Source organism: Vombatus ursinus, unplaced genomic scaffold (genome assembly GCF_900497805.2).
Source record: "Vombatus ursinus unplaced genomic scaffold, bare-nosed wombat genome assembly UNPS02003292.1, whole genome shotgun sequence".
Lineage (NCBI taxonomy): Eukaryota > Metazoa > Chordata > Mammalia > Diprotodontia > Vombatidae > Vombatus > Vombatus ursinus.
In genome coordinates this window covers 1,482,234-1,552,108 of record NW_020943070.1, presented here as the reverse complement: position 1 = coordinate 1,552,108, position 69,875 = coordinate 1,482,234, and the positions used below count along the sequence as shown (strand labels likewise).

Here is a 69,875-nt window from a genome sequence, read left to right as displayed (position 1 = left end):
AGGCCCCAGGCTTTGTACAGGACTGGCACGTGCTATCGGTTGGCTTTTCTCCTCCAGCCCTTGTGCCTCTCAGCACATGTGTGCCAGAGGAAGTTAGACACGTGTGCTGGCTGAAGCCTGCCACCACTGTGTCAACCAATCTGCACTATGTGGGGATCCTTCTCCTCTTCCCTGGTCAACCGTCTCATTCTCCACAGTGACTGCCCCAACCTTCTCTCCTCCCCTTTCTCTCAGCAGAAGCCCTAGCTTCCTATTTCACTGCAAAAAATGGCTGTCCAGCACAAGGGCCTTCTCTTCCTTTCTTTCATCCAAAGAGGAAGAAATAACTCTTATCCTTAGTACTGACAACGTTTCTGCAAGTTCACTTGGTCCCAAGCCCTCCTGCCCTTTCAGACGTTCCCTCTCCTTAATTGTCTTTCCTTTTAACCTGCACAAATATGCCTTCTCTCCCCCTCCTCCCACTGAGCACTGAACAAAAAGAGCTCCCCAGGGGCAGCTAGGTGGTGCAGTGGATAGAGCACCGGTCCTGAAGTCAGGAGGACCTGAGTTCAAATCTGCTGACCTCAGACCAAACACTTGACACTTACTAGCTGTGTGACCCTGGGCAAGTCGCTTAACCCCAATTGCCTAAAAAAATAAATAATAAAAAATTTTTAAAACAGAAAGATTAAAATCAACATTAAGCTACAGTGAAAACTGAAAATGAGAATGGCATAGAAGCAATGTGACCCCAGCCTAATCTTTTCAGATGACCTGTTGATCCAGAAAAATAGGAAATGAATAAAAGAACAGATGTCAATGTTATTAGGCTCTCCTAAGGAAATTTAGTGAATGTAAATCAATCATTGCAAGATCAAACGACTCTAGAAACTGCATCAGCCAACAGACATTTGGTCTCCTTAAAAATACAGTATCTGACATTTATGTTGCATTTTAAATTTAAGTTTTTCTATACTTTATCTGATTTGAGCCTGTGAGTAACCATGTGGAGAAAGAAGGCAATGCAATTATTACTCATCCCCATTTTATAGATAAGGAAACAGCCTCAGAGAAGTCTGGTGACCACAAAGCTCGGCAGTATCAGAAGCATGAGTGGAACCCAGGTTTTCCTGATCCCAAGTCCACCGCTCTTATCTACTGCACTGGTTTAGAGTGTGCATTTTTGTAAAATACTAGAGAAAGATGGTGGCATTTCACTCTCTCACTCCACTCTTTTGCTCTTCCAAACCTCATCCCTCCTTAAGCCTCCCAGCTGAGAACTTTGCCTTATATTTTACTGGAAAAATTGGAACCATTCACTGTGGTCTCCCTCTTCTCCCCTCCTTCTCATCTCCTGTCACTCAGGTGCCTTCTGCTCCTCTCTTCCTTCACCCCTGTTTCTCACAATGAGGCAGTCTTACTGCTTCGCAAGGCCAACCCCTCTGCTTGTTTAACCAATCTCATTCCATGCCTTCTCCAGCAGATTGCCCTCGCCCTGTTGTCTCAGCTCTTTGACTTATTTCAACCCCTCCTTGTCTACTGGCCCCTTCTCTACTGCCTACAAATATGCCCATGGCTCCTTCATCTTGAAAAACCTCTCACTTGATCCTTTCATCCCAGATAATTATGGTTCCTTATCTCTTCTCTTTGTAGCTCAGTACTTGGAAAAGACCATCTACAATAGTCTTCCACCCTCTCTCTTCTCACTGTCTTCTTAACTCTTACAGTTCAGCTTCTTACCTCATCATTCTGCCGAAACTACTCTTCTCCAAAGTTACTGATGAACTCTTAGTTGTGAAATCCGGTTTTCCCAGTCCTCATTCTCCTTGACCTGTCTACAGCCTTTACACTGTTGACCACCCTCTCCTCCTTGATAACTCTCCTCTCTAGGTTTTTGGGACTGCACTTTCTCCCGATTCTCCTCCCACCAATCTAACCATTCCTCCTCTGTCCCCTTTGTTGTGTCCTCCTTCAGATCATACCCGCTAACCAGAGGTGTCCCATAAGGATCTAGCCTGGGCCCTCTTTTCTTTTTCCTCTATGCTACATTATCCCTTCCACATCACAGGATTTAGGGGCATGGTGTCCTCCATGATCTGGAAAATCCGTGTAAAATTTTTTGGCCCTCCCTTTGTACCAGAGAAGAGGTCTAAATTTTTTTCTTTTTCTTTTATGGGGTATTTACAGTACCTTCTTTTAAAATCTGGATTGACATATAATACCACATATATATTTTATGAATTTCTGAGTTTCTAAACTTTTTCTGTCATCTGCTGGCCTCCCTGTGTCATCTTCAGCTTCTGCAAAACTCCCAAAAAATTCCCATTTAATTTCTTATGCTGACCCACAATGTATGAGACTGTAGTGGTGAAAGTCACAATGTTCAAGGGCTAACTGTACTTCACTTGGTGATCTTATCAGCTCCCATGGGTTTAATTACCATCTCTATGCTGATGATTCTCAGATCTACTTATTCTACCCCAGTCTCTCTGCTGACCTCCAATCTTGCATCTCCAACTACCTTTCAGACTTCTTGAACTGGATGTCCAGTCAACATCTTAAATTCAACATGTCCAAAACCAAATTCATTATCTTTCACCCCAAAACCCTCTCAGTCCCACAACCTAGGAATCATCCTGGACTCCTTACTCTCTCTTACTCCTCCAAATCCAGTATGGTGCCAAGATCTGTTGACTTCACCTTTCTATATCTCTCAAATCCCTTCTCTGGTTTCACCTGTTTTATTGCTGTAGCCTGCTGGTGGGTATGCTTGCCTCATCTTCCCTACTCAAGTCCGTCCTTCATTCAGCTATCAAAGTAATTTTCCTAAAGCACAGGTCTGACCATGTCACTCACACCCCCCAACTCAATAAACTGCATTGACTTCCTGTCACCTCCAAGATCAAATACAGAATGCTCTTTTGGGCATTCAAAGCCGTATGTAACCTGCCCGCTCCCATCTTTCTAGGCTCCTTGCACTTTACTCCCCAGCACATACTCTTCTATCCAGTGACACAGGCTTCTTGACTGTCCCACAAATAAGACCCGCCATCTCTTGACGCCAGGCATTCTCTGGCTATCCCCCATACTTGGAAACACTCTTCCTCCTCTTTCTGCCTACTGGCCTCCTTGCTTGTCAGGTGTCAGCTAAAATCTCAGCTTCTACAGGAAGCCTTTCCTAACTCCTCTGAATTTTCCTACTTATCCTGTCTGTGGCTTGTTGTACAGATTTGTTCAGCGTCACCCTCATTGGATTGTTGATTGATTGGTGGTAGACGTTTCTATGCAATATTAGCTCATAAAATGGCAAGAAGCAACGGAGGGGGGAGAAAGTATTTTCAGAAAGCTTGAGTAGAGTTCCCACGAAGAAAAGTCATGCCCAGTGAATTTAAAGATGAAACAGAAAAGACAGCAAACACCCCCCCCCAAAAAAGGAAAAGCTCTATAAAGATGTTTACAAATTTAAAAAAAAAAATCACCCTCCTTTCTTCAGCAATTATGATGAAACCACCACATTTGGACTCTCCAGAAGAAGCCTGGCTAGAGCAGCTGACCTGGAGACCAAGCATATACAGAGGAGGTCTTTGCTGGAGGGGAAGGAGTGTTAAGGACACTGAGGGATAAATTCTTAAGGTACCACGGGAAGGGAGGATGAGTAAGGCTTGGGGAGAAAACTACCACAGTGCTGCTTTTAAAAAATGGAACTGAGAGAATATTCACTGCTGCCCCATAGGCTAGCATTCCCGTCTTGAACAGGTGTGTTATGATGATAGTCTACATTGCATGAAGGTTTGATGTCTGCTTTTGTTAGAATGGTGTAATAGTCAAGGTTGACCCCAAAGGAGAGGTGAGAAAATGGATCAGCTTCCCTTCTTTTCAGAGGCAGGAACCCAAGGATGTGGAACAGTAGCTATGCTTTCAGACTCAGTTTTGATTTACTGAGTTACTCTAAGTTTTTTGTTACAAGAGATGTCTCATTGTATGGGAGAGAGGAGAGAGGGATGTGCTCAGAGGTGAAGGTGATGTAAAAATGAAAGACATCGATAAACGTTAAAAATCATTTTTAAAGGAGGTAAGAGATGCAACACCAGATGGCTGTGTTCCACAGTCCTCTCATCATTACCATCAGGCAGTGCTCAAAACACAGTGCTGCTGTCGTGAATGGTGTCCTTCTTAGAGTCCAAATGAAAGAGGAATTCCCTCGAGCCGCTCCGAGTTACAGGCTACACGACTTTCTGTCCCAAGCCTTGGAACATCACAGGGGAGGGAAGATCATAGATCACCTCCATTTTCACTCAGAAAGGATTGAATGCTCTCGACACTGCAGTAACCAAGTGGATGAAGGATGCGATTGGATTGGCAGAGAGACTTCAGAAAGAGGAGGAGAAGGGCAGCTAGGTGGCACAGTGGATGGAGCACCGGCCTTGGAGTCAGGAGAACCTGAGTTCAAATCCAGCCTCAGACACATAACACTTACTAGCTGTGTGACCCTGGGCAAGTCACTTAACGCCAATTGCCTCACACCAAAAATAAAAGAAGGAAAGAAAAGAAACAGGAGGAGAAGAGGCCAGATTACATTTAGGCAATGATGCCGCCCTTTTAATGACCCCACTTCTCCATTAAAAACAAAACAATGACTTGATCGATCGCTGGGCATTTATTAAATGCCTATCATTTTCTCATGTGCTCAAGGATAACGTTGAGGTTTCAAAGACAAAAGTATAACCATCTCTGCCCTCAAGGAGCTTACATTCTAGAGGGAGACAAGTGGAACACTTAGAGGTGCACACAGACTAGAGAGTGAGGGGACACTGGTGACCAGCCCTAAGAGCTAGGGGCTTAGGAAGGACCTCTGGGAGGTGGTGGCCCTTACCCAGAGAGGGCGGGGTGAGGAGAGAGTTAATTCAAGATTTGGGGGCCAGTGAAGTTGTTGCCGTACAGGTCTGGGAAAATGTCCATCTCTTGATCTCCCATTGCCAGCTCTTACCAAGCAAGAGGCATTTATTAAGTGTTTAATCTGTGCCAGGCATTTTGCACAAAACCATGTCTGTCCTTAAGGAACTTACAGACTACTAAGGGAGAACAAATACCCGTAGAAAAACATGTGCATAATAAACATAAGATAAATTGTAATGTGGAAAGTGTGCCTTAGGAATTTTGAAGGAAACAAGGTATAGTGAGAGTCAGAGGTGAAGGCAGAGTGCCCCTCAGGCATGGGGGGCATGGCCAGGAATGCTGGGCACACCATGGGTAGGAAAAAGGGGCCTGAGGTGTAAGCAGACTAGAGAAGGTAGGGGAGATTGGGATCAGGTTGTGAAGGGCCTTAAATGACAAACCATGGCAGTTATATTTAATCCTAAAAGTAACAGAGAAAGCACTGGAATTTGTTCAGGAGTGGGTCGGGGTGGCGAGGTGACACGCTCAGATGTGTGCTTTGGTGTTTTTACTTTGGCCTCTGTGGAGTGTGAATTAGAAGTGAAGAGAAATGGGTTGAGGGACCCTATTAATTAGAAAGTTATTACTAGAGTCCAGGTTATGAGGCATTTTAAATGCTAAACAAGAATGTCATATTTGATTCCAGAGATCAATCCCTAGAGTTCATTGAGTGACCTGCTTAAACCTTCAGTTTAGAAGATACGCTTTGGCATTGAAGGCAGACACTGGAACCAGTTGGGCACCCGTTATTGCAATAGTCCAGGCGTGTGAGCTGGTGACTAAGGGAGTAGAGAAGAGGGGGCTCCTGTGAGGGTTGAGGGCAGGAATGAGACTGGCAGTGGATTGAATGGGGAGCCAAGGAGGGCGTGATAGTGGTAAACCCCAGAGACCAGAAGGATGGAGGCGCTCTGGACAGCCGTAGGAAGAGTTCAGACAAGAGACAGGTGGACCGAAGGGCAGGGGAAAGTAGAGATAAGGAGACTTGGGAGGAATAGCCAGGCAGGAGGGCTTGGCTCAGAAGATGTGGTCAGCAGGGTGAAATGCTGCTGCAGAGGAACTGAGAAAGACCTGTTGGGCTTCACCAGTGAAGCATCATTAGTAACTTTGGAGAGGCGCTGTTCAGGAGTTCAAGAGCCCGATTGCAAGGCGGGGTGATTGACTGAGATGGGGAAGAGAGCCATAGCCCGGTGACCTGGGTCTTGTAAATGGTCTGTAAGGCTGGGAGGGACGTGTCAGAGGCTTGGAGGCTTTTTCCAAGTGGTGCTGCATGGCCCTGGAGTGCCACAGCCTCCGTAAAATTAGCTGCGAGGCTCACTTCAAGAGAGGCAGCTTGGATGGGGGTGAGTGGGGTGCAGCCTATTGCCAGCCAAGCAGGTCGCAATCTAAGCATTGTTAGAGGATAACGTCGGAGAGGTGGAGCATGTCTGCGTTACAGCCTTAATTGTTAGAGAAGGGAAAGGCTGACAGCATTGTGAACAAGATCACAGATGCATCAGAGCATTGGGGGAAAAGAGCGAGCCGATGTCCACGTCGGGCTTTGGCGGCTTTTTAAATTGTATTCATGAATTAGGGTCTCGGTTCCACATTTCAGGGCTCATCATTAACAAGCTTCTTTCCTGGATTTGATCGAGTAATTCTCTGGCTTGGGGTATGTTGTGTTTTTTCCTCAAGCTCTTGAATTGTTTATATTAAAACCTCAGTGCCGGCGACTTCCTAGTGTTTGCTAAAGTGTGTCTCCCCGCTGCTCTTAGGTAACCTTTTCAGAAGCTCGGTTCATACATCCACTCCCTTCATACGCAGTGGACCTCATCTAGCAAGCTGTGAAAAATAAAAGCGTCACTGTGCAGTGAAAGCCTGTCCATAGTAGGACCTCTTTTTCTCAAGCAGGCCGCTGGACTGCCCTCCTCCCTCATCCTGGCCAGCGGCTTAGTGGCATTTTAGACACCAGACACTCCTGTCCAGGACACGGCCTCCTCCTTTGCAGTATCCTGTTTTATCCCCATCCCTGCCTTTTCTTTCTCTCCCTGAGGTTAGTCTGCCCCTCCTTCAGTCCAGCTGTACAGGTTCAGCTTCCTGAAATAGCCACTCCCTCAAGACAGCCTTCTGCTGATGTTCCTTCTACAGCCGCCCGTGGCCCGGGGCAGACAGCTTTTCTGGCCTTGCGCCTCAGTCGTTGCCTGATGGAAACTCTCTGTTGCATCCATTCCGCCAAATGGAATGTTTGTTGTTCCTCCCGTTCCATCAGCTCAGAGATACTAAGCGGCCATTCCCTCCCACCCCCGTCGTGGGCGCTTCTCCTTACGCTTGTACTTGTACGGCACTGATCGACATGTCACCTTCTTCTCAGCTGGAGGATGACTTCCCCAGGGGCAAATCCTTGGTCTAGCAAGTGCACAGCATATTACCTGACCCTAAAAAATAATGATTGGTTTTATTTCCTGCTTGGAATTTGGAGGGTTTGTTCTGTTTGTCTTTAAAGTGGTATGTGGAAAAACTCCTTTATTTTTTACCTTGAAATCTGTGAGAAAAGATATAAAGAAGGAAAATATTTTCTATGAGAGGATGGCTTGAGAATATTCTACTCCAGTAGAATTTTTAAATGTATTTTTAGTTCAGTTCAACAAGTGCTAATGGTGGGGGGGGGGGGGGGGGGCGCGGAGTGCTAATGGACCCAAATTGAAGGTTCAGTGGGCCAATTTTCCAAAGTACAGGAATGCATTACTACAACTAAAGGAACCTCCACATTTTTCAAAAGCATTTTCTTTAATTTTAACTTGAAGGTAATGTTTAAAGAAAAAAACTTTTAAGAATAATCTTTTATTGTTTGATAAACATCGCAAGTTTACAGTCATTAATTTTACAATTTCACATGATGTGTAAATGAAGAAGATGCGTAGTCAAAATATGTAGTCAAAATATGGTCTCCCTTATGCTGCTGCTTATAAAGTGTGTGTTTTAGTTGTAGATTGAATTCTTCTGTTTAAAATGTGTATTTTATATGTGTGAGGCCACTGCAGGCTGCATGATGGGTAGAGTACCAGACATGGTTCAAGTCCTGTGGGAGCCTGGTCAGGTCACTTCCCTTCCGTGCCTCAGTTTTCTCATCTCCGATGTAGCAGGAAGGCAACCTGGCCTGTCCCACATAGGACTGTTGTGACTATCAGATGAGATGCTATAAAGATGAGCTCTTACCATACTGTAACCAATGCTGTGGGGGCCCTTCCTGATGTCAGTAATCCCTGCCTTCCTTTTTTCTTCTAGCAAAGTTCACTGATTACAAATCAACATGGTCCCCAGACCCCATAGGACACAACCCCACTCATCTCTCCAACAAGATGTGGAAAAACCATATTTCCTCAAGGAACACTAGCGGGCTGCCCCGCCCACCTCCTGGCCTGACCAATCCCAAACCGTCATCTCCCTGGAGCAGCACAGCCCCCCGCTCAGTCAGAGGGTGGGGGGCCCAGGACTCCAGGCTTGCCTCAGGTGAGGACGGGGGTGGCTCACGTTGCCGGGTCTCAGAGGGGATCCAAGCATTCCCAGGGGCACGGGCAGGGCGAGGGGGCGCTGCCCTCCGCCTACTTCTAACCTGCCTTCTCTTGTTGCTTCCATCCCTCCCTAGCCTCTGCCTGGAGCGATGGCGGCACAGCTCGTCCTAGTTACTGGCTGGTTCTTCACAACCTCACTCCCCAGGTACTCATCCTCCGTGTTCTTGTTGGTATGAGAGTTCTCTGGCTGAGATGGGCAGGAGGGCAAACGGCTGCCAATGAGTGTGACACTGGCTGAAGACCCTCTCTCAGCCTGGCCCAAGAGGCCGCCTCTGGGAGGGCAGGGAGGGTCGGTCACTGTACCCTGTGGGTTGTGTAGACAGACACATATACCGGATCACTAGAAGGAGATGGCAGCAGGTCCACCAGGACTTCCTGTAAGAGGTGACACCCAGGTTGGGCCTTGATGGGAGCCCCTCCAGGTACAGGAGCTGGAGGGAGGCAAGAGATGGTATGCCAGCTTGAAAAACCAGCCGGAGAAATCGAGAGGCCCCTGCAGGTATAGAGGAGGCAGGAGCCCAGGGATGAAGGCGGTAAACACTGGTTAGGCTGCAATGGTGTACAAAGGGCTGGGTCTGCAGAGAGGCAAAGACTCTGGGCAGTGCTCTCAGGGATCTCAGTCTACACACAGGTGGCCGTGGCAGGATGGAGTGGCAAGGCGCATTGGCATTAAGGGGGTGAGGAAAGGCTTCTTGGAGAAGCTGTGACTCAGCCACAGCTGAAAGGAAGTAGGGAGGGAGAATGTTCCAGGCTGCCTGGAGGATGGAGGCGGAGGCCAGCGTCACACTGGACAGAAGAGTCGGTGATAAGAACACCATAGGGAGGAGGCTGGGACATAAAGGGTTTTGAGAGCCAAACAGCATGTTATACTTGGATCCTGGAGGTGATTAGGAGCCACTGGTGTTTAAGGAGTAGGAGGGAGGTGACGCGGTTAGAGCCACGCTATAGAAAAATGATTTTGGAGGCTGCAGGAGGGATTGGAGTAAGGAGGGGCTAGAGGCGGGCAGAGCCCCCTGCAGCTGTAATACTAGTCCAGAAGTGAGGTCAGGGGAGGGGCATTTAAGAGACTGAAGGTGGAGACCACAGATTGGATGGGGCAGGGCAGGGAGGAGTCAGGGATGACCCCTAGGCTCCAAGCCTCACAATAATAGGAAGGTTTGGAAAGGGGAAGGAAAGTGAGTTCGGTCTTAGACACGTCAAGTTTATGGTGACTCCTTATTCCAAGGGGACCGATAGAGGAGACACCTGCAGAGAGATGGGAGCTGATGGCATCACCAAATGAAGTTGGCTAGAGGGAGAAAGAGGAAGGGCCCAGCTTTGAGCCTTGGGGGACATTGACAGCTGGTGGACATAACCAGGAAGGAGGTCCAACAAAGGAGCCCAGGAGAGCTCAGGCAGGAGGAGATGGGGATGGAGAGAGAACAGGCCGTTCGATTTGGCAGCTTCAGACTGCAGGAGATGGTAACAGAATTGACAGGATTTGTCGAGGGATTGGTTATGGGAAAGTGGCAGGATGCTAAGGGCGAGGGAAAAATGGAGGCTGACTATGGTTGGGAACTTGGAAGCACAGAGAAGGGTAAGGGTAGAAAGAGGGAAAGGAAGAAGCCTTTACAGAGCTCATACTATGTGTCAGGCAGTTCTTAAGTGCTTTTTACACATTTTATTTTGTTTAGGTGCTGTTACTGTCTCCTTTTTACAGTTGAGGAAACTGAGGCAGGCAGAGGCTAAGTAACTTGCCCAGGGCCACACAGCTCAGAAGTGTCTGAACCTGAACTTGTCGTCCTTATTCCTGGCCTAACACGTACTCTCCACTAGGCTACCAGCTGCCTCTAGAGTAGAAGTGTCGAACCCCGTCCAAAACTCACCCCATAGTGTGGTGGGAACGAGATTAAAATGTCCTTGGGAAATGTTTAACAAAACAAGTAAAAGTACAGTATGACATAGGCAGTGTTAATTTGTGGTTTTCTAAATCAGTGTGTCTGACACCAGTGCTCTAGAGGAAAAAGGAAGTGGCAAAGGTGCCAACCTGCAAGCATTTATGAACACCCTCCCATGTGCCAGGCCCTGCCCTGGAGGAGAGATGCATCCACAGGTGGGTTAGCTGCCTCCACGCCACTGGGCGGCCTTCCGGAGGACACGTCCAGAAAGTAGCTGACGGTCCTTGGGACTGAGTCAGGATGTAGGGATTTTACCTTAAACCCCTGGGACTGAGGACCTCACCATAGGGGGATCACGAGGGGCACTCTGACCAATAGGAGGAGAGTCAGGAGTGTCAGGAGCAGGGGCAGCTGGTGGCACAGTGGATGAGTCAGGAGGACCTGAGTTCAAATCCAGCCTCAGACACATAACACTCACTAGCTGTGTGACTCTGGGCAAGTCACTTAACCCCAGCTGCCTCCCAAAAAAAAAGCTTCAGGAGCCAAGAGAGGGCAACAGGTTGGAAAAGACGAGGGCTGCTAGCTTCAGAGAGCACTGCCAGCCAGATCGTAAGGGCTCGGGTCAGTAGCAAACAGAGCAGTGAGGAGAGGCTGTGAAAAGAGCTGCCCGCTGGTAGCAAAAAGCCAAACCGACCAAGGTCTTTGTTGAGGGTGGGGCTGGAGATGGGAGCCAAGAAGAAACCCCATGGGTGAGGAGAGATGGGAACCTGGACCCACAGAAAAGGGGCATTAGATGGAAGGGCTCTGAGAGAAACGGGAGCTTAGCACCGGTGGCCTCTGTAGCCACTCTGTACGGACGGCGCGGCATTTAACCTCTGTCTGCCTGGGTCATCGTGCAGATTGCCAACGTGCTGGCCAGTGGCCGTGGTGCTTCCAGTCTGTCGGTAAGTCATTGAGGAAGAAGGGAGAGTGGTCAGGAATCGGTGTCCCCAAACAGCTGGTCCCCCCCCCAAGGGCACGAGTGAAACCTGCCTTCAGTGCTGGGTCCTTTTATCATCCCAGAGTGGTGGGGGACGAGGCACAGAATGAGGAGTCCCAGCACACAGGCCTGCTCACTTTGTGGGGGGGACCTCCCCATAATCAAGGTTCTGAAGGCAAGGGGTCCAGGCAGAGCCCTGGATGAGGAGACTTGGCATCCTGGTACCTGACCTCTGCCTCTGGAGGTGTGAGAGAGCAGGGAGAGGCTGGAAGTCCACGGACAGCCTGAAAGGGCAGGGTAAATGGCTCTCCAAGCCAGACTGAGATTTTCAGTGAATCCTCAGCCTCTGGCCCATTTAGCAGGGATCCCTGGGCGCAGCTGGCACAGTGCTGCCTGCGGGGTGAGCAGCTAGTACCTCTGCTTGCCAAGACCTTGGGATGATTAAGTTACCAGTTTCAGTTGATGCTTTTATTTTCCTATTTTTTCATATTATTTATTTAGCAGAAGTTTGTGTTTTGGGGGAGCTAAAGTGGCTGCTTGGTTCTGCCTCCCCAGTGCCCTGAGGACCCCGAGGCCGTGTGGTCTGGGGGTCTTTGGACTTAACCTCCGGGTGGTTTTCTCTTTCCTGCTTCCTTCTGCTGTGCCATTGTTCTCTCTCTGCGGCTGAGAATCCACATCTCTGAGTAGCTCCATTGCCCTCTTTTCTCCCCTCTCTCGTGACTCACCTGGGTGCTTTGTCCTTAGATTGACGGGTCAACCTTGAGGACGATCTGCATGCAGCATGGCCCGCTGCTGACATTCCATCTGAACCTGACCCAGGGCACAGCCCTGATCCGATACAGCACCAAACAGGAGGCGGCCAAGGCCCAGACTGCCCTACACATGTGAGTCCCTGCCTGGGCCCCCGGGCCCAGACAGAGCGAAGCCCTGGGGCCAGAATGGGTATGGGTAGCGCCGGGGCACAGGGAGAGCCGCGCCTGGGCTCCTGCACGCGGGTAGCACACATTTTACACAGGAGAGAACAGAGGCCAGTAGGAGAACGGAAGTGCCTCACAGTGTTCGGCTTCACATAGGCAGCAGGTGCAGGAGCGGGGACTCCTCCTGTCCCTGTTGGGGAAGCATCACCAAGAGCAGGGCGGGAGAGGAGGCCTTTTGTTTGTAGGCCAAGACACGTTTTTCCTGTCAGGCACCCAGGCATGCTTACATTCCGGAAATAGTCTGATCTCTGATCCTAAGTAGTAAGAGAGAAGTGTTGGTGTCGGTCCGTGTGACTGATTTCCGAGGGTCAGTGTGGCCTGGGCCTGGGAGGCCAGTGCTGGACGCAGGCAGATGGATAGGGGTTCAGGCTCGTCGGGAGGCCTCCAGAGGAGTTGTTGGTTCGCGTGGGTGGAGGGTGTGTCCACGCCAGGACTGCCTCACTCAGTTTTAGAGCACTGACAGAGATGGACCAGAGCTGTCATGAATCTTCATTGCCAGTAGAGCCTCCGATGTTTTCTCTGGGTGTCTTTTAGGATTTAAAGATCGTAGCCCCTGAGCGTCACTCCTGTTCTGTCCCTTTCCAGGTGTGTGCTGGGAAACACTACCATCCTGGCTGAGTTTGCCACAGACGAGGAGGTGAGCCGGTTTTTGGCACAAGCCCAGCCCCCTCCCCCTGCCGCGACGCCAAGCGCGCCGGCCGCCGGCTGGCAGCCCCTGGAGACGGGACAAAGCCAGGCAGACGCCGTCGGCCCCGCCCTGAATCTTTTTGGGGGGTCAGCAGGGCTCGGCCAGTGGAGCAGCGGCGGGGGCGGCAGCAGTGGCGGCGACCTCCCTGGCGCCTCCTTGTGGGGGCCCCCAAACTACTCCTCCAGCTTGTGGGGGGTCCCCAGTGGGGAAGATCCCCACAGGATGGGCAGCCCTGCTCCTTTGCTACCTGGTGACCTTCTGGGAGGAGGGTCGGATTCAATCTGAACTTAGAACTTTCAACTCTGACCTCGTGACCTTTTTTGGAACAGCAGCAGCACTAACTCGACCTTTTCGTTTTTTTTTTCAACTTGCAATAAATACATTTTTAAAAGGAAAAAAGAAAACGGAGAGAGGAAAAAAAAAAGGTGGGTCATTGCCAGACTGTCTGAGCACATAGTTGCCTCCCTTATAACTTCAGTTTTTTCGTTTGGAAAATGAATCCAAAAAGAGAACATATCACTCTTGAAATACTTGAATCATGAACGCCAACCTAGAAAGACAATGTGAAGCAAGTACACATACCATTTAAATTTCAACACAAAAAATTAAAAAAATTAGTTTCTAGTTTTTCACTTTTTCATGTTATACGGAAGTTGTTGCTAAGAAACATATATACTGAAAAATAGCTTTTTAACTTGGTTTGCACTGGGTGTGTTTCCGTCCTTAGGTCTACCATGTTGGGGGGGGGAGGGCAAAAGAATTGTGGGGGTTGGGGGAGGGAAGACTAGACGGAGCCTCACTTTAAAAACAAAACAAAAAACTTTAAAAAAAAAAAAAGGAAAAAAATTGTGATTGGCTGGTCGATAAATACCAGTGTGTGCTGGCACATGTAACTGCCCAGGCATGCTTGTGATTGGTGTGTGTGTGTGTGTGTGTGTGTGTGTGCGTGCGCGTGCGCGCGTGCGTGTGTGCACCTCCTCGTCCCGCCCCCATTCATCGGAAGGCCACGCTGCTGCCAGTCTGCAGGCTGGCCAGCCAGGACTGACGCCAAACCCAGTGGGGCTGCATTAAGGTTTCAGGAGAATGCTTTTTGTGCCCGCAAGCAGGGTGTTCTTTTGTGTTTGCGAGTCATCTGCGTGTGCGTGTGTGTGCGTGTGTGCGTGTGTGAGAGAGAGAATCTTTACTTCCATCCAGCAGCGAGTGGAGCACTGCCATCCCCAAAATCAGGCAAGCAGGAGCACGTCTGGAGTGGCCACGTCCTCGTGTGCTCATCCGTGTATTTAATACAGATGCATTTCTGGTTTTAAAATCAGAGATGCATCAGAGCATCCAACTGGTGTGTTTTTTCAAAGCGAGTCCTTTTTTGTTCTGACGGGAGTGGGTGGAAAGACCTCGCAGCTCTTTTGTGGTGTATCCAAAGTGAAAAATAAGAGCGGGTCTCCCCTTCCCTGGCCGTGGCCCAGACACATGGAATTTGCTCATTGGAAATCAGAAATTTCATGCTTACCTAAATTTTCAACTGAGTTGTCTTGTCATTTTTTTTTTAAAAAACAGAAAGAAAAAAAAGTTGAGTGGCATCAGCCACCTCCTGAAGGCATAGGCAGCTCCCCTCTCTGCTCCAGATGCTGAGCGTTACCTGTGCCAGGCCTGGGTGTGTCCCAGCACCAGACCGTCACTGACCGAAACGTTTACTGAAGAATGTTCTTAAACCAGTGTGTATTTCAAGCCTTTCCTTTTGTTTCTCTGTGTTGTGTATTTCCTGTGTTGTGTGGTGTTGCTTAGGCAGGTCTAACTAGCAAAGACTTTTGAGTATTGCACCTTGTTTTCCTGTATTGTTGCTTTTTTATTTCGGTATTTAAAGAAACTTTTGTGAGCATCAGTGTAGTACAGTACTCTGGGCGGAACAGGGGCGACCTTCGAATCCACAGTGATGGCCAGTGTGTCCGTGCACGCACACTGGGCTCTACATCGGTACTGCTGCTTGTGGGGAGGGGAGCTGAGTGGACCGGAGGGAGGGAGACCCCTTCACAACCAGCGCCTGCCTCCGGCGTGGGCGGGGAGAAGGGCTTGCACTTGGTTAGGTGTGGACATCATCAGTCTGCATTCAACTGCTTTACATAAAGTGCCCGCATTCTGTACCAGCAAATGCCTGCCCGCTTGGACCCGACCTTAGGTGGGAGTAGACGCTGCTGTCCTTGTCAGCTTTCGGATGGGGGAGATGGGGCAAGCGTCTCGTTTGAGCATCTTCCGTGAAGGATACAACAATGCCTAATGTAGTTAACTTTTCATTTGTATGTGTGTGTGTGTGTGTGTGTGTGTGTGTAGACGTGTGCGTGTGCATGTGTGAGTGGTTAGGGAAAGGCAAAAAAAAAATCATTTGCATGTGAGACAAAGGAAATGGGAAGCACTATAGGTTTCTTGACTCACCCCTGTCGGTCTAAACCAGGCATCCAAAAGGACTGACAAAGGGGGATGTTAAGATGCAGTTATAGCGTCTTACGAGGAGCATTCACTGCATATGATTACGAGATGTGAATTGGGAAGGGGCAGGGGGCAGGTGAGCAAGCGGGACGTTGCAGCAGATGGGCGGCATTGGTTGCTTGCTTTCTTTTTTAAAATACCCCTGCCCCACGCCAGCCCACCATTTTCTGTCTTCGTCCTACCCTCTGCAGAGAAGACCCCCCCCTTCTTCAGCCCCTCTCCCTGGTTTCTTCCCAAGTGGTGAAGCGTTAGCTCTGTCGTGGCCTTGAGGTGAAGAGCAGCTGTCCTCCTCAATAGAGAAAACACGATCTAAATTCCTTACCTGTAGTGGAAGTCCCCAGAAGCGCCACACATGGCTTCTTCTGTCCCATTGCCTGCTGCCACCCCAGCCTCCCCAGGGGCTCCTCGCGAGCCCTCGTCCTCCCTCTCCTCCCAACCTGCCTAGTGGTTCCTCTACCTGCACTTTGGGTTAGTTGAGTTCATTATGATACTACGGTGAAAGCCGGGTGCTAGAGCCCCTCTTGTTTACAAGACATAATGAGGGATTTGAAATATGTAAAAATAAAATTGAGAAGCTAAAATGTTCTTCCATCATAAGCTTAAAGGGAAAAAAAATTTAAAATTTTTAAAAAGACCAAAAAGTGCATATATATTAAAAAAATATATATATTTTAGATGAAGACTAACTCTGGGAGCATATAACAGTGTTTGTTTGGGTTTTTTTTGTGTTTGTTTTAACATTTATTTTCCTGCTTTAAAATTTGCAAGCATTCTCAGGAATTCTAGGGTAGGAAGCCAGTTTTTTTGAAGATGGTTTATTTAACTGTATCTTATCCTAGATAGATGGCTGTTTCTTTCCTGTTGATAAACTTTTACAAGTTCCTGAATCTTCAAGAAGAAAAGTTTAAAATAAAAGTTTTTACTTAATTTTTAAAAAATTCAAAAAGAAAAGTCTTTAAATGTTACAGTCATAACTGGGGATCACACATTTTAAAACCTGTACAAAGAAATAAGATATTTTTTAAAAGTTCTCAGTTTAGCAGCAAGAAATTCATTATACTCTTAAAAAAAAAAACTAGGAGAATGATTAAGCTGTAACAAGCTCCATCTTAGTCTCATTTGGAATTGTGTGTAATTGTAGTTGAGAGAGAGATATGGGCTTCTGAATGGGAATGGCATCACTGGGCCTTTCCACTTAGGCTCAGCTGCCGTCTCTCCTGGTACTTTTTTTTTTTAAATGAAAGAAAAAAGACAGTTCCCTGCATCTTTCACTACTTTCCCCAAAATATTAGTTTTGACTGTAAAATTTAGTAAAGTTTAGGTGAATTGAGAATGTGTGTAAAGAAAATAGAGAATCTAGGTTAGTGTTTTTTGGAACAGATTTTAAATATAGGCCTTGCTAAAGGAAGATTACCCATGGACTGTTCCATGAATGAGAAATGTCTGTCTCTACCTCCTTTTTTTGTGGGAAGGAGGGGGAGGAGAAGAAGAAGATAATCTAACAAGGGACAAATGATTTTTCCTTTTTTAGCTCCCAGCTACTGTTGTGTTTGTTTTAATTGCTGTTTTAAAGATTTGCTGCTTACTTACCTCCATCCACCAGCTAGAGACTTGGAGGTTTGACTTTCTTTTTTTGGTGATCCTGAATTCTCTTTTTGCATACCCTTCTGGGGCCAGATACTGAAATTCCCACGCATGATGAGAGCTTCATTGAGACATTTGAGCTTACCACTGGGAATGAAAAACTTCCTCTCCAGGTGAGGGGAAGTGGAGTTAATGCCTGAAATTTCTCTGAAACCGCTTTAGTGCCTTCGTACACACACCCAGACATCCTGTGAAAGGGGGAGGGGGGGTGTGTGTGTGCGTGCTTGTGGTCCAGTCACTCCATGTCAATTAATGCACCTGTCCTTGAATGAGTATGGAGTCCTTCTGGCCATGCCCCAATGGCAGTGGGCGAAATTTCAAAAAAGAAAAAAATTCCTAGAAAGAAGATGTGCTTTTAGGTCTTGAAAAGTAGAATGCCGAGTCCCTGCCCTCCATTTGGTTGTGTGACCTCCGTTTTCATCTATCCCATGCTTTGTGTGAGTGCTTGTGAAAACGTGAACCCGTATTAATTTGGAAAGTCTTACTGTGTTGGGCCAGTAGAAAGGAGTCCTCTGGGGCTTCCTGCCCCTCCCCGCCCTTCTCTTTTCTTTTCCTCTGTACTCCAGAAGGTTTGCTTTATTGGTTGACAGTGACTTAAGAACAGGAGACAGTTGAGGATGCGGTCACACCGTGTGGCTTAAGTCCAAGTGGACGGTCTGAGAGTGTGTCATCCCCCCATTCTCCCAGTTTCTTCTGAAAAAACCACAAATGGGCAGTCATGTTGGGTAAGATAACCCACCGAGGCAGCCTTTTGTTCACCTCTCTTCTCCTTCTTGAGGACAAAGCTTCCTGTATTCTTACCCGCTTTCTTTTCGGACACTCGCTCTAGAGTGACCAGAGAGACATGCTTCTTTGGTCTCTGCCCACCTGTGGGGAAAGAAACGTCTTCCATCAGACCAGGCTGTGTGACCAATAAACCCTCTGCCGTCATTCATGTCCTCATTTTCAGTGTCTGTTAAGCCAAACTGACAACTCTCCGAGACACTGTGAAGACCCAGAAAGCTCACAGAGCCAGCGCCCCTCAGTTGTGGGGTTCCACAGCCGTCGCGGAGGCCACGGTTAGCGCATGCTGCAAGTGAGGGTTCCAAAGACACCCCCTTTGCCAAGGTCCACGTCCTCTGTCTCCTCGACTGCATGAGGCTGCTTTCTTTCAAGAGATTCACTCACACTCTCATTCTGGGGGGATTTTCATTTTCTCTCGTGATGTTACTAGGATAACCAACTTCCCACCTTTCCTGTGAGCGTGGCATCAATTAGCGGTAAGCTCTCAGGAGTTCTCTTGTGAAGTGTTGTGTCTAAGGCATGTGGGGAAAAAAAAGAAAGCTTTCTAAGAGTTTGGAAATTCCTTTTATCATTTTTAGCAAAAACTTCAGTTCCAGAGGTTATATTCCACATTGTCATGTTCACCATCAATCCCTCTCACCCCTTCTGTGCTTCTCTGAGGGCTGTATTTGCAGTAGCCTTGAGATTCAGTTTCAGCCTCAAAAGGGGGTATATTTCCCCACCCTTTTTTTTTTCCTAAGATCCTGGCATTCTGATATTTCTGTTGAATGTCCGACTAAAGATTCCTGTGTGCTCAGCAGACAGCTTAAGCCAAGCCTGTTTTCCGTGCTTCAGAAATAGGACATCTTCAGGAGACTTGGCTGTTAATGCCATCTCTCAGATTAGGGAACAATTAAGTCTTGAGATAGAGAAGGTCCCAGTTCTAGGTCCCTTCCTCCCCCTCCCTACCTTCCCCCTTCCCCCAGGACAGTTAAAATGCAGTAGACACAGTTTTATTTGTTGGGGTATGGTATATATATATATATTTATATATATATATATTTATATAGATATATAAGGTCTTGAAGTAGGAAGAAATATATATTTTATCCAATAAAAGTCAACCTTTTCCTTCTCCAGTGATCTCACCAGGTTCTGTCCCATCTCCTCTATGCATTAACTGCGCGTCTTAGTGTTAACTGTAAGAGAATCTTCTTCAGTCTTGTTTTTCCTATTAAAGTGTGTAAGTGGAGTTTAGTGCTATAGTGGAAATGAGAAGTGTGTGTGTGTGTGTGTGTTATTGTCAATCTTGTGACCTCAACATTCAGCCAGTAACGAGGGTATCTGTGCCCATTGGCCACAACGGCGGCACACCATCAACCGCACCTTTAATTTTATTCTGCCAGTAGGACGTTTGTACGTGTGGTCTGTGTTTCTATGGCCAGTGCCAAAGGGGTGTGTGTGTGTGTGTGTGTGTGTGTGTGTGTGTGTGTGTGTGTGTGTGTGTGTGTTTTATACTTTCTTGTCTTTGGAAAAGAGAGGGAGAGTTAGGTCCAGTTCAGATTTGGGATTGCTACCAACACCAGGATTTTGTGAATATAGCAGTTTTATCAAAATGAGAGGATTTATTAAGAAATAAGGCCTTAAAATACCTGTGGCAACTGTCACATACCATCCAGTCTGATAAATGACCCTCTTTGCTGTGTGTCCATACCACCCATGTGTGCGTGTGCGTGTGGGGGGGGGGGGGTGGCAGATCTGATTTCTAAAGCTCTCGATCCCTTTGGGTGGCAGCTTTTCCATACCCCTTATGAAACAAAGGGTTCTCTTCAGCATTTGGGCAGGTTGAGTTGTTTGGGGGGAATCGTCATCAGCCAGGCACTAGCACCTCCCTTCCTGTTCAAAATGACAAAAGCTGCTGATGTGAAGTGGAGATTTACTATTTCCCTCTCGGTCCCTCTGCCCTGGAGGGACGTGATGACGGGCGCACAGGACTGGTGCTGTGTATGTGTACTCCTTGTGACTGATGCTGAGAAGGCCAGGAAGGGTGAGGAAGATGAGCAGTGTTTGTTTGGGTCCTTGAATGGTGTTTCCTTAAGCACTTTGTGCCTCAGCCTAGGGATTTTAACTACAAATCAGTGCATTGAAAAGATGATACTTCTGAGTTCCTGGATTGGTTGTTAGTGGTTGTTTGGTTTTGTTTTTTTCCTGTTTCTAGCCAAATTAGTAGATGGACTATGCTTTTGTTGTTTCATTAGGCAGAATTCTTCTTTAGAGATAATGCTAAGCAGTAAAAGTAGTCGCCCAGCTTGCTGACAGTATTGTGTGGTTTGGTTGTGGTTTTAAGTGCTTTGCTTTCCCAAAATCTCATCTCTATTTTCTTGCATCTCACCTGGCCCCTGGACATTGGGTGTCCCCTCTCTTTACATCGGGCACCAGAAGGTTTAATGGGGTGGGATCGAAGAGGAGGAAGTTCTGAAAGGTGACTGGGGTGGAGAGCTAGGAGCCTTACTTACTTTGAGGGGATAGCCTTACAGCAGAGCTTTATGGGGAGAGATGTGGTCGAATCCAAACAGAGAAGCCAAACATGGAAAAGAGGGATGCTTATGCAAAAGAGAGCCAAACCCACATCTCTACACACCTGGAAGAAATGACCTGCCTTTGAAAGGGAGGACAGTCTCACCAAGTGATTCAGGCCAACATGTGACATTTCTTGCCAGGGAAATGTAGGGTAGGTTAGAACAAGTGTGTTTAAAACACCACCACCACCACCCCTTTTTTATTTTATTTAAGGTGTTACTTAAATGTAGTATTTCTGAATGTGCCTTTGTGAGTACAGGAACCATCTAATTGGGAAGCTGTCCATCAGAGATAAGAGAAGATGGTCAAATTATTCTTTAGGAAGGTCAGACTTTCTCCCAGAAGTCCCTTACAGGCCACTGTTGACCATGGGCATCAGTATCTCACAGGACTGAGGAGTATAGGGAAAGTTGGGGGTACTGCGAGGCGATGCTGGCGCATGCCTTCTTCTCCAGAGCTGTGACCGCATGTCTTTTGTGCGTGCGTGTGTGTGTGCAGGTGACTGTTTGGGGGGGTTTCTGTAACCACTGGAGAACTAAACCATGATGGTGGTATGTTTCTGCATGTAGAGGAGAAAGCATTTCTTGCTTCTTTATGCCCTAGGATGTGGTACAGGCAGTATATCTTCACCCTCCGTGTCCGCTAAGATCGTTTGGTGGTTTGTCCCAGCTCATTCAATGTTGCCATTTGAGCAAACAGGGTATTACACACAAAGAAAAGAGGGTTTTGAGATGTTAAGGTCAAAGTGTTTAAAAAAGAAAGGAGAGAGAAAAATCTGAAATTCTCTTTTTTCAGAACTTTTTACAGCTTAAACATAGAAATCTGCAGTGTCTCATTTCAGTTGTTTTTGTTGTTAACGATTCCACCTCTTCTCCCCATCCCTGACCTTCTAAAGAAATCACGTACAATGCTTTGGGCCATTTCCCGAATTCTCGTCTGCCTCCAAGCCCCAGGGTGGGGGGGGGGGGCACCCTCACAACTAGATTCCTTCATCTTCTTCATTCAGGAAGACAAAGGGAGGGGGGATACTGAAGCTTTCTCTGCTCCAATCTCATTCCTCTCTAATGGCCTTGAAATGTATTCTTATGCAAATGTGAATTTTGATACTGAATTTAAGAAGAGGTTGTTGTTTTTTTTTCTTTTTTCAGAAAAAAAAAAGGTCCCATATGTGGTCAGCATTGCTTCTTTATTTTGTAAAGTGAATTGTAAACTATGCATTCTGTAGGGGTGGGGTGGGGAGTTGGGGGTGTTGGGGGTTGATGAGTAGCTTTGCATAATTGTTCCACAGTTTCTGTGTCCATGGTATCTCTGTGTTTAGGAGGGCAAGGGGGACGCTGATTCAGTACGGGGAGGACTCTCCCAGTGGCTGGGCATTGATCAGGCGGGAAGTCTGCTAATTAAATCAAGTGCAGAAAACCAAGCTGCTCTGTGACAGGGGCAGGCTTGCAAAGTCTAGCCATGTAGTGTTCATCCAGGGTTCTCTGGAGAAGGACCCATTTCCCGCACTCAGTAACTAGTCCCTTTCAAGCTCAGGAACCAAATCACCTCATGTGTGCGGTCCTTAGGAACCCACCTTGCAGTCTGTCCGTGGCAGAAGCCTTTGTTTTTTCTTAAGACCTAGAGCCACTTGTTCCTCCATGCCACAGATTAAGGAAACCATCCCCCTGCTGTGCTGGGAGAAGGGCAGAAAGAGCCTTGCCTTCCTTCCTTCCTTTCTCCCTCTCTCCCTCCCTCCCTCCTTCTCTGCCTCCTTTCCTTCCTGCCTTCCTTCCCTCCCTTCCCAGCCAAATGTCATGTGAATTTCATGGGACCTTCCTTGGACTCTGGACACCTAAGATTTGAGCGAGTTTCTTCGAGGCATCCCCTTGGGAACCATCCATCCTGGTTGCCCTCCACGTTGTCTTACCAGGATCCCTTGTCCATGGTAAATCATGGCACCCGCCTTGTTCTTGGCATTATCTTCAACATGCAGTATCATCAGCAAGAGAATGTCGTGGCTGTTTTCAGTGTTCTCCGTACAGCAAGGTTTTTTGTTGTTGACGTTCACAGTACTGTAATGAGTAATAGACTTGATCACTTCACGCTCTCCTCACTGCGTGATCTCATCAGGGTTCCAATCTGTTGGATTGCCTTTAAACACACAAACAAACAAACAATCCTGAGGTTTCAACTGTTCATCACAAGACAATACCTCGTTGGTACATTTCCCATCTTGTAACTCTGAATCCTTATCTCCTCTTCTGACATTAATGGATTCTTTTTTGTTTTTTAATAAGAACATGTAAATAGCGAGATAGCTTTTAAAATATTTAGTTTGCTGTGAAAGTAACCCTATCATATGACGTGGTGTTTTTTTTTCTTTTTTTTAAGCCATCAGAAATTTCAGCTTGTAAATCCTTCCTATTGATGACAAAGCCAAGGTCAGGGAAGCACTCTGCGTTTGTGGGTGGGTGCCCCTCCGCCCTCCTTTGCCCCTTTCTGCATACACAGGACAGACCTGCCTCCCCCTCCCCCACAGGTGTCAAGCTGGTTTTGTTGTCTCTCTTCAAGAAGACGCCCTCCTAGGTGTCCAGAGCGTGTCCTTCTCGATGTGAAAGCCAAGTGGTGGCTGCGGTGGAAGGGAGAATTGTCCCCAGTCCGGCTCTGCCGTCACTTGTGCTGATGGAGGGATGAGGCATGTGACAATAGCAGATCGCTGCTTTTGTGCAAATCCAGGTCATTGTAGAAGTCGTGGTGGCACTGACCGCGATGAGAGCGTGCGGGGGGTCTGTCCGGCGCGGCTCTCGCTGTCATCCTCACCCCGTCAGCGAGGGGACAGACCCTCTCTCAAGATGGCGGCCTCTCTCGCTGAGACGTTTTCTCTGCTCACTGATCCGAAGTGGGGCCCCCTTCTTGTGCTGAAGGAGTGTTTGTCCCTTTGGGGGCTGCAGACTTTGGGTTTGGTTCAGCCCTTCTTCCCACTTCCCTACAGACATCTTGCCTGTCCTTCTGTAACTCTCCCAAAGGGCTCTGCTGGCTTTTGCCTTGCTTTCCTGGTCTCCTCAAACCCCCAGTGACCAAAGTGTGCCCAGTGAACCCACTGAAGAAAGCCACAGTGGCGCATGCCCACCTTGGGTGGTTTGGAGTTCTGCACCCTCAGCCTTCATCTCAATGTGGCCTTTGGGTGCAGGAAGCATTTTTAACGGGTCTAAGGACCCTCCTGGCTTAGGAGAAGAAAGCATTCTAGCGATTCATCAGTGCCCGTTTGTTCACAATCCAATCCTGTATTCTGTGCCTACCCCACCCATACCCCCATTTCAGGAACCAAAAAACAAACGAAAGAAATGAAGCATAACCTGATAAAAAAAAAAAAAAACATTTTCCAAACTATTTTATCTTCTACCATCTAGATGGAGATGAGAACGCTGCTTTGAGTTCTGGAATCCTGGGGCCTGTGTTTACATGGGTTAGTTCAAATGCCTTCTTACCCCATCAGGAAAGAAGTGAGTGTGTGGATGCCCTCCGTGAGATTTCTGCCCCTGATGGCAGTGGAGACAGTGAGGCACTGGGGGGGGGGGGGGGGGGGGGGATAGGAGGAGGCAAGGGGGGGCGATGAAGCCCTTCTTTCTCCTCCTCACCTCCCTCCGGCTCCCCACGAGGGCCCTGCAGAAGGCAAGCCCACCAGGGCATCTAGAAGAGAGGCTGGGTTTGAACGGGCAGCTTTCTTTCCCGACTTTGCACACAAACGGGGGTCAGGAAGGGACGGTCATCAGAAGCAGACGTCTCCACGGCTGCACATACGGATGTACTCTGCAAGTTACCGACAAGTGTTGTGTTTTTCTGATACTTGAAATAGCTTTGACAGTCGTTTGGGTGACTTGTTTTCTCTCTTCTCGGGTGGGCAGTCGAGGTGGGGATCGTGGGACAAGGGAGACGGGGAGGGGAAGAGAGGAAATGACAATGTTTCTTTTTTTTTTTTTTTTTTCATATTTTAAATCAAAACTTGGGTTTGATCCTAACCCCGATTTGTTGAAATTGCTGGTTTTACATGGACACAGAAACTAGGCACTTTAGAGGTGCACTTGCATGGCAGGCTGGGCCCCCCCTTTTCTATATTTTTATTTTACTTTTAGTATAGTGGTACTTAAAATCACTGGTTCACTTAAAAAAAAACAAACAATAAAATGTTAAACTCTACTAATGTACAAATAAGCTGAAAACATTGCATTTTATGTGTATTTTTTGCCATAGCAGGTACTGTATTTTTCATGCTGGATTTCAAAAAACAAACAAAAACAAAAGAGGGTGGTGTTTTATTGGATTGTGACAGGTTAAAATCAATAAGGAATTAAGTCGTCGTCATTTCATTGAAACTGAGAGATGATGTAATGCATATATAAGAGTTTTCTGAAGGTTTTTTTTTTGGCTTTTAAACAGCTTATTTTTTGTTTTTTATTTTATTTTATTTTTTGAAAGATATGATTGTATTATGTGCAACTCAGTTGCTTACATTATAACTACAAAATATTTTTGGGTTTCTGGAAAAAAAAAAGAAAAAAAAGACTAATAAATGTGTTTGGCTGCTAAGCATTTAATCCTGTGGTTTCCTGTTTTATTCTGACAACCTGATTTGTTCCTGCCAAGCAGATTTCAGTTTGCTTAATGTCTTTCCTCTCCTCTCACTCTATACGCAAACCTTAACAACTACCAGAAGCTTGGCCTTGGAGTTTTGAGAGATGAAAGTTCTGATTTTGTCTCATTTTCATTTGTTTCAATAGATACCCACAGTGATTTCAGTTCCGCATCCCTCCCCATCCCCAGGGTTGCTTTTTGAAAATAATCAAGAGAGAGCATTTCACCGATAGTGCGCCCCGTCCCTATTTTGTGTTATCTTTAAGAAAGAGAATGAGGGGCATGGAAGAGAGAAGAGGAAAGAGAGCACGGGCTTGAAGTTGTGCCAGGAAACCCTACTGAGCATGCAGAATCCTCCTTGGTTTCCAGCAGATGCCTCAGGGGCAGGCTTGGAGGAGCTCTGATAGCAACGGAAACCCTTAGGCCTTTGGAGACACACCATCTAGTCTGTTTGTGAAGGGCCTCCCTTTAGAGTCTGCCTATCAGAAAGGAACAGGTTCCCTTTAAGAGGGAGAGGAGGGAAAAAAAGAGACCTGGCTGTTGTAACCACCTACAAGGAACAGTGATTGACAGTGGGCCTTTCAAATAACCAAGAAATGTAAAACCGCTGTGGTAGACCAGGAGGCCTTCCTCACAACTGTCCTGCCCTGCCCAGGATGGAGGGTCAGTAGAGACAGCTGAGATGGGCCCAGAATGCACATATCTTGGTACATACCATCTGCCACAGACCCTGTCTCTTTTCCCTCCTAAACACATACACACACACACACACCCTCACATTTTTTTTGTACGTGCAGTTCTAGGCTTAAGAGTTTACTTACATAAAGCATCCTCACTGGCATCCATTATGTACTAGCAAACTTATCAGCTCCACATACCACCAACAGCTTATCTGTCTGGTGAGTGAAGAGACTTCAGGTCACAACTTAGAACAAGTAAAGAGAGCAGTACACCTTCAGGCCCACCTCACCCACTCACTGAACCTTTGGGGCCTCCCTCAATGAGTGGGTGAGCCTAAATGTTCCTGCTAGAGATCCGGAATCTCCTCTTCATTGCTGAATTTGGCCACCCGCATCCCAATCAAACTTCTGAATTGCGAAATCCAGTGACCCTTTCTTATCTTCCATTCCTCTGTAACAGAATCCCCCTCTCTTCCCTTGACCTCTGTGAATCTCCTTTGTCCCGGTTCCTGCGCTGCCTTTCCACGCTTTTACTCTTTACCCTCGGCTCCCTAAATGCAAATTGCCTCCATGGAGAAGTCTGTCCTTGATCATCTTTTCTGTTCTGTGGTTTCAGCCTCTCTGCTGATGATAAATCCCAAATCTACGTCTCTACACTGGAGGGACAGAGGCCCGCAGGACATCGACACGTCAGATTCGACGTGTCCCCAGCAAGGCCTAACTCTGCTGCCTGCCCTCAGCCGCTTCTCCCCGCATGCCCAAGTTCTGTCAATGACATCAGTCCCCTCCAAGGTATCCGGGTTCCCAGCCATGTCCTTCCCATGAGTGGCCAGGCCTCCGGTAACTCCTGCTCTGGGCACTCCCATTGCCACTGCCCTCAGACCTCTTTCTGGTCTCTCCGCTTGGCGATCCATTCCAATGTCTTGCACAGTCACACTGAATAGGTGCCTTATTTCCCATCACTGCCTTCACATGCTCCTTGTTCCAGCCAGATTGGCCTTACTGTTCTCCAGACTGCATCCCATCTGTTTCCATGGCTTTGCACAGGCTCTCCTGCACCCCAGCAACACGCTCTCTGATAACCTCTCTTACAATTCGTGTCATATCCCCCAAGTAGAATCTAAGCTCTTTGTGCGGGGCTGACTTTTTTGTTTTGTCTCTGCGTCCTTAGCACAATGCCTCACACGTCGTACGTGTTTCATAAATGCATGTTGAGTTGTTGAAACCCCCTCTCCCCCACGATGCGCAGTCAAATTCAGACTCCTTAGCCTGGCTTCCAAGGCCCTTCGTGATACGGCACAAAACCTACTTTTTCAGCCTCATTTCCTACTCTTCCCCATCACGTGGTCCATGCTCTAGCCAAACTGGGGTATCTGCTCTTTGATCCCGTCTTAGACTCGTTCACTCTCACAGGCCAGGCATCTTCCATACGCCCTCATCGTTTCAGACTGTTGCTAGCTTTCCTTTCCTTTCCTTTATGGTCCAGCTCAAGTTACGTCTCTGTGTGGCCTACCAAGTTCATATCTCTTAAAATAATTTCCCTCCTCAGATATTCCGAGAGCCCTTCATCCTAAATCTCCCTCCCTCCTTCCCTCTCTTTCTCTCCTTTTTCTTCTCCGCCCCCCTTTTCTCTCTCCCTCCCCTCACCCAGGGCCTGGAGTCAGGAAGACCTGAGTTCAAGTCTTGTCCCAGGCACTTAACAGCTGTGGGATCCTGGGCAACTCACTTAACCTTTGTCTGCCTCAGTTTCTTCACCTGTAAAACAGAGATGATAATAGCACCCATCTCACAAGGTTGTACATGTGAGGCTCAAGTAAGACAGTATTTGTAAAGCACTCGGCACAGTGCCTAGCACGCAGCAGGTGCTTAATGCTTGTTTCTTTTTTATCCTACCTTTTACATACGTATCTTCTAACCCCTATTAGATCATAACAGTGCCTTGAGAGAAGGCACTGTTGTCGTTTTCCACTTTTGAGCCCCAGAGGCCCACCACCATTTCTTGCAAGGACTCTCTTTTTGCCTGAACCAAAAATGAATACTTAAAACTGTCTTGGGTGGTAACTATTTGGTTCTCCTGAACTGAATGAATTCCCCATCATGCTTTGGTGAATAGCCTGCTATGTATGTGAGCCATGGGGATAAGAGAATTCTGAAATAATCTCCTTGGCCTCAAGATGTTAACAATCAGATGTGGGAGAGGGAGAAGCATGTATTAAGTGCCTCCCCTCTGCCGAGTGCTGCGCTAGGCATTGTGCACATGTTATCTCAGAGAGAGCCTGTAAACAAAAATGTGTATTGAGTGTGACAGATGTTAAGTGTTGCAGGGGTTAAAGGGGTCACTGTGGAGTAGGCAGCACAGCTTGGATTTGCTGGAGGGGATAGACCTGAGTTGGACTTGGAAGGATAGCTGTGATTGGACCCTGGAGAAGGCGGGAATTGCCAACAAAGGCAGCCATGGGCCAGAAGATCCTTCAAGTTATCATCTCCCTTTTTCTTCTTTCATTTAGTTAGAAGCACTCCCATCTATCTTCCAAATTTTCTATATGCTTCACCGTTTTACATGAAAGAGAAGAGGTTTTCCAAGCTGCCTATGGTAGAGATGGTTGTGATTTGTATTCCTGATATCACCCTCATGTCCTCTACGTAGGTGTCTCAGGATAGGGCCTAATTTATGTTGTTTCATTTTTTTTAATGTTTTTAAAGTTTTCCAGAGTTACATGATTCTACATCTGAATTCAGTGAGTGTCAGATCTGTTTGTGCATGGAGGTATGGAGATCATAATGAAAAACTACAGTCACTTCCCTCAGTACCCTTGCAACCTAGGTGGGAGATGGAACATAGTAATACTAATTAAAGTTTACACAGCATTTAAGGTTTGCCATGTGTTTGCTTCATAGCAAGCTCATGAAATAAGAAGTTGCAGGCATTACTGTTCCCACTTTAAAGGTAAGAAACTGAGGCTCTGAGAAACTGAATCGTTTAGTGAAGTGGGAATCAAACCCACGTCCCCTGGCTTCCAAATCTAACACACTCGCTAGTACACCATTCTGCCATGGCATGCCTCATGTGTCCTACAGATAAAAGACAATATACATTAAAAAGTGGTAAGTGTGTGAGAGGTAGGAGAAATTTGATGAGATTTGAAGTATCACCTAGCTGGGTAGCTCGGGGAAGGCCTCATGGAGGAAATGAGAAGACTTTCATCAGGAAGAGAGAGATGAAGAAATGGTGGGTACGTGGGAGGGGCGGGGGGGTGAATCTCCTCTTCTAATCCGTCCCACACACAGCTACAGATCTGACCGTGTCCTCTCTCTCCTGAAACTCCAGTGGCATCCTGGTGACTCGAGGATCAGGTCAAAGTTCTATGTTTGGCTCTTAAATCTTCTCCCAACCTGGCCCTTTGGTACTCCCCGTCCCAGACTTTCAAGTCTAGCCAAAGTGGACTTGCCGTTCCTCACACATGATGCTTCATCTCCCATCCCCATGCCTGGAATGCCCTCCCTCCTCACTTGTTCCTCCGAAAATCTCCTGTGACCTTCAAGATTCTGCTCAAACGCCATCTTCTCCATGACGCTTCCCCCCAAAAAAACAGATCTTGCATTTCTTTTGTCGTCGATTTTCTAAGTGCTTACCTGTGTTCGTGTTGGTTCACCCAATAGAATGGAAGCTCCCTGAGGGCAGAGGCTGTTCGGTTTTGGTTTTTGTCTTCCCAGCACCCAGCCCAATGTAGGCACATAAGAAGTGCCTCCTGGTTGATGGAGCGGTATAAAAGAGGACTGGAAAGGCCGTGGAAAGGTAAAGAAAGAAGGCAACAAAAAAGTGATTAAACTCAGGTCAAAGACAACAAGTGGTTTCCAGGAGGGTGGAGGGAAGCACCATCCTATCCTGCCTTTCCCTTAAAAGGTGGACAGCGACACTCTGAGAAAATTTTCTTTCTCTGACAGGATCATCCTTGGGGAGGTCAGGGGGTGTTGCTGGGAACCATTTGTTGTGTGCAAAAGCAACATGGCTCCCTGATAAACAAATGCCCAAAGAAAGAAATGGGAGCCAGATTCTAAGCCTAGTTGTTAAGGAGGTATGTTGTCGCTATTAATGTGTCCATTAATGCGTCCAGTCCCAAGGTAGTCTCAGCTACTTGAACTTCTTCACTCCTAGGATGTGCAGCGTGATCTCACAAGTGTGTACTTTTGGTCTCTGTGCCTGGAACATCCCTCTCCCTCCTCTTTGTACCCATCCTTTCAAACCTAATTCAAACAGCGTATTCCATGAAGCTTTCCCACATTCTCTGAGGTCCTTTCTAGCTCCAAAATAGCGATCCTATGTTCCTTTTTGCTTTGTTTTTAATTCACCTTCATTTTTGGTTCAAATTCTTTCCCTTCCCCTTCCATTCCCACTGAGAATGCAAGAAAAACAAAACCCAATACAAATATGTAAGTTATGCAAAATAAATTTCTGCCCTAGCCATGTTCTGAGAGAGACAAAGGGAGAGAAAGAAGAGAGGGAGGGAGAGAGAAGAGAAAGTGAGAGAAGGAGAGAAAGAGGAAAGAGAGAGCACAGTTCTCTGTTTGGAGACGGATTGCATGTTTTAGCATGAATTTGGAATCGTGTTTAGTATGATCCCCTATTCCTAAATCACTTTCCCTCTGTTGGCCTCAGTTTCTTCATAAAATAAGGACATTGGACTAGGTGGTCTGCAAGGTTCCTTCAGATATTAGAGCCATAGTTAATGAAGAGCAGCCCCCTAGCCCCGGGGCCCTGACCAGTACAGAACCCTAATCTAGTTATTAGGGCAGTGGAGTGTCCTTCCTGTAGTGGTCCTCCGTGGCTCTCAGACCCCATCTTTTTACCCAGCACAGAGCCATCCCCTTCCTCCCCAGGGTCCCATTACCATTGGATTCCTTTCCAGGCCCCACTTTCTCCTACAGTGTACAGCCCCTGTCATGCCACCCATCCTGGAGACACCTGCCACTCTGACCAACAGTAGTGGCAGCACCTACAAGCCTCCCCTCTTTCACTTCCCACAGGGTTTCCCTGCCTCTGTCATTCTTGCCCCCTCCCCAAGGGACTTGGCCCCCAGGTGCTGGAATTCTGTTCGGTCTCTAGGGGCCACTGCAAACTCTTTTGATCTTCCCCCATCGTACCTAAAACAGTGCTTGGGAAATGAATGGAAACGAAATGACTCGATCCGTGTCAAGGCAACAAGCATTTGTTAAGTGCCTACTACGTGCCAGGCGCTGGGATGGGGCAGAGCTGCCCCTATGGACTTGAAGGGCTTCCTGCTCCAATGGAGAGGACAGAGTCCTGGCCACACAGAGTCTGGGCCTCTCAGACCTGGTGGGTGCCCAAGACCATGGGAGCAGCCATCCCCAACGACTGACTGACCAGATGTGTTTCCAGATAGAGACTGAGGAGCTGAGACCTGAAAAGTGAAATGCTGCTGTGTCCTTGCCTCAGACTTGCCAATGCCTCATTTCATCCCAACATCAAACCTGAGCTAAGAGAGGGCCCCTGCCTTCAAAAGGATACAAAGGAAGACCAAAAATCCCCAGACACCCCAGTCCCTGCTCCCAAGGAGTTCACAGTCTAATGGTGCTCCTTTTAGCAAAGGGGATGTTCGCAGGGTCCTTCTCTTAAGGCATGAATCATCCACCTACATTATGGAGGCCAGTGGAGGTCAATGGGAGGACAGGCTCAGGTGAGTGAACTGCTCCTAAAACTAGCCAGCTTGAAGTGTCAAAGGGGAAAGACTGGTATGTGCATGGCTTTGGGAACAGAGTGTGGTAGTGGCATCTGTGTGATGTGACTGTGTAAGTCCTTTAAAATACCTGGTTCCCTCAAGACTTGAGTGCCACCTTCTTCATGAAGTCTTTCCTGATCTCCAACTGCTAGTGTCCTTCCTTCAAGCGCCTTATATCTATTTTACATCCACCTTGATCTGTATTGGAGTCTCCTTGGTAAAATAGCATCTCTTTGAGGGCAGGGTGATGAGGAAGGAGAGCAGACAGCCATCGCAGAAGCAAAGAGAAGGGAAATAGAACAGGCAGCCTAGGGTGGACGGAATGTAGAGTGTGTGGAGTGATGTATTAGAAGGGTAGGCCGGGGTCGTCTTGTAAAGGACCTTGAATGCCAAATTTCCAGGTGACCCTAGAGGAAATAGGGAGCCAGTAGATTTTATTGAATGGGGAGCTGGGGTGGAGAAGGGGTTCGGACTTTGGCAGCTGAATGGAGGATGCCCTTGGGTGGAGGCAAAGAGATCAATTGGGAGGTGGTTTCGGTAATTTGGGGGAGGAGTGACAAGGACCTGGGCTGGACTGGTGGCCGTGAGAACAGAGGGAAAAGGACATATATGAGAGATGCCCACAATCCTTGGCGACTGACTGGCTGGGGAGATGGCAGCGAGGAAATCAGAGAATCGACAATGACCTCGAGATTATGAACCTCAGTTACCCGAAGGATGGCAGTGCCTTTGACGGTGATGGGGAAATGGAGAAGGGGGGGTGGGGTTGGGGAAGCTCATGCTTACGTGCCGAGCTTGTTGCCTATGTGACGTCTGGTCTGAGATGTTCAGCAGGCAGCTGGTGATACAGAGCTGGAGCCGGGAGAGACACCAGCGCTGGATAAATAGATTTGGGAATCATCTTCAGGGATGATTGATTTATTTCATGGATGATGAATGATGTCACCAAGTGAGTGTAAAGAGAAAAGAATGAGGGTCCACGGACAAATCTTGGTGATAGGCCCTTCATAACCTGCCCTCCCTCCCACCTTTCCAAGCTCTTTACACCTCACCACTGCCCTCCTCCTCCTCCCCCCTTTCCCTCCCCCAACAGTGACCCTGGTCTCCTGACTGTTCCACGAACAAGGCCCTGCATCTCTCAGCTCTGGGCATTCTTTTTAGCCATTCCCCCCCTCCCCCGCCCCGCCTAGAATGCTCTTCCTCCTCATCTTCACTCCCTGGCTTCCCTGGCTTCCTTCAAGCCCACCAAAAGTCCCATCCTCTAAAGGAAACCTTTCTTGAGCCTTCTGCTGATTTTCTGATTTTTCCATGTGTAGCTTGTTTTTACGTAATTATTTGTATGTTGCCTCCCCAATTAGATTGAGTTCCTTGATTGAGAGAAGGAACTGTCTTTTACTTTTCTTTGTATCGTGGCACAGTGCCTAACACATAGTAGGAACTTATTAAATGCTTATTGACTGACTGATGATGTCACAAAAGTGACTCAGACAAAGCAGCCGAGCAGGTAGGAAGAGAACCGAGAGAGCAGCGCTACAAGAACCCCAACGGGAGAGAAGATCCGAGAGGAGGGGGTGGGCAGCCACACCAAACGCTGTGTACTAGTCAGGAAAGATGGATGATGATGGACAAGAAACCATCAGACATGGCAACCAAGAGCTCCCCGATGACTTTGAAGAGAGATGCTTCAGGTAAAAGATGAAGCCAAAAGCCAGATTGTAGAGAGTTTAGAAGTGAGCAGAGAAGAAATGAGTAATGAGCATAGACAGCTTTTCTAGGAATCTGGCTGAAAAACAGGAATGATTTAGGACAACAGTTATAGGGATGAGAGAGCATCTAGCAAAAGATTTTTAAGGATGTGAGAGGTGGCTGTGTTTGAATACAGGTAGGAACCAGCAGATAGGGAGAGGCTGAAGATTAGAGAGAGCAAATGAATGAAGGGGAAATCTACTGAAGATATGGGAGGGATCTAGGGCTTGTGGAAAGGGGCAGGCCTTGGCAAGGAGAAGGGTCACCACTTCATTGGAAATGGAAGCTAGGGATGATGTCAAGGGACCGTAAGGTGAGAAAAAAGAGGGGAAAGGGGAGCTCTAGGCAAATAGCCTCAATTTTGTGGAGGGACAAAGTCCTCAGCTTGGGAGGGTGCAGGGAGGGGTGATGCGGGAGACTTGAGGATAGGAGTGAATGTTTGGAACAGCCATGGTGATGAGTGGGACAGAGAACCTAGTAGGGAAGAAGACTGTTATGCTGTAATAAAGGCCCAGTCAGCTGTGTGGCTTCATCAGCAGCACATGAGTAGGGAAAGGGGATTGGGGGTGGGGAATCATGCCAGGGTTGAGGTTTAGCAAGGTTTGAGCTGAGACGCAGCAAGAGAACAAGGGGTTTGGGGAGCTAGTGTGGGTTAGCTGGCTCAGCAAAGGGTTCAGATTGGAAAGGAAGGAAAACAGTGGTGGAAGGGTGATGGCCTAGGGATGTACCAGAGGGTGAGGGGATGGAGGTCACAAGAAGTACAAAGAATAGGGTTAGGCGGAAGGCACAGGCAGAAGGGGAATGACAGGCGATTGCAAAGGTGAGTTTTCTTATTCATTACGCTGCTTCAGCATGTTTTGTTGGAAGAAAAAAGAGATGGGGGTCCTCCTGATGGAGTACAGGCCCAAGCGGAGACCTTTGTCCCAATTTGGGCCCCATTTGTCTGAGGGTCCTAGAAAACCCTTGGACTGTCCTTGAATTCTCTTACTTGATCAAGGAAGCCTCTGAAGATATAATCCTATCAACTGGCCTTACCTACATACAATCTCCCAATTCTCTGTCCCTAGCCCTCCTGTAGTCTTACCTCCCCATGCCCCACCCCACCCCACCCCACCCTTAATCCTATCTAGGCGCCATTCTCCCGTGGTCACGTGGTGTCCAGGTCCTCCACATTCTATTACTTCACAGTCCTGGAAGACTACTAGGCCATTCCCAGATCCCTCCCACAGTCTTTCTGTATATAAGGTCCATCTTGTCTCCATTAAGGTGCTCAGATTCTTGAGGTTAGTCAAAGGCTCACAAACTTTCAGATTCCTTAAGAGTCTGGCCAGTATGGCGGATCTTTTTAATAAATCTTGTCCTTGGCTGGAAGAAGACTTGGGTGGAATTCATCCAGGCAGGACCATTGTGTCATGATTTTGAGGTTCCAGCACCCCTAAACCTCAACACTCCTACAGGGAAAGAAGGTGGGATCTGAAGCCGCAGGACCTGGGTCTAAGGCCAATTTTGCACTTTTCTCGGCTCCCTGGCCACCTTCTGAAAGAAGCCCTTCCCAGGCCTCCTTAATCTTAATGCCTTCCCTCTGACCCAAGCACTGATTCCACCTGTCTCCAACCTGTTTGTACAGAGGTGTCTGCACAGGTCTCCCCTATTCCACTGGGAGCTTCTCAAGAGCAGGGACTGTCTTTTGCCTTTCCTTGTATCCCCAGAGCTGAGCATAGTGCCTGGCACACAGTAGGTGCTTAATAATTAGGAGATGACTGACTGTGTGACCTTAAGCAAATCGATTCCCCTCCACAGTTCTCAGTTTCCAGATGTGTAGAATGAAGGGGGTGGACCAGATGGCTTCCAGCTGTAGATCTGGGACCCTTCCCATAACCCCAAAGATGAAGGAATTGCTTAGGACAGGTGGGAGATTCCCTTGAAGTAACGCTGTGGAATCTCTGGCCTGTGCAGGTTGGGAAACCCCACTATGCTCATCCGGAGGAAGAAGTGAAAGCGACTTTGGCTTCCCCTTTCTACTAAGCCTCGACTCCCAAGTTCTCCTGAAAGAACGGAACAGAAAGCCAACGCCACGGAGCCGACTTTGGACCAGTCTGTGCCATGGGAACGAATGCATCCAGGCCATGGCGTGGAGGAGGGACTTTGGGGAAGCCTGTGAGAGGATGTGGGGGGTAGGAGCTGGGAGAAGAGATGGGCTTACAGAGGGACAGGGGCTGGCTATCAGGAAAAGGTAACAACCTTAGGTCAGCTCTGTCTGCAGGAGGAAGGAAAGGGGGAGGTGGGGGAGAAAGTCTATGGAAGACTGATTGATCTCTCAAGAGTAGCCTTAGAATCCCTGGAGGTTCAGGAGAAGCAATGGGAGCAGAATCTCGAGGCTCTGGTCTTCATCAGACACTGCCACTGTACCTTTGGGGCAAGACCCCTCCCTTCCCTGAGCCTCAGTTTCCCCACATGTAAACACAGGGGGAAGGGTGAACTGGATCCCTTCTAGCTTTAGATCTGTGATCCCAGTCAGTCTGTGGTCCTGACAGTGTGGTGGACCTGGGTAGGTCTCTCCTCTGCCCTGGGCCTCAGTTTCCCCATAGGTAAAAATGGAGGAGGGGGTTGAACTGGATGACCTCTAGGATCCCTTCTAGCTTTAGAGCTATGAACCTATAATCTGGGATTCTGACAGTGTGGTGGGCCTGGTCAAGTCTTTTACCCTCCCTGGGCCTCAGTTTCCCCATAGATGAAAATGGGGCAGAATGACCACTAGATGATTCAAACGACTTTCGGCTCTGGCGCGGTGACGTCATCGACTCGGGCAACCACGTGGTAAAGACCAGCGGAAGTCCCGCCCCTCGACTTCACGACGCAGGCCCCGCCCCGCCTCCACGTTGCCGGCCCCTTCCTCAGCGGCTTTCTCAGCGGCTGGGCGCGGGATGTCGGTCAATGGCTGTCATGGCGACGGGCCGGCCGGCCGGACCACGTACCGCTCGCCGCTGGCCGCCCGCTACGCCAGCCCGGAGATGTCCTTCCTCTTCAGTGACGCGCACAAGTTCCAGACTTGGAGGCTTCTGTGGCTGTTCCTGGCAGAAGCGGAGCAGGTAAAAGGCCGACGGCCGGTCAGCGCCCGCGCTGCGCCCCACGTGACGCGCGCCCTCCAATCAGCGCGCGGAGGCCCCAGAACTTGGGACAGCTCCACGATTCGCGTGTCCTTCATCCCCCTCTGCGGGCCACCCCTCTCGGGCCTCAGTTTCCCAATTTAAGAATCACGGAGTTGGACTTGACGCCTCGAGGGCCCTCCCAGCTCCCGCATTCGATGGTGGTCATAGTGGTAGCTCCCGACAGGCTTGCCCCTGACGCCCCCTCCCCCCCTTTGTTAAGTTGTCCACGTGTTGTGCACCGGGACGTAATTACTGTGTAACACGTGGTATTCCTGGCATTCCAGGCCCCGGCCCAGCAGGCTCTTAAGACCTTTTTATTGACTGTTGAACCTCCAGCTAGGTCTTGAGTCAAGTAAGCGTAAATGCTTACTATACGCAAAGCACTATGGGTAGGACAGCCCCTGCCCTCCAGGAGCTTACAGTCTAAAGAGCCTGGGTCATGTCCAGGATGGGGGGGAGGGGCGGGGCTGCCCCTTCTGCCAGATACAAAGGCTGGAAATAGGACTCTAACTAAGCCTTCCCCCCCAGATACTTTGTAGGTACTTAGGATGCCTACATTGTGTTTCCCTGATAGAGTGTAACTGTTCTGAGGCCAGGGAAGGTCTTTGTGCCCCAGGAGCCTAAACGCTTCATAAATAAGCGCCTGTGAATTGATTGACTAAGAGAACTGGGTTCTGTCGTGGGTAGCAGCGTGTATGGCTCTTGTAGAGCAGAGCAGGTATTTTCTGGGACGGGTTTAGAGTTAGGCAGTGACTTAGAAGTGATTTAGAGCTAGGAGAGACCCCGGGAAGCCGGGAGTTCAGCTTTTTATTTTATATGTTTTTATGTTTTATATATATTAAATTGTAAATATTTAATATATTTATGTATTTATTTTACAGACGAGAAAGTTGAGGCTCAGAATAGTTCAGTGATGTGTACACAGTCCAAGGTTACAGAGGTAATCAGTGGGAGAACCAGGATTTGAACTCGGCTCTTTTGCCTGCCCTGGGTAGAATATAGAACGTCAGAACTGGGAGGGACCTTGAAGACCATTTGAGTGCAGCCCGAGACCCTGAGAACTGCAGCTCCTTGTTCATGGTCACAGTCAGGAAGGGCTGGAGCCAGAAGCCCCTCCTCAGAGTCCTTCCCCAACCCTCTTGGCCACACTCAGGAGAACGCTGCGCTTGGCATTTCTGTCTCCAACCTGAGTCCTTTCAGGACCGTCGGGATCCCCTCTGGCCCGCCTGGCTTCCCAAGGCCCCACAGCAGCAGCTGGGTCTGCCCTGCTCCTCTGCTCTGGGCTTTGCTGGAAGCCTCTGGAGGGGATTGTGACATGCCAGCCAGAAAAGTCCATGGGAGCTTGAGGGTATGAGGATGTGGAGTGAGGTATGAGGGGTGTCATTCTGTCCTCTGCATCGCTCACCTCAACTTGGTATAGGTCAGGGCACCGTGAAAGGCTGGATAACAGCGATGATTGATGATGATGATGATGATGATGATGATGATAGCAGCTGGTATTTCTGTAGTGCTTTCAGGTTTGCAAAATACACGTATTTTCTCCATCAACCCTTTGAGGTAGGTATATTTATTATCCCGATTTTACAGAGAAGAAAGCTGTAGTTTTCTTCCGAAAAGAAGTTAATTTGCTTAGGCTTCCACAGAGTGGGTTTGAACCCTGGTCTTCCTGACCCCAAATCCATGCTCGACCCACTAGGCTGCCCAGCTGCCTCTTGGCTAGCCCAGGGAGTAGGTTAGAAACCATATGATATATATGACAAGCCCGTGGAAGCACCTACTATATGCAAAGCACCTGGCTGGCCCCTAGGGTTACAGTGATGGAAAATCACACTGTCATGGAGTCAAAGTTCACATTCCACATCTGTGCCTTTTTTGTTCTCTGTGTATTGAAGTGTTTGTGTCTGTTGATGTTTATGCTGATGACATAAAGGAAAATGTGATAAACAGCCAGGGCTCTTCCAGCCTCATGGGAGGGCTTGGAGACAGCACAAACTGACAGGTTCACAGGCAAGTGTAATATAAGGTGACTGGGAGTGAGTCACGCAAAGAAAAAATCTTGTGTGCTTTTTTATTTTTTTGTTTTTGTTTTTTCTTTAGGCAGTTGGGGTTAAGTGACTTGCCCAGGGTCACACAGCTAGTATGTGTCAAGTGTTTGGTCTGAGGCCGGATTTGAACTCGGGTCCTTCTGACTTCAGGGTTGGTGCTCTATCCACTGCGCCACCTAGCTGTCCCTTGTGTGCTTTTTAAAAAAAAAAAAAAGGGGGGAGTGGGGGGAGGCAGACTGCAGGACTCCTGGCTGGAAAGCTGGCCTGAGAGTCAGAAAGCCCTGGGTTTGAAGGTGATCTCCCACACAGACTGACGGTATGACCCTGGCCAAGTCCCTCAGTCCATGCCCCTGGCCACACCTTCCATGCTGCTGGTTGTGGAGCAGATGCTGACCCTCAGGCAGGAGCTCCACTAACTTGGAGTCCAGAAGATCTAGGTTTCAGTCCTGCGTCCCATGCTTACAGTTGTGTGACCTTAGATGAGTCACTGTTCTTCCCTGGACCTCAGTTTCATCATGTGGACCCACTTCACAAAGCCTGGAGGATCACACAGGATCCTGTGAATAATGTGCTTATGATTTAAGCACACTGATGGGAAGGAAATGTGGGGGGGGGGGGCAGAGAAAGAGAGACACACACGCACCAGCAACTAGAGCTCTCCCAGTGGAACTGGCTGCCTTGTGAGTCCCCCATCCCTGCAGCCGCTGGGCCAGGGTTTGGGTACTTCCTGTAGGGCAGGGCTGGGCCGGGCCATCTCAGGCCAGGGAGCTGCTTGAAAACTTCAGTTTGGACAATCTCTTTTCTCCCTCCCTGCCCTGGTCGCCCTCTTTCCTCTCCTCTGGGCCTGGCTGGATCCCCATCCCCTCCCAACAGGGATTTGTTTCCATCTGGATGTTCCATTCCTGGGCGATTACAGCCCCGGGGGAGGGGAGGTTTCCCCTCTGATCCACCTGCTCGGTCTTGTCAGTCACTTTTTGCCAGAGAAGGTCAGGCCCTTTCTCATCCCACTAGGAGCACATTTAGAGGGGGAGGAGAGGACAGATCATTGGTGGGATGCGGATTTTTGGCGGGAGGATTTTAGAGGGAGAGCTAGCGGGAACATTGCAAATCTAGTCCAAGCCCTTCACATTATAGATGGGGAAACTGAGGCCCAGAGAGGGTGTGTGACTTCCTTGCCCAAGGTCAGAGTTGGCTCTGTCCACTGCCAGCCTGGAGGGGCCACGGTTGGTGCCCCAGCACAGGGCTGCTGCCATGGCCATGGCGTGACGGGGTTGGCCTGACCAGAGTTGGCAGCGTCACACAAGAATGAGGCTGCCTCTGCAGCCGGCGGTTTTGTGGGGACAGCCGACCCGGGCAGGGAACCTGGGCGTTGAAGGCCCAGCTCCTCAGTGATCTGAGGATCGCCGGCTGGACAATCTTAAGTGGGCCTCAGTTTCCTTATCTGCAGGAGGGCAGGGGCAGGATGGCATTGTGGAAAGTGCCCTTGCTCTGGAGTCAGTGCCCAATTCAAATCCTGCCTCTGACACTTGGGCCTCTGTGACCTTTGAAGGTTACCTCCTGGGACCTCAGTTTCCTCATCTAAAACAAGAGGGCAGAGCCAGTGGAGGTCTCTCTGGGCTCTAGAGTTCTGCTCCTCTGGTGGCTGAGGACCCTTCCCACCCTGGCCTTGGAGAGCTCACTCAGCTCGGGGGGTCAATGACTCATCTGTGGTCTCTAACTCAGGAGTAGATAGGACCAACCATGGCCTCCCGGAGAGGAGCGGAGCTGAGCCTCAGAGCTTGGGTGTTGGTTCAGTGGGTGAATGGGAGAACAGCACTGATGTGGCAGCCTGGACGGCCTGGGCAGGCGGTGGGAGGAAAGGCAAGAGTGAGGCCGACGCTGGCCTGGGCCCCAGGCTGCCTGACCCGGACAGAAAGAGGGGGGTGCACGAGTTAGTTCAAGCCTGACCCAGGCTGGCCAGGGGACCTTGGACAAATCGCCAGCCTCTTAGTGCTTCTGGCAATAGCCGAGACTCCCAGGGTCCAAAGCCAGATGGAAAATGTTTCCTCACTTTTTTAGGGGAGCCCTCTCCCCTAAAGCACATATATCTCTTGTTAAACCCCATTGGGAGGAAGGGGAATCCCAGAAATCGGTGGCAGCTTCAGCTGAGCTGAGAGAGAAGCTCCCCCCCAGCAGCTGGTGCACAGGGCGGGGGCGCTCACCTGGGCTGGGGCTGCCACTTGCTGCCTTGGGAGAAGATATTTTAGGACATGCCGCCCCTGCAGGCCTGAGGCTCAAGTGCTCTTGAGGACTCCGAATTAGAGGTGTCAGGTGGGTTCTGGCTGGGCCTGGACACAGGGATGGGGGCGGGGCTGCAAGGGACCAAAAAAGCCTCTCAGCTTGTTTACTGGGTTTGTCTCTGAGATTTTGTTCTGAGGAGTGAAAGAAGATGCTGGTGTGGGCCCCCTAACTGGGAGGAGAAGGGTGCCGTGCCACACTTCGGGTGGAGGGGGGCCCCTGGGGGGAGGGGGAGCTGGTCACATGGCCCGTGATTCTCCATCCCCAGGTGGAGGGTGTCCCCCACCCTCCCTATACTTTGCCCTCTCGGGTCAAGGGCTCCTCTGTTTGTGCGCTTGCCCGGCTTCATGGCCTAGGAGTCCTTGGCTCTCCACTCTCACTGCTCCCCAAAAGCAGTCAGGTGTTGTTACCTCTCCCATATCTCTCGCACCTTCTCCTCCAGAGCCCAAAAGCACCTCAGGGGCCTCTAGTTCCCTCCCTCATTTTACAGGGGAGGAAACTAAAGCCTGGGGAGATCATACCAGAGAGGGAACTCAGGAGGGATTTGAACCCACACCCTCTAACTCCAGAGCCAGGACTCTTTCCCTGTCCTGGGCGCCTCCCTTCTTTCTGTTCCCCTGACAGTGTCCCTATAATAACATGCCCCCACACTTTGGTGATTCCATTTGGGGGTTGGTTTGGTTTTGTGGGGTTTTTGCAGTGACCTTTCACTTGGTCTCCCTGTGGCCATTTTCCCTGCTCTGATCCATCTTCCACATGGCTGCAGGTCTGAGCGTGATGCCATTCTCCTGCTCACCAAGCTTCTGTGACTCCCTCGCATATGACCCTTGCTGGTGTTTGGCCCTGTCTCCACGGCTGATCACACATGGTTCCCTCCCCTCCGTGTTGTGTTCTAAGTCCCACTGACCTCACGTCTGTCTGTTCCTGTGCATGATGTCTCATCTCCCACCTCCGTGTCTTTGCCCAGAATATCCCACTCTCGCCTCTGCATTTTGAGACCCCCGGCTCCCTTTAAGGCTCTGCTCCAGGGCCTTTCCCTGGAAGAGACCATTCTCCATGACCTCCGCGTTCTCCTTCCCTCTTTATCCCCTAACTGTCTTCCATGGGTTGGGTTTTTGCATAGTCTTGCCTCTGTGTGTAGCTTTCTACCTGGAGTGAGGGTGGGGACAACTGTCTTTTTGTCTTTCTTGCCACTGTTTGGCATGTAGTGGATGCTTCGTGAATGCTTGTTTCCCTGAGTGGAACAGTCAACGGAGCAGCGTTTGCAAGGGAGGAGGTTTAGCCCACTTGGCCTCTCTCCGTTTGTCAGCTCGCTGCCATGATTGGGGGAGAGGCGGCCAGCCCTGCTCTCTGTGTCAGGCAACTTGTTTTTATGTTTGTAAATACAGTAGAAATAAATGTGTCTGATGAAGTAAATGTGGCATTGGGGTTTTCTCGGGCTGATCATTCATCTTTCTTGCATCTCTGTGGTTCTGCTTTTCTTTTATGTCGGGTTCATTTCTTTTCTCATTGGCACATCTATTTTGACACAACGTAGACTTCCCAGCAAACCTTCAACCACCTCCCTGCCCCCCAGGTCATTCCCTGAAAGTCCGCGCAAATTCACTCTGCCTTTGGCCGGGGCTTGGCTTCCCCTGGCACAAGTAACACTCCCGTGACCATCTTTATGCAGGGACATCATTAGACTCTTTGAAGTTTAGCTGTAGACACAGGGTCCCTGGATCAAATTGAGGACTTTTCCGGAATAATCCCGTGGATTTCCAGGACATTTGGGCCAATTTGCAGTGGTCCCAGTGAGCTATCACCCTACCTGTTTGCCCTCCAGCATTGGTCTTTCCCATCCTTGCCCATTTGCTGGGTGTGAGTTGATACCTGGGAGACCAGCTTTTTTAAAACGTCTGTTGACTTTGCGTGCCCCTGCCAGTTCACCGGAGGGCCTTGCCTTTCTCGTGTCTCCTGCAGAAACTTGGTCTGCCCATCACAGACGAGCAGATTGAAGAGATGAGGGTGAACCTGGACAACATCGATTACAGCGTGGCGGCCGAGGAGGAGAAGCGTCTCCGTCATGACGTGATGGCTCACGTCCACACCTTCGGCCGTTGCTGCCCCAAGGCGGCCGGCATCATTCATCTGGGGGCCACGTCGTGCTACGTCGGCGATAACACAGTACGTGCCTCCCGGGCCTCGTCTTCCCGCGGAGCTTAATCCCGTGCCCTGCTTACAGGACGTGGGTCTCCTGCTTCTTGGGGTGCTTTTCTCTTGCTCAGGTTCTGGAGCGCGCACAGATAGATCTGTGTCTGGGCATAGACAGTCATAAGATTTAGAACTGTCTGGCCCTTTGGGCCCCTTCATGTATGGATGACAAGGGGCAGGGACTTGGCCAGAGTCACACAGGGAGTCATGGGCAGTGCCAAGATTGGAGCCCAGGGAAAGGAGGAAAGGCAGGATTCTTTTTTCCAAATTTAAAAAATAAATTTACTTAGCATTTTAAAAAAATTTTAAGTTCTCAATTCTCTCCTTCCCCCATTCACTGAGAAGGCAAGCAATACAATATCATTTATATGTGTGAACTCAGGCAAAACATTTTTATAGTAGCCATATTTCCCAAAAAGCAAGAAAAACAAAGTGAGAAAACAAAGCTTCAGTTTGCGTTCAGAGCTCCCCAGTTCTCTGTCCTTCGGGGACGTCGTAGATCATCGTGCTGATCAGAGTAGCTGATCGGCGTTACGGCGTTGCTGTTGCTGCGCGCAGTGATCTCGGTTCTTCTCCGTTCACTTAGCTCTGCTCGTGTTTTTCTGAAACCTTCCCTTTGTCACTTCCCACAGCCCTGCAGTGCTCGGTCCCTCCCCAACTGATGAGCATCCCCTCAGTTTAAAAGGCAGGCTTTGCACCTGTCTTCAGATTCCAAGCCCTCCGCTCCCTGTCACTATACTGTATGTTCTTTTAGGCTCCCTGACAAAAGCTGGCATCTTGTGTGCGGGGATTGTAGGACAGAGCTTCGGGCTGGGGGGCGCAGGTTTTGTTTTTTCATCAGTTGTTTCCCAGCCCCCCCACGAGGGATGTCGGCAGAACCGACTGTCAGAGCCCTGTGTCTGGCACCCCGCGTCGTCGTGGGCCTGGGGAGCCCCCCACCTCTCCTGACGGGGTCTCCTGGCCCGTGACTGACCGTGGCCGTTGACCCCAAGTCTCCCCACATCGGTCCGGGCGTCTTCTCGCATCTCTGTGATTCTCGTGTGCTCTCAGGCAACTCTGTCAGACCCAGGGCTGTCTTCAGCTGGGATCCGGGGAGTTTTTAAAAAGTATTTTGAGCACTTTGAGTATTTTACTATAACTGGTTTCCTTTTTAATCCTGTGTGTTTTGTCTTAGGTGTTTAAAACCATTATTCCAGAAAGAGGGTCTGTTCTGCCCCCCACCCTTCTACTCTCCAGGTTGTAGGAGCCCTGTGTGACCTTGGACGTGTCCTTCCCCTCTCTAGGCCTGTTTCCTCATTTGTAAAGTCGATCCCTGCTCCCTTCTAGCTATAGAACCTATACATCATGTGTGTGACATCCCTTTGAACTCCACAGTGACCATTGGTCGCATCTGCTGAATTATCTGTGGAAGGACATGGGCCGCGGCACTGTTGAGCCTCCTGAGATGCTGAGCACAGGAGGAGTCGGGGCCCAGGTCCCAATGTGTCCGCATCTGCTCTCAGAGTCATGTGAACTGAAGTAAAAAGGGAGGGGCGAGGTCTGTTCCCTTGTCAGCCAGCTCTTGTCCCCCTCCCCTCAGAGTGGGGAGCAGAGCCGCCGCCAGCTGTGGTGGGTACCTGAAGACCTGCTCTCCTGACGTGCGCCCTTTCGTGTGCTCTCATTGGCAGGACCTGATTACTCTCAAGAAGGCTTTTGATCTGCTCTTACCGAAGGTGAGGAGAGAGAGGCACTTGCTTCTCCACTTAGAAGCTTTGGGGAGAAGGGTGACCGAAGGCAGGGAGGGAGGGCTGCCCCCGGGGGTCCTGGTGTCCTGGTAGGGTTTGGTTCCTAAATATCTGAAGGAGGAGGAATGCTTTCTGGTGAGTTGTCCAGAATGCCGTGACCCCAGACTTTGGGCCTCGAGGATGGGGCTGCATAAGGGCGGCAGAAACAGCAACTCTCATCTCCTGGAGTACACTCGCGATGTGAAAGCTTCCAGAAACATGGCCTCAACAAGGGGGTTGCCCTAACGCAGAAGGCTGAACTGGGGGGATCCAGTGCCAGATTTCACCTGTCATGTGCTTGGGTGGGAGGTCATTTGTGGCTGGACGTTCCCTGGCCATCAGCCCCTTCCAGGTGTCGTTGTGGGGTTCAGGTGATGCTGAGGCCTCAGGCCTGAGCTCAGAGACAGGCCAGTCGTCCTCTTGTCCTGGCATCAGCCCCAGAGTGGCCTCAGGGCTTCAGCCAGCCTCCACGGTCATCTCTGGTGGGCAGCCACGTGGGCAGCTGCAGGAGTGAAGTCAGCGGTGACCTTTCAGCCCGCTATCTGATCTCTTGCTTCCCTCCCCCCTCACCCTTTTTCACAGGTGGCCAGAGTGATCTCCCGGCTGGCAGACTTTGCTACAGAACATGCCAACCTTCCCACCCTGGGCTTCACACACTTCCAGTAAGTAACCTGACCCCTCTGTGGGGCTTTGACCTTTTCAGGAACCTTTGAAACTCAATCATGCTGAGCACACAGTAGGCACTTAAGAAATATTTGGTGAATTGGGTTGGATTGAAGCCAATTAAGTTCTCAGAACCTCAGTCTTCTCATCTCAAAAATGGGCATAGTAATGGCTCTGGAACCCACCTACAAAGATTGTTGTGAAACTCTAATGGGGATTTCTGTTATAGGAAATATGTTTTGCCAACCTTAGCATGTGTGCGCCTCACTGGCATTGGCATTCTTGTGAGAGCTGTCTTCAGTATCTGGGGGGCTGTCATGTAGACGAGGGCTTAGCTGACATCTGCTTGGCCCCAGAGCACAGGGCTAGGAGCAATGGGGGGATGTAGAAGAGAAACCGATTTAGGGCCATCCATCCAGATGACCCCTTTGTGGGCCTGGTGTGAGAGGCTCCTGAGGACTGGACGGCCATCCATGATGACCCCCTGTCATAAGAGCCCTGCCTGCCTGCCCTGGCTTCTGTGCCCGCGGCTCCTCCTGTGATGCCCGGCTTGCCGTGAGTCAATCGATTAGAGGCTGAGGCCAAGAAGGGCGGTCGGTGCTGTGAGCTGGGCTCGTCCTCACGCAGGCCACGGGGGTCTGGGCAGCCCTTCCCCTGCGGTCATTTGGCGGATCACAGATCCGCCACAGTCACAGATGCGGAGAACACAGACTCGTTCAGCAAAGCCTAATTAGGAGCCTGATCACCTGCTGTGCTCAGCACATGTTGAGGACTAGACTGGAACAGAACGCAAGCAGGGATGTCATTCCACTTCCTGACATCAGATAGAAGTGAAGTTTGCGTCTGCCCCTGGGCTCCCCGCTAGCGAAGAGCTCCCCATTCCTGGGACCACGGCTTTTGTGCCAGTTTTTCCCAAGGGAAGAGCTTTAGAGAAGCTGAAAACCATCGCTCGGGTGACGCTCGTGCGCTCCCACGTGTGATCAGGCACCCGCGTCTATGAATAGTGCTGCAGCGTCTGCGAGGACGCGACCAGCCACGGAGGGAGGGATGGGGGATGCCGCCACCTCCGTGACACCAGCATTTGCACAGACGAGGGGTCCTGGAGCCCTGGACCATCCCCCCCGCACTGCGCCTCACCTTCCTCCGTGGCACCATAAACAGCTGGAGCGGGTGTGTGTCTCCCCTTCGCCTGATACTGATGATGGAGTGAGGGTATCACCAGCCTATGCCAATAGCAGAACGCTGGCGTTCGCCCTTGTCGGAAGAAACCTTTACCCAACCCGATCGGAAGAGTTTGTTGTTGTGTTTAAATAATGGATGGACAAACCGTAGATTCTCTGAGAGACACGGCCTGTTATGGTGTTACCCCAGTGGAAGGCCACCTCTACATGTGTGCATAGGTGGCATGCTCGTAAACATTTTATATAGAGTGACCTTGGCCTAGTACTTTACTGAGCAGCTCAAGTCACAAGACTGCGTGGCAGAGGAGGTACCAACCTGCGTCAGCAGAAGGATTTTCCTCCTCTGGGAGTTCCCGCTCCCTGTGGGTGGTGGACGTTGCTTTTAGGGTGTCATGAAGATTCTTCTCCCGTCTTTGGTGTCTTCTCTTCAGATCACTGGGGCCCAGTTCCTCAGTAATCCTCATAGTTGTGTCACCTCCTGCCAGGATCTGCTTTGTGTGCCCTCGGGCCAGTCCACCTGCTTTTCCCATCTTTGTTCTCTTGAGGATCCTCATTTTGTCCCCTCTGAGCACCTTGGGGGCTGCCTTGTTGGGGTCCAAGTGAGATGGCCCCACTTTTTTTTTTTTCATTTTTTTTTCCTCAGTTACATGTAAAAATTTTTTAACGCTGATTTTTCTAAATTTTGAGTTCCAAATTCTCTCCCTCCTTTCCTCCCCTCCCCACTCCCACTTTCCATGGTGGTCAAGAGAGCATGTTACAGAGGCCCTACCGACCTGGGGTCCCTTCCATTGGTTGGCCTTCCTGACGTGCCCTTGGAATGACCTTGCTGACTTTTTCGGGGCCCTCACCAGGCTTTCTTTTAGCCCTTTCCCTTTGCTGCTGCTGTTTTACTTCACTGCCCACAGGCCTTCCCTATAAGATCTGACAAAGACATTTCTGTCATAGACCTGGCAGCCAAGAGGGACCACACAGAGAGCCCCGAGCTTAGAGCCAGGAACACCTGACTTCCCCTCCTGCCTCAGACACTTAGCACTTGGTCACCCTGGGCAAGTCACTTCACTTTCATAAAATGGGGCTAATAATGGCACCGGCCTCCCTGAGGTGAGGCAAGGGTCACATGAGACAGTGTGTTACAGCACTTTTTGTATGACTGTTGGCAATTGAGTGTCAGTGGTACGGATGTTTAATCGACCCAGCCCCATTTTTTGTCTCAGAGTTGTCTGAATAGGTCAGATTGGAGTTGTTTTCATTGTAAGCCACTTTTCTTTCTACCTCGTTTTTGTTTTTTTCTGCTTTCTACTGATCTTTATCTCTGCCCTCACAAGTTGGTGTTGTGAGCGTGCACACACAGCTGATTCGGGAAATGACCGCTTCGTCAGCAATGACTTGTTTCTTGTATGTCAAAACAGACTCAGGGTCACTTTTGGGATGCCGTTCTGTGCTTGCCGGGTCTGGTGCCTTCCCTGGAAGTAGGTGGCTGTGGGGCATCGGGGTGGTCTGCAGCAAGTCTTGGCTTTTTCCCTTTTCCTATTCCTGATCCATGTTTCCCAACATTCTTTGCTCACCTTCCCTTTTCCCACGTTTACAGTGACGTCACCAAGGACCAAAGGACTTCTTTGTGCCAGGTACTAGAGGTAAAGAGACACAAATGGAGCGGTCCCTGCTGCCCTGAGGGAGCCTCCATTATACTACAGTGGCACAGGTTTATGTCCAGAATGACTCGAATATGAGTCCCAGGTAATTAGCGCAGGAGGGCGGCAGGAAAGGACCATGTAAAAGGTGAGTGTGAGCTAAGTTGTATGGGGTGTTCAGGGAGGACCAGCACCTCTGGGGGCAGGGCTGCCGATAGATGACGACCCGTCACCCCACTCTCCTCTATGACTCCAAGAAGCCGTAGCATGCACGGTGCACCTCGGAAAGCCATCTCGGCAGCCCTAAGCCACTGACAGGCTCAAACCTCTGAGTGAGTTAGGAGGATGTCTGTCCTCAGCATGTGAAGGCCTCCCCAGCCAGAACGAACTCTGGATGAGAACAATGCTCCATCGGCACATGATGGCAGCTGACGTAGGCACTGTGGTCAGACATCAAAGATGCCGAGGTCACCCACTTCATCCTGGGCCATTGCCCGTCGTCCTGACTTTGGTCTCACCACTGGACTTCAAGTGATTCAGGCAGAGACGGCTTTGTGCAGCTTTGCTTCACCTAAATCCAGTTCTCAAGCAAGTGAAAACATCTCCCTGGGATGTCATCGGTCCTCTTTAAAAACAAAGGACAAGGGGCAGCTAGGTGGCGCAGTGGATAGAGCACCGGCACTGAAGTCAGGAGGACCCGAGTTCAAATCCGGCCTCCGACACATAACACTCACTAGCTGTGTGACCCTGGGCAAGTCACTTAACCCCATTGCCTAGCCAAAAAAAAAATACATAAAATAAAATAAAAACAAAGGACAAACAACAACAGATTGTGAGCTGAGTCTTGAAGAAAGTGAGGGCTTCTACCAGCTGGACTGTGAGGAGGGAGGAGTACATCTGAAGTGCTGGGGCACAGAGGGAAGAGGCCACAGACTCTGGGGCCACGGCGAGGCCCAACCCAGGGGTTTAAGTGCCCAGCAGAACAATTTATATTTTATCCTAGTACCGTGATCAGATGAATACTTAAGGAAAATCACTAGAGAGCTTGTTTGTGGGATGGATTGCAGTAGGAAGAAACTGGAGACAGGGGAGACAAATTAGGGGCTGATCCTGTGGTCTAGACGAGAGGCGATGCAGGCCACCTGGTGGCCGCTGTATGAGTAATGAGAAGGCTATGGAACCGACATGTTTTGGAGGCAGCAATACCAGTATTGGCACCTGGAGAGGCAGTGTGGGCTGAGAGGGAGTTATAAGTCAACGGTAATACTACGCTGATAAATCTAGGAGACTGGGAGGGTGATGGTACCCTGGGAAAAGGCTGGGAAATTAGGAGGAGGGCTGGGCTTGGGAGGTAGATGAATGTGTCTTGTTTGGGGCAGGTGGAGTTGGAGATGTCTGGGGGACATCCAGTCTGAAATGTCCCTTGGGACGTTGGTGCTCATGGGGGAAGATGAGGTCTGGGCAATAGCCAGATGTGGGGGTGCCATCTTCATCAAGATAATATGGCAGCTTACCAAGTCAGCAATTGAGAAGAAGCGAGCCCAGAGACAGAGGTTTGAGGGTCAGGGGAAGAGGGTGTCCAGGCGCAGGAGTTGCAGGGGGGTCAAGAAGAATGAGGGACTGAGGAAAGGCGTGTCTGATTTCATGGCTATAAAGGAAACAAACCACAATTAGAGTCACTGGAGGACCAGGCCATGCTCTTGGCTGTGTTGTGTCAAAATAGTAACAGTGGCAAAAGAACACGCCCAAAATTTACAACCCTACCCACCCCACCCCAATTGAGAAAGCAAGGGAAGAAACATTACAGACATTTAGTCAAGCAAAACATTCCCCCATTGGCCATGCCTCCCCGCTTCTCCCCATAAAAGTCTCATTCTGCCCTGAGTCTGTGACCTCTCTTCAAGGAGGGGAGGGAATACGTTTCATCAGGGGCCTCTGGAGTCATGATTGGTCATTATGGTGATCAGAAGTCCTAAGTCGGACATTAGCTTACTTTTCACAGCAACAGGTAAAGGGCAAATTCTTTTTTTGTCCCCCACTTAAATTTCTTTTATATTTAGATCCTCATTCTCTCCCCTCCTCCCTGGTCCCCTCCCCCGACTGAGAAAGCAAGAAAAACAGAACCTGTTATAAACATGTGTAGTCATAAATGGCTCAATTCCTGCCCTGGTTATCCACCCCCACCCCAAACAAATGTCCCTGAGTCCCATCGCCCCTATGTTAGGCGGTGAGCAGCCTGTTTCATCTTGAGTCCTCTGGAATTGTGGTTGGCGTTGTGTTGATCAAAATTCCCAAGTCTTTCAGAGCTGTTGGTCTTTGAAGTACTGTGGTTATTGTATATACGTTATTCTGCTGCTTTTGCTCCGTTCCTTCTGCATCAGTTTAGACAAGTCTTCTCAAGTTTCTTAAGGGTAAATTCTTAACTCGACAAGGGGTGGGGGCAGTTACAAAAGACGTAATAGATCATTTTCATTACATGGAATGGAAAGACTTTTGCATGAATAAAATTAACTAGAGTAAGAAAGGAGTAGTCAGTTGGCACGAAGTGTTTTTATCAGATAAGGGTCTAATTCCAAAGTTTATAAAGAACAAACAAATATGTCAAATCAAATTTCCTAATAGATCGATGGTAAAATGATGAACACATAGTTCTCAAGAGAATTTCAACAGCTACCTGAAAAGTGGTTCCACAGGGTTTGACCTCACACCCAGCAAACTGGCACAGTTGACGAAAGGTAAAATAGTGCATGTTGGAAGGATTATGGGAAGATGGGCACACTGATGCATTGTTGGTGGAACTGTGAATTGGACTGGCCATTCTAAAAAGCAGCCATACCCCTTGACCCAAAGATTCCACTGCGAGGAGGACTCGAGCTGACCCAGGGAAATCGAATGTGCAAATTGGATGATCTTACCACTTCTGTGTTCATCCAAGGCACTGATCAGAATGCTGATCAGCATAGCTCCAAGGACAGGGCCCTGGGGCCCTTCCCTGGAAACCCTCTACAGTGAGATGGGTGTAGGAAAGGATGCTCTGTGCTTCTGATCATTCGGCCAGTTCTGAATCCCTGGAGCTGGAGGATGCCCTCACCCAAGCATCCCATGAAAGACCATCAGACGCCTTGGTGAGATCTAGGGCTTCTAGGCCAATGACAAGTCCCCGATCCTGGGGAGCAGTACCTGCTGCATAGTGGGGCTTACGGTGCTCATTGACTGGCTGACATCTCTAACAGCCCTAGGCCCTGTAAAAGGAGATAGTAGGTGAGGCTGGCACATTCTTCCCTACTGGTTCTTGGCATTTGCCTTGTTCTCTCTCTGTTGTACCAGGCCTTGCACGTGTCGCCATCTTGAACTCTGTTTCAATTGTCTTCAGGCCTGCCCAGCTGACCACAGTGGGGAAGCGTTGCTGTCTCTGGATCCAGGATCTGTGCATGGACCTGGAGCGCCTTACGCGGGCCCGGGATGACCTGCGTTTCCGGGGAGTGAAGGGCACCACGGGCACCCAAGCAAGCTTCTTACAGCTCTTTGAAGGAGACCACCAGAAGGTAGCTGGCCAGCCCACTGCTCAGTGTAGTCCGAGGGGAGGCCCCTGAGCTAGGGAGGGGGCGGCGGTCCGGAGGGAGCTGCCTCTGACAGCCTGCTGCCCGCTCCTCCCTGCCCCTGGCATGGTGGACGCACTCCAGAGTCCTTGAGAGCTCTCATTTCCCCTCAGGTGGAAGAACTTGACAGGATGGTGACAGAGAGGGCAGGATTTCAGAGGTAGGTGCGGGGCACCCCAGCCCTTCGCACGGTGGGCCCCTGGTATGGCCTGTGTCAGGGAGGCCACTGCTCATCCTCTTCCTTAAGTGAGGGTTTGCCTAGGCTTTGATTTTTGCAGTTTCAGCTAATTTGTAACATGTTCCCCCTGCCGTGGCCTGGAGCGGTGGCTTAAGTTCACCTCATGATCAGGAAGCCCTGGGTTCCAGTCTTTTGATTAAAAAGTTGAGACCCCCTGGATTAGACTTCCTTTGAAACAGATTCTGAATGTCAGCTAAAAGAGTAGGAGAGCAGATATTTATTGTGTTTTTTAAACAGTTTAAGAGGCCGTATGACATAGTAGAAAGAATGTGGTTTTGCCCTGACTCTGACTTTGGACCAGTCACTTTAGGGCTTCCTCAGCCCCCTGGCTGCCAGGCCTTTGGACGCCTGAGTTATGGTGGCCATGGAGCCCAGGCTGGCAGTCAGGAGGCCTGGGTTTGACTTGGGCCCCTCCCTGAGATTACGGTGCACAAAACAGGGCTTGCAGGGAGTGTTTATTAAGCCCCTACTATGTGCCGGGCCCCATGCTATGAGCTGGCTGTGGTGGGGAGAGGCGTCCGAGGGCTGCTCAGGGACCATTGTGGGGGCCATGACCTCAGGCAGATGCCGCAGGAGCCCAGAATGTTGCCACGTTCAGTCTCGAGGCCTTTGGTGTTTCTTTGCAGAGCCTTTCTCATCACAGGACAGACGTATACACGGAAAGTGGACATCGAGGTGCTGTCTGTGCTGGCCAGTCTGGGAGCGTCCGTACACAAGGTCTGTGGGGAGTGGAGGTGGGCTTGTGGAGCCCCCTGACTCCGGGCTCAGCCCCTGTCTTTAGTCCTCTGTATCACAAGCCAACTCTCCTCCACTCCCCCCTGGATGTTTCCTCTGGTGATCAGAGCCTCCTAAAGGAACGTGTAGCGTGACTGAGGCAGGCCAGGTCCATGGCTCTCACCCAGCCACGCGCTGTCAAACTGACTTTCTCATCTCTTTTTTTGTAAACATTTTTTGTTTTCATATCACTAAATTTTCTAACTCTTCTGCTCCCCCACCAAGAGATCCATCCCTTATAACAAAACATTTTTTAAAAAGAAAAAGCCAATTCAGCAAATGAACAGTGCAGGGAAAGTGATATTATATGCAGCGCTGTACAGCCATACATGGCCCCCCACCTCTGCAGACTTTGGCGGGGAGGCGCTGTCTCAGGCCCCTCCTTTGTGGCCCATTTGGATCCTTTCCTCATGGCTCCCCCTCAGCCCGTCAAACACGGCATTCCCACCAGGCCAACCCCCACCTGGGCACGGCACAGCAGGAAGGTGACTGGCGCGCACGTTTCCTTAGTGTTCACAGTGCTCTGACCAAACGTCTCCCTTTCTTCCTGGTCGGTGCTGGGATTTCATTAGTGGAGGGAATCCCCAGATAAGGAAGCCCCTCCTCTCCAGCTGTTCTCACTTCTGGCCTGGAGGGCTCCTCTCCAGCCAACATGTCAGGCTGGCTCTCCGCACTGAGGGGCCCAAGCCCGGCCCTGCACCATCTCCAGAGGAGAGACGGTAGTAAGGGCATGGCTTCACCTGGCACTCGGTGGCCCTCCTCTTGTCACTGTCCCAGAACCAAATCAGACAGATTTAGAGCTGGAAGGGACTCTGGAGGCCATCGGGGCCAATCTCCCCCTTTTACAGATGAAGAAACTGAGGCCGAGAGAGGTTTAAGTGACTAGCCCAGGGTCAGTTAGTGAGGAGTGAAGTTGCTAATTGAACCCAGGTCCACTGCCTCCGCACACAGTGGGCAGACATGCATTCAGGTCAGTCTGGCTCCCTTTCCACACCAGGTATCTTGTTTGTTTGGGGGAGTCATATCCCCTAAAAAAAGCTGAACTCCCTTGAGCCTAAAGGTCCAGGTGACTGGAAGGAACATCCTGGTGGGATTCCGTCTGCTCTCGTCACTTGCTAGAGCCTTGCCGCAGCGTGGATCACATCATCCCCTGACCCCCGGCCCAGCGTGATGAGAGCACAGCACCCGGGGAGGGTCATGCCCCTTTGGAGATGGGCGGGGTCTTTGCATTCTACCCCCTTTGTTTCCCTTCAGATTTCCACTGACATCCGTCTCCTGGCCAGCCTGAAGGAGCTAGAGGAGCCCTTTGAGAAACAGCAGATTGGTGAGTGGGGGCCTCCCCTGGGCTTCCTTTGTCTTCTGAAGGCATCTTCAGGGGCCTTCAGGTGCAGGTGGCCGGCACAGAACAGGGATTCTGCCTGTCCAAGAAGTAACCAGAATTGGCAGGGTGGTCCCTCCCTGTCCTGTTCGTTACCCAGAGGCCCATATTTGTGCCTTACACCATCTACCTGGGGGACGTTTCATAGTGACTTCTGCCAAATGTCTCGTATTTGCCATCAAACTGGTCAGAAGCTACCTCGGCCTTTGGCCAGGAGAATCAGGGTCACTTTGCCATGGGGTTTCAGGAATGGAGCCATTGGATGGGATAGAAATGTTGCACCCACCCATGTTGTCCTTCCTCAGGCCAAGCAGTGTCTGTGCAGACACCAGGAGTCCTGCTCACAAAAAGCTGCCTTCATTTGAGGTGGAGCTGATGCCTGGCCTCAGTCAGTGCTGTTCACGTTGGGGGCATCCAAGGGGGCCGTTGGTGGGCAGCATTGCCCAGAACTGCATAAGCAAGGTCCTGGGGTGTCAGCAACCACTAGGAAGGAATGCAGACCCCAGGGTCTTCTGTTGGGAAGCTCTGGGGAGGTGGGAAGGTAGTTCTTTGCTCTGATTCCCACCTGAATTCCTCCTCACCCTGGGTATGGAATACCACCCCCTGCTGGTCCAGGCTGGAGTGGGCCTAGATCCGGGTGCCGTTTCCTGGGGCCCTTTGCTGATCGGACAGTGGCCGGTCCAGGGTTTGAGTTGCTGCACGCTATCTCCTAAGAGGGTTGTCTTTTCTTTCCCTCCCCCACCACGGAGGCAGGCTCCAGCGCGATGCCGTATAAGCGGAACCCCATGCGCTGTGAGCGCTGCTGCAGCCTGGCCCGCCACCTGATGACGCTCATCATGGATCCGCTACAGACGGCCTCCGTGCAGTGGCTCGAGCGCACGCTGGATGACAGCGCCAACAGGTCTCCATGTCGCCCTTTCCAGCAAGGGTTTGGGGACTCAGAAACAGAGGAGGCTGCCCGGGGGTCACGGGCAGCAGTCTTGGCGGCCTGAGTGGCTCTCGGTGGGTCAAAGGTTACGCACATTAACACGTGGCGGTTTCTCTTACAGGCGCCTGTGTCTGGCCGAAGCCTTCCTCACAGCAGACACCATTCTGAACACGCTGCAGAACATTTCTGAGGGGCTAGTGGTGTACCCCAAGGTAAGAGGCTCCAGTGGGAATAGGAAGTCTCAAGGAGGAGGCGGCCCTTTCCCTGCCACTGGGCTGGAGGTAGGAGGGGAAGAGAAAATCCAAGTGTGCGAGCTCCCCCTGGAATCCGCAAGCAGCACCCTGCTGGGGAGGAGAGCCTGGCCAGGGCTGCGCCCCCCACCCTGGCTCACAGACCTGGCCATCTAGGCATCCTCGTAGAGGCCCGAGTAGGGGAGGTGGCTTGCCTCGGGTCACCCTGGCCCCTGGCATCTGAGCCAGTGGGCACTCACACTTGGAGCTCCCCACCCTAGCAGAACATCCAGTGTTGGTGCTGTCGGGCTTGGGCTTGGAGTTCCACGCCTCAGCCCTTACAAGGTGAGGGAGCCTTCAGGTCAGGGCTCTGCAGCCTGCAGACCAGGCCCTGGACCGTCCCGGCACTGCTTCACATGAAGTGTCCTTCCCTTCCCGCCCCTGACTTGGAGATCTCTGTGGTCTGGTCCCTTGGAAAGAAGTCGCTTGCATTTCTGCTGGAGTGTGTCTCCAAGATGTGTCCCTTCTCCATTTCCCATCCCTCGTCACCAGGATTGAAAAAGAAAAGGGAAGGTGCTGTGGCCAGCCCCACCCCTGCACACAGCGGCCCCTTTCTTTCTTTTTTTTTTTTTTTTTGAAAGTAAAAGCTTTTTTTAAAAATTAATTTATTTTGATTTATCAGCAATCACTTCCATATGCTTTTGAGTTTAAAATTTTTCTCCCCCTCCCCCACCACCCTCCCCAAGATAGCGCACAGTCTGGTATAGGCTATACATTTACATTCATATTAAACATATTTTCACATTAGGGATGTTGTGAGAATTAGAACCAATAGGAGGAACCACCAGAAAGAGGAAACAAAACTCGACAGAATTAAAAACAGAGCAAATAGTCTGCTTTGATCTTCATTCAGACTCCATAGTTCTTTCTTTGGATGTGGACAGCATTTTCCATCACGAGGCCTTTGGAGATGTCTTAATCCTTGTATTGCTGGGAAGGGTTAAGTTTATCAATATTAGTCATTGCACAGCGTGGCTGTTACTGTATACAACGTTCTCCCGGTTCTGCTCACTTCATTCAGCATCAGTCCATACAAGCGTTTCCAGGTTTTTCTGAAGTCAGCCTGCTCATCGTTTGTTATGGCACAGTAGTATTCCATTGCATTCATATTCCACAACTTGTTCAGCCATTCTCCAACTGATGGACATCCCCTCAAATTCCAATTCTTTGCCACCACAAAAAGAGCTGCTATAGTTTTGTGTATGTGGGTCCTTTCCCCATTTGTATGATCTCTCTAGGTTACAGCCCTAGAAGTGCTGTTGTTGGGTAAAAAGGTATGCACATTTTTATAGCCCTTTGGGCATAGTTCCCAGTTGCTCTCCAGAATGGTTGGATCAGTTCACAACTCCACCAGCAATGTATTAGTGTTCCAGTTTTCCCACATCTTCTCCAACATTTATCATTTTCCTGCTTTGTCATCTTGGCCAATCTGATAGGTGTGATGTGGTACCTCAGAGTTGTTTTGATTTGCATTTCTGTAATCAATAGTGATTTAGAACTTTTTTTCATATGACTATAGATGGCTTTAATTTCTTCCTCTGAAAATTTTCTGTTCATATCCTTTGACCATTTATCAATTGGGGAATGGCTTGTATTCTTATCAATTTGACTTAATTCTCTATCTATTTTAGAAATGAGGGAGCGGTCCCTTTCTTAGCCCTGCTGCTCTCGCTCGTTCCCCAGCATTCAGGCGTGTCCTCGTGTGGGTCATCGCCCTGTTTGACTTGGACATCTCCTTGAGTGGCTCCCAGCCTTCCAGCTCAGACTGCCTCTTACGTTCCTCCCTGACGCTGTGCTCTGCCCTTCCTTGGTGTCCTCTTGTGTGGGCTGCCCCTGAAGGGCCCTGATGGTTGGGGGGGGATGTGTAACTTCCGGGGCAGGGGTGGTCACTGAATGGCTCCCCAGAGAACCAGCCACCAGCTGGGAGAGCTATGAGGCTGTGAACCACTCCCAGCCGGAGGAGGGCCCAGGAGGGCAGCCTGAAGACTTCCTCCTTCTCTTTCTTCAGGTCATTGAACGGCGCATTCGGCAGGAGCTGCCTTTCATGGCTACAGAGAACATCATCATGGCTATGGTGAAGGCAGGAAGCAGCCGCCAGGTATGTAGCTCATGAGTGGAGCAGCTTATGCAGCGCCCAGCCCTTCTGGCTCCCACCCCTCCAGAGGAGACGGGAGGGAGGAAGCCATGGCTAGAAGAGGCCTAGGGACAACACTGGGCCCATGAACCCACTTCAGCTCAGCAGGGATTCCTGGGAAGCCCAGTTTATATGGAGACGCCTATTTGAGGTTCAAAGGCCCATCCAGGTAGAAGGGTCAGGATGCCGTAAGGGCAGGCGTAGGTTGGTTTGTTTTTGTTTTTCTGAGATGGGAATTTGAGTGGATCGTCAGGGGAGTCAAACAGCTTACAAGGAATAGGAGAACGTTGCCCAAAGGGCAGCAGGAGAGGCTGGAGGAGAGCCTGAACCCGAGGCCAGCGGGCAGGCCCAGTGCCCTGTCTGCCCCTCCACCATCCCGCCACCTGGGGACCTGACGTTAGTCTTTGTGCTCCAGGATTGCCATGAGAGAATCAGGGTGCTCTCGCAGGAAGCGGCTGCCGTGGTGAAGCAAGAAGGGGGCGATAATGACCTCATTACCCGGATCCAGGCGGATCCCTACTTCAGCCCCATTCATGCCCAGCTGGAGCATTTGCTAGATCCTTCCTCTTTCACTGGCCGTGCTGCCCAGCAGGTGATGGCCGCTGTTTTGTGGGGTGGGCTTTCTCTCCTTCCTTGGCATGCAGAGGGTCCCGGGGCTGGAAGATGAGCCTCTTCTGCTAGGCCTCCAGTCTCCTCCTGATGTGTGATAGACGTGCTGGGAGGAGGAGGAGGAGGAGAAGGAGGTCTCAGAATCCACAGGGGCCTGGGAGTTGTTTCATGTTCATTTTTCTGAGTAAAGGCATTTAATGAAATGTCCTGGTAAGAAAAGTGGCAATAGGCCATTTCCCCCAGAAGCCTAGGGCCCCCAGCCCTACAAATACGCCTGTCATCAGGCCACACATTCCAGGTTGCGTGTGGGGGCACATGCATGTGCCTGGCATTTAGACCAGTGACTCCTGTCCATTGTGAACTGCTACCTAGCTCCCTTTGAGTGTTACCCAATTGGGGGATGCCTCCAGTAGGCAGCTTTATAAATGAGATTCCCAGACACGCACACAGACCCTGACGGAGCGTCCAGTCTGGATTTTTACGCCTATTCTCCCTCCCTTTCCCTGTTCGGACAGGTGGAGAGATTCTTGAAGGAAGAGGTGCGGCCTCTCTTGAAATCTTACGAAAGTCAGATGGACGTGAAAGTGGAACTGAACCTTTAGAGGTGAAAAAAGGCGTAAAAACGAGTGTGCGTTTGTAGGCCTGGTTCGGAAGGCTGCGTGAAGGCTGCCGAGGGCACCTGCGAGGCACAGTTATTCAGCAGAGAATGGCGTATGTTTCCACAGGGCTTTTGGAAAGTGCTTTCCCATTTCAGATTTGAGTGGTGCAAAAAAAATTGGGGGGGCGGATATTTCTCTCCATCCCAACTCTGATATATTTAATAAATAGATTACTGATACTCACCATTTGTTCAATAAGCATTTTTTGAGCACCTGCTATTTAGCAGGCCACCCCAAGGGGTGGGGCCCAGAGGTGCTAGGACCACATTGGGGTGGAGGGGGCTGAAGTACATTATACTGGAGGGGAATAACTGATATGCAAATAAAAACACAGTGGGGGGGGCACCAGGAGCGGTCCAGTGTCCTCTCGGAGGAGACACTTGCTTAGCGTGAGCCTCCAAGGGAGCTAGAGAGGCCTCCACTAACCAGAGGCGGACGTGGGCTGCACGTGCCAGTGAGGCCAGCCTCCCTAGGAGGCATCATCCCGCATGGCGGAGGTCAGCGATGCAGTGGGAGGAGCTCTGGATTTGAACTGACCCACTGAACAACCACAACATTGATAGTGTCCCTCCCTCCCTCCCTTCCCTCCTTTTTATCCTCCTCTCCCCCCTGCATTAGGCTTGGAAGTTTGGTTTTGATCCTAGAGTCAGTAGGCAGCTATAGAAGATTTTTGAGGGATAGGGGAGGCGGTAGGGAAGGAGTTGGCAGTCAGAGCTGTACCTTAGGAGAAATTATTCTGGCCGCTTTGTAGAAATGGCTTCCTCTGCAATCTGACTTGCACCTCTTCATTCCACCAAAACAACTCTGCAAAGTTACTAATAATCCAATTGGCAGATCCAGTGGCCTCTTCTCAGTCCTCACTGTCCGAGACACTGGATCACTCTCCCCTCAGAGGTTTTCAGGACCCCCACCCACCCCACCCCCTCGCCTGGTTCTCCCCTCACCTCTCTGCCCCCTCCTTTGTCTCCTTTGCCAGATCCTCCTCCGGATCTGGCACGTGTTCTGTCCTGGAGCCCTCCCTTCTTCTCCCTTTAGACTACTTCCCTTGATGATGTCATAAGCTCTGATTAAATCCAAAGGAGTGAATTACCATCTCTGTGCTGACAATTCCCCCATCTGCCCATCCTGCCCAGGCTTCTCCATTGACCTCTACACTCTCATTTCCACATGCTTAACCTCAACATGTCCAAAACAGAACTCATTCTCTCCCGCCTAAATCCTCCCCAGCTCCTCCCTGCCTTCTCTATCACTGTAGAGAGCAGCCTGCCTTCTGGCTCCCACCCTTGGAGGCATGTCTGACTCCTCTCTCACCTCCCTTATCCAATATGGGCAATTCCAAGTTTTGCAACATCTTCTCCATAAGTCCCCTTCTTTCTTCTGACACAGCACCTACCTTGGTACAGGCAATCAGGGTTACACCTGGACTACTGCCTGCTTGGGCCAGAGAAGTCTGCCTGCCTCAAGTCTCTCCTGACTCCATCCTCCATTTGGCCACCAAAGTGATCACACACACACACACACACACACACACACACACACACACCCCTCAATAAACTCTATCCCTATTGCCTCTGGGATCAGATACAAAATGCTCCGTTTGGTGTCCAAAGTCCCCTCCTACCTTTCTGTCCTGGAAAACCTTGCTCCCCAGCCCAGTGACCCCAGCCTCCTGGCCTCCATCTCTAGGCTGTCCCCCAGGCCTAAAACATCGTCCCTCCTCATCTCCCTCCCGGCCTCCTAGTCTTCAAGTCCCAGCTAAAATCTAACCTTGCACCGGAAGTCTTCCCCAATCCCTCTTTCATTCCAGTGCCTTCCTGCTCTTGAATAGACTTCCTTTTTAGCCTGCCTGCAGCTCGTTTGTATATATGTTTGCTTGTCACCTCTCCATTAAATTGTGCCCCCCTTGAGGGCAGGCAGGGGCTGTCTTGCCTTTCTTCGTCTCCTCGGCACTTAGCACAGTGCTTGTCACGGCATGTAGTATGTGCTTAATCAATATTTCTTGGCTGACTGGTCCATTACAGATGGAGGAACCGAGGCCCAGGGAGGTTAAGAGACCTGCCCACGGTCACAGGGCCAGTAATTGGCTGAACAGGGACGAGGTATCTGGTCTCATCTTTCCATTTCCCTCTGTCGGAATGAGGCAGTTACAGTGAGTCTCACCAACATCTCCGTCCATTTCCTGCCTCCGGACCTCTACCATAGCCCACTCGTGGGTCTCCCACTTGGGATCTGCCACCTGCCCAGGTCCAGTGTCCTCCACCTGCTCCTCGGAGCCCACCTTCCCAGCCGCCTTGTGTGACGGGGTGCTGGGTTCGATCTGGGCACGGGACGGCTGTGGGAAGCAGAACCAGGGAGGGGGCCCTGTGAGGAGGTGGCCAGGCTTCCAGCCCGCGGAGCTCCGGAGGGCGGGGGGGGGGGGGGGGGGGGGGGGCGCCGTGTCCATGGGGACGCCACAGAGAGGCTGCTTGAATGACGTCACCATGCAAGAGAAGGCAGCCGGGCCCCCATCCGTGCCCCCCATGCTGAGGGACCCAGCACTTGCCCCTCCCTCGAGGCTGGGCTCTGCCCTCACCACCCACCCTGAGGGCAGGGCAGGGTTCTACGGCTGAGGCTGCGAGGAGCCCCCAGCGGCTGGCATTCACTGAGCATGCGCGGGGCGCCTGCCCTCCGGGGGATTACATTCCTTCGGGATGATGCGGGAGAGTCTGTCCAAAGAAAGACCGAAAGAGGTGTTTGGGGGAGGGGGATGGATCTTGCGCTCCCGAGGCCCGGAGAGGATTCGAGCATTTTAAATAAGGCGGGGGGAGGGGGGAACAGAAGAACCCGCCCCCAGGGCCTTGTCCCCTCCTCTCCAGCCCGAGGGCTGCAGCGTCCTTCGTGGGCCTGCAGGCGGCGTCGCGACGCGCTCCCTGCCTGCGCCCCAGAGCGAAGAAAGAAAAACTACAGTCCCCAGCATGCCTCGCGGCCGCGGCCCCGCCCCCTCCACGCCCCCGCCCCGCCCTCCCCGTGCGTGCGCACTGAGGTCCCCAGCGGAGCGCTGACGGGCTAGGAGCTGAGGGGCCAGCGACGCGGCGGAGGCGGGCGGACTGACGGACAGACGGACGGACTGAGGGGGTGAGGGAGGGACGGACAGCCGGAGGGACGAGTCCCGCGGGGGGCCCCGGCCCAGCCCCAGGTACGTGGGGAAGTCAGCGGGGCGCCCGCGGGTGGCGGAGCGTGGGTGCGCGTGTGCGTGACACGGGGGTGGGGGCCCGCGGGAGAGTGAGGGTGAGTGCGAATGGGAGCGCACCACTGAGCGTGACTTGGCCTGTCCACCCTCACGGGCGTGCTTGTACACTTGGGTGTGCAAGGGTGTCACTGCCGGAGTGGTGAGTGTGAGTGCGTGTGCACAGCTGGGTGTGGATTGACTTGTCCACTTCAGGAAGCAGAATGAATGTGCACTTGGGTGTGCAAGGGTGTCACTCCCAGAGTGGTGAGTGTGAGTGCGTGTGCACAGCTGGGTGTGGGTTGACTTGTCCACTTCAGGAAGCAGAATGAATGTGCACTTGGGTGTGCAAGGGTGTCACTCCCGGAGTGGTGAGTGTGAGTGCGTGTGCACAGCTGGGTGTGGGTTGACTTGTCCACTTCAGGAAGCAGAATGAATGTGCACTTGGGTGTGCAAGGGTGTCTGGGCTGGGGCGCCCCTGCGTGTGTGTGTACACGAGTGAGCCAGTTTACACCCCCTCCCCCAAAGATCTGTGCAGATAGACAAACAATATGCGTTCCTTAAGCGCTGAGTGTGTGCCGAGCTGGCCTCTGGTCTGCCCACGGCCACCGCCCACACCCCATGTCTAGCAGGTGGCTTTAGTCTGGGCCAGGGATAGTTTTCAAGGGAGTCTTTGGACTTCCACAGGGGAAAAAAAAGACACCTTTGTTGTCACCAACCTTTGGTCTCCTTTGGAGTGCTTTGTATTTGTACTGGATGCAGGACCAACAGGGGGGCTCAGGAGCCTCACAAAGTGAAGAGCCCCTGGGATGGAGCCTTGGGGACCCCTGGGAGAGGGAGAGAATAGAGAGCAGGAGGCCACGGAGGAGGCCGGGGGCAGAACGGGGCAATGATGGTGACTTTAGCTCTTGAAAAAGGAGCCCCCAGGTGAGGGGACGGCTCTGCCTGGACCCTCTCTTGGTGCCCGGGTTAAGACGATGATTCCACTTTCCAGGGCACTCTCTGCCCCTTTCTCCCGCACCTCAAGGGCAGCTCGTTGGTGAAGGAGACAGAGGCCTTCTCTGCCAAGCAAACTCCAAATAATGTCACAAAGAATCAGACATGACTGAAACAACTAAACAATAGCAACATTGTTGCCTCGGCTGTCACCCCAGGAGGCCGAGGCCTTATCTAAACTTGGTTATCTGTGATTGATTAATGTTCTCGGAATGATTTATAAGATTGGGGAGAAATGGATAAAGATTTTGGCCTTTTAAATTTCTCTGTGCGTAAGCTTGATGAACGAAGCCCTGCCTTATTTTTAAATTAAGTTTAGAAAGCTTTCCCTTTCGTAACTGAACAGCAACGGTGTCTTCTCCGGTCCTGAGCATCTGCCTAAAGGTGTGTTAGATTAAAGTGAGTAGGAAAATTTGGACCACTAAGATCTGTTCCTTAGGAGGCCTTCCTCCCCTTCTTTAGAAAATTCATATTCCTTCCTCTGACTAGTGAATCACAAAAACTGAATTCTGACTCTTTTTTTATTACAGACTTTGTGATTTGAGTTAGTGGAATCTATAGGGGTATCCATATTCCCTCTTTCTTGTTTTGTTCTTATTCGTAGCTTTCATTTCCCTCTAAATGACCCATTGATATTTTCTTTGCTTCTTACGTTTCTTCCCGTTCCCCAGAGATGGGATATAATTGCTCTTTCCTCTCTATCTGTTAATAGCCCTAAATGGAGGTAGCCTTTTTTATCACTAATTATCACCTCAGCCTGTACTCTGTTAGACAAGCCTCTGTGGTGGGGAAGGGCAGAGGGAGAATAAGGCCTGTTCTCATTCTCTCTGAGACCTGAGCTAGTGGTGAGTAAGAAGCAGGTAAACATGGCCCCAAACCAGACGTTGGGAAATGTCTACAAACGAAGAGTATTTATTGAGGCTTGAGTGCAGAAGAGAGAGCACAGTGCCCTTTTAAATTCAAGGCCTCTGCCAGTTCAGAAGGAAGACAGTGGAGCAGAGTGAGTCTTCCTAGGAAAGGATTTAAAATAGAAGGGAAATTCTGAAGAAAGGGACTTGCAAAATTGGGGAATTGGTTTCCTTTCCTCTTTCTGTGAATGTAAGAGATGTCTTCAGCTTGGAAAGAAATTTTAAAAACGGGTTCGTCTGTGGCCATTGTCTTGTTTTCCTTTCCTTTTTTGTTCCCAATAAGAGTTTTGACTGCAATTGAGGATCATTGTTACTGTAACTTGAGAATTAAACATCTGTTCTCTCTGTTTCATCTCATAATCACATCTGAGGCTGTGCTGGTGACATTGGGAATTTTCCATAGCAACCACTCGTGAGGTCACACAGATTGTCCCAGGAAGGCGGAAGAGCATTAAGGACAGTAAATCGTGAAGAAATAGATTGTTTCCACTGGAATTGTCTTTTGGACTTGGACTCAGGAAAATCTGGAAAAAGATGAGAAAGTGGTTTGGACTGACGAGCCCAGCCTCCTCAGGCAGCAGACAGTTACTGAGCACTGGCTCTGTGCTAGGTGAAAAATGAGGAGCTTACAGTTTGTTGGGGGAGGAGAGGGATGGGTGGGAATGAGACATATACACAGGCATGATACATTAAAATGAGAAAAGTGTTTTGGAGAGGTCAGACTGGTGGGGGGGAATCCCTGGGGCTGACCGGCTCTTGGATGGGACGTTGTTCATGGGAAGGGAGCTTCCTTGGAGATGGACGATAGCCCAGGAGGACAAGAGAAGACCAGGGAACGGTTACTCCCGACTGACTGGAATCAAGCAGAAGACCAGTATGAAGTGTGTTTGGAAAGGGAGGTTTGATTGTGTAGGTAATGGGGAGCCCCTCACATTTTGTGAGGCAAGAGGCACCCAGACTCGTCGATGAGGGTGATGACTTTGGCTGTGGCGTGAAGGCTGAACGAGGTACTACATGTGGGGGGACAGAGAAGGGTCACACACAGTTCCTGCTCTCTGGGAGCCCACAGTCTCATGGGAAAGACAACATGCAAACACCTGTATATACAAACAAGCCATAGACAGGAGAAATGACTGATTATCAGCAGAGGGCCCTAGAATTAAGAGGGATAGGAAAAGGCTTCCTATAGAAGGTGGGATTTTAGCTACAACTTGAAGGAGCCCAGGAGATGAGGAGAGAGAGAATTCCAGGCATGGGGGACAGCCAGTGAAAATGCCCAGAGGTGGGAGATGGAGGGACTTGTGTCAGGAAGTCAGTGTCACTGGATTGAAGGATATGGGGGTGGGAGCGGGGAAGGTAGAGGAGGAATAAGGAGATGGGAAAGGTAGGGGGAGTCGGGTTGTGATGCACTTGAACACCAAACAGGGCTTTCTGTTTGATCCTATAGGAGATAGGGAGCCACTGAAGGTTATTGACTAGGAGGTGACTTGGTCAGACCTACACTTTGGGAGGAACACTTGGAGCTCAGTTCCAGGTAGTGGAGCTGAGTATTTGAGCTGAATAGTGGAGCCCTGACTAATGCCAAGCACACTCATGAAGCAGCCTCCTGTAACAGGCCCATCTTGACGTGATGAGAGACTGCACCAGAGTGGTGTCGATGTCAGAGGAAAGAAGGAGGTTGTGTGAGAGATATCACAGAGGTAAATGGACGGGCCTTGGCAACCAATTGGATATGGAGGGGTGAGAGAGAGAGGAGTGGAGGATGTCACCCAGATTGTGAGCCTGGTGACTGGGAGGATGGTGGGGCCCTCAGTGGGAATAGTGAGCTTGGGCAGAGGGAAGGCTTGGAGGGTGAGGTAATGAGGTCGCTGTTGAGCTGATGAGTTTAAGCTGCCTACGGGACCTCCAGTCCAAGATGTCCCCCGGGCAGCTGGAGATGTGAGCCTGAAGGCTCTGAATAAGTGGGTTTGAGAATCATCAGCCCTAGAAATGGTGTTTGAATCTGTGGGGGCCGACGAGATCACTGAGTGAAACCGTCCAGAGAGAGAAGAGAAAAGGAACCAAGACAGCACCGTGGGACACCCACGGTGAGCCGGTGTGACCCGGATGACATCCAGCAAAGGAGACTGAGGAGTGGCCAGGGAGAAGAGAACCAGGAGAGAGAAGCTGGGATCACTCTCAAGAAGACAGCGATTGACAGCATCCCAGGCGCAGGCTTTGGAGAGAGAGGGCAAGAGCCAGATCTTAGAGAATCAAGAAGGGAGTGAAAGGAAAGGACATGGAGGAGGCTGTCAGGGAGTTTAGCCACAAAGACGAAGAGATGAGGGCTAGTGCGATAGAACAGGTGAGGGGTTTTGGATGATGGTGGAGACACGGGCATGTTTGGAGGCAATAAGGACGGAGCCGGTGCTCGGGGAGAGTCAGTGTGGGAATGCGGATGACAGGGGGCTCGGTCTGCCAGAGAAGGCAGCATGGAGTGGGACCCCTTGTGCCTTGGCGAGGAGAAGGGCCGCCTAAGTTGTGAGACAAGTCACAACAGCTCTTGGCGAATAACTGATTGGTTGCTTGGTTGGTTTTCTCAGTAAAACATGAGACAAGGTTCTCCGAGCGGAAGAAGGGGCGTCCTGGGAGGCTTGAGGAGGGGTGAGAAGGCTCGGTAGAGTGTGAGACATAGTTGATGAGGGAGGTGTAGAAGGATTGCCTGGTAGCGTGGAGGTTGAGTACATAAACTTGTAGTGGGTACAGTTGGCGTGGTTGTGTAATTTTCTCCAACTTCTCCAATTGTGTGAAGAAGGAGATGCAGCAGAAGGGGGAAGCCATCCAAGGCTGAGACCTTGCAGGGCGTGATTGGCAATATGATAAAGAGGAGCAAGGGAGTTAAGAGAAGGGGACAGTGGAAAGCTGAAGATGGCTCGTGGCTAGTGCGAGGGTGATGGCCTGGGAGAGAACTCAGGGGATGAGGGATTGGAGGGCACGTTTCAAAGAATAGACAGAATGACAACAGGTTGTGATCAGATCAAGGAATTTCAGAGCCCGGGACTGTGGAAGTGGTGCATTTATGAGCGTTGGTGCAGTCAAGGGGGTGCCATCTTTGTGTGGGGTGGAGTCCATGGATCAGGTCATGAGAAATGAGTAAGTTTAGGAATTGTGAGGTTGGGGTATTTGAGGGAGTGTCAGGATGTACATTGAAGACCCCTCGTCTGAGGACAGGAGCTAGGGTCAGTCACCAGGCCTGTGAGCCAAGCCATGAACTCAGAGAGGAAAGAAAGGGGCGTTTCCTTGAGGTCGGTGACAACAGCTACTGGAATTTTGATTGGATGGTAGATATGGGTTGAGTGAACTTAAGAGAAAGAGAGGTTTCTGAATGATGGAGATAGTGGGAAGGATCTGGAAGTGACCACGGGGATCAGAGAGCATGCCAGCTCCTCGAGCCAGGCCGGCGAGTCGAGGGCAGTGTGTTAGTGTAAATGGAAAAGATACCCAAGAGATTTCAGAGGTAGAATTGACAGGACCTGATGGAGGATTGGATGGGGCAGGTGGGACTGAAGATCAAAGTTTCCAGCCCCGGCAGTGGGAGGAACAGAGAGGACATAAACAGTGAAATTAGAAGGGACAGGTTTCCATGTTGCATTGAGCAGTGGTGTCAAATCCCTGCAGGCTGCATATTGACTGAGAAAACCACAAATTCCCATTATCTGTGTTGTATTTTAGTTTTATTGAACATTTCTTGATTCCATTTTAATCTGGCTCCCCACTTGGGAGTTTTGCAGGCCTCAGTAGAAGCCTCCAGGTAGAAGAAAGTCCAAACAGTGGGAAAAATTCAGAGAAGAGGCTGGGGATGTTTCTGTAGACTTTGGTATCATATGAAGACCATGGGAGGGGCCTCAGGGTCCGACCTCCTTCTTTTACAAAAGAGGAAACTGAGGCCCAGGGAGTTTAGTGACTCCATGGCACACGACACAGCTGGCATTCAAGCCCAAGAGGCCCAGAGCCAAGGCTCTTTCCACTTCTCTGTATGTAATAATTGAAGCCCTGAGAAATTGCCAACAAAGATGCCGAAATAGAAGAGGGCTCAGACAGAGCCTTACAGAACACTCCTACGCAGGGCAGATTGGGGTCAAGTGGCAGAACATTTAGAAGCAGATTTAGGCTCGTATTTAGCATATTTAGCGCTTCCTAAAAATCAAAGCTGTCCAAGAGTGGAATTGGTGACCGCCCCACCACTAGAAGTGACCACATGTCACGCATTGCAGAGGATTCTCACTGAGCTACGCGTTGGGCTGGATGGTGGCCTCTGAGGTCTGGTGCCCAAGGCCAAGGGGGAAGGCTCCGAACTAACTGGTTGTGGGTTTTGGTAATTAGATTATGGTTCTGTTTATTAACAAGCATTTATTACTTGTTTGCTGTGTGCCAGGTGGGTGCTGGAGATGCAAAAATATAAATGAAATGGTCCCTGCCCTCCAGGGATACTGTCTCCCAAAAAACTGGGGGCTCCTTGAGGGCAGGGTTTGTCTTTTGCCTTTCTTTGTATCCCCAACACTTAGCACGCTGCCTGGCACACAGTAGGTGCTTGATAAATGCTTATTGACCGGCTGAGTGAGTGATGGTCTACAGGGAGAAATGCCCTCTTTATTCAGCTGGTTGGGGGTGGAAAGAGTAGGAAACTAGGCCCAGAGGCAGGAAAGCAGGAGTCTTGGGGGTAGGAGAGCAGTTTCAAACACTTAAAAAGCAATGCCAGATGGTGACTAGATAAATGGCTCAGTATTCAGGCCAGCCCACCTCCTCATCCTGTGGGTTCTTGCCCTTCTGGCTCTGGGATCTGTGCTGCAGGCTGGAGGGTGCCTGCCCGAGTAGCTGGGCTTTCCTGGAATCCGGAAGGGGCTTTCCCTGCTAGATCTGGCTCTTTGGTCCGTGCTTTTCCAGGCCTGTACTTCCTGGATGGTGTCATTTAATGATAAGCTCGTGCAGCCCGTGAAGGGAGGCACCTAATCAATGCTTATAGATTGGGAATAGTTTTTGGCCACGCAGTCACTCCATTGCCCTCTGGGTCCCTCACATTTTGGGTTGTCTGGGCCACGATTTGCAGAGGCCCAGCATCTCTGAGACAGTATTGGCATTAAAAAGATAGTGGCAGGGCCAGTGCCTCTAGCTCCTTGGGATTATTGAAAACACTGGGAGGTTTTCCAAATGCCATCCGGCCCAGTTATATACAATGAGCACACAAACATTGTTGAGCCTTCCCCGCACAAGCCAATGTGTTCTTTCTCCAAGTTCCTATAATTGTCTTGCTGATTAGATTTTAAACTCCCCATGAGCAGGGAATCTGGCTCGTCCCCCCAGCACCCAACACATTTGATAACGTATCTTCTGATGACCTGTACCACTCGTATAACGTCGATTTTTCATGGTTTATAATTGGCCTATTAATAATAAGCGTTTCAATCTTCCATTCCCAATGAGATCACCAGAGGTAGAGGGTCCTAGCCTCCGAAGCTCCCAACACTTCTTAATGCCCCCTAGGACACATAGCTTTCTTGGTTGCCACATCACACCCTGGGCCCTTGTGGAGCCCACGGCAAATGAAATCACCAGGTGTTGTTTTTCTTACACATATTCATGTGTAAGCCTTTGACTGGTTGGCCGTCTGGGCGTGGCTTTCTTCCATCCCTTGTTTGTACTGCTGATTCTTTTTTTTTTTTTTCCTTAATTAGTGGAATTGATAGGGACCCAATGTACAGACTCTGGCCTGGCTGTGTTTCCTCTATTATGCTGTCTCTTATCCAAAGGGTGCAAGTTCTGTTGGCAAATCGGGCAATCAATTCACCTTGGGAAAATAATCTTAGGGTCTATGAGATTGTGTGTGTGTGTGTATGTGAGAGAGATGGTCAGTAAATGTTACTGTAACATATGATAAATACTGTAACATATAATCAATGTCATGGAATGAATGAATAATGCATTAAGTCAAAAGAACATAGTTCATTTATAGTCATTACAGTGTCCCTAAAGTGTGGATGAGGGAAATGATCA

General features: G+C 50.1%; 2 protein-coding genes across 6 annotated transcripts in view; both read left to right on the top strand.

The window, feature by feature from the left end:
* Positions 1 to 13,724, top strand: part of TNRC6B (trinucleotide repeat containing adaptor 6B) — a 214,771-nt gene extending 201,047 nt beyond the window's left edge. For all 5 annotated transcript variants that reach the window (XM_027872529.1, XM_027872521.1, XM_027872514.1 and 2 more), the window contains 4 exons: positions 8,176 to 8,400; positions 8,537 to 8,607; positions 12,063 to 12,202; positions 12,881 to 13,724. In XM_027872529.1, the coding sequence (XP_027728330.1) occupies positions 8,176 to 8,400; positions 8,537 to 8,607; positions 12,063 to 12,202; positions 12,881 to 13,268 (824 nt within the window). In that variant the 3' untranslated portion in view covers positions 13,269 to 13,724. The remainder of the gene's footprint in view (positions 1 to 8,175; positions 8,401 to 8,536; positions 8,608 to 12,062; positions 12,203 to 12,880) is intronic.
* Positions 13,725 to 36,169: 22,445 nt separating this feature from the next.
* Positions 36,170 to 58,919, top strand: ADSL (adenylosuccinate lyase). The gene is made up of 13 exons (XM_027874012.1): positions 36,170 to 36,314; positions 42,659 to 42,862; positions 44,557 to 44,601; positions 45,235 to 45,314; positions 51,501 to 51,672; positions 51,840 to 51,886; positions 52,591 to 52,681; positions 53,993 to 54,062; positions 54,870 to 55,017; positions 55,166 to 55,256; positions 57,343 to 57,432; positions 57,884 to 58,060; positions 58,593 to 58,919. The coding sequence occupies exons 1-13, from the start codon at positions 36,237 to 36,239 to the stop codon at positions 58,677 to 58,679; spliced, it is 1,380 nt and encodes a 459-aa protein (XP_027729813.1). The 5' UTR covers positions 36,170 to 36,236; the 3' UTR covers positions 58,680 to 58,919.
* The last annotated feature ends 10,956 nt before the right edge of the window (positions 58,920 to 69,875 follow it).

Bases quoted from the DNA above. Each gene is read 5' to 3' on its own strand.
- ADSL (XM_027874012.1), top strand. From the start codon at position 36,237: ATGTCCTTCCTCTTCAGTGACGCGCACAAGTTCCAGACTTGGAGGCTT. The intron at 52,682-53,992 runs GTCTGTGGGGAG...GTTTCCCTTCAG, and splicing joins TGGGAGCGTCCGTACACAAG to ATTTCCACTGACATCCGTCT. The intron at 54,063-54,869 runs GTGAGTGGGGGC...CCACGGAGGCAG, and splicing joins CTTTGAGAAACAGCAGATTG to GCTCCAGCGCGATGCCGTAT.